Here is a 70,657-nt window from a genome sequence, read left to right on the forward strand (position 1 = left end):
TCCATCAACATGGGGGCTGAGGTACGGGGAGTGATCCATCAACATGGGGGCTGGGGTATGGAGAGTGGTACATGAACATGGGGGCTGGGGTATGGGGAGTGATCCATCAACATGGGGGCTGGGGTAATGGGAGTGATCCATCAACATGGGGGCTGGGGTAATGGGAGTGATCCATCAACATGGGGGCTGGGGTAATGGGAGTGATCCATCAACATGGGGGCTGGGGTATGAGGAGGGATTCAACAACATTGGGGCTGGGGTATAGCGAGCAATCCAACAACATGGGGGCTAGGGTATGGGGAGCGATCCAACAACATGGAGGCTTGAGTATGGGGAGTGATACACGAACATGGGGGCTGGAGTACTTGGAGCGATCCAACAACACGAGGGCTGGGGAGTTATGCATTCATAGAAGTATTGTGGTACAGGGAGCAATCCAACACCATGGGGGCTGGGGTACAGGGAGTCATCCATCAACATGGAGGCTGGGGTACTGGGAGCGATCCAACAACATGAGGGTTGGGGTACGGGAAGCGAAGTATTAACAGGCGGGCTGGAGAGTTATGAGTTAACATGAGGTCTAGGGTACGGGGAGTAATCCATCAACATGGGAGCTTGGAAGTTATGAGTTAACATGAGGGAACACAGAGCACGATCCGTTAATATGGAGGCTGGGGTATGGGGAGTGATACATAAACATGGGGGCTGGGGTACATGGAGCGATCCAACAACATGGGGGCTGGAGTGTGGGGAACGATCCAATAATGTGAGGGCTGTGGTACAGGGAGCGATCCATCAATATGGAAGCTGGCGTATAGGGAGTGATCCATCACTTGGGGGCTAGGGTATGGGGAGTGATGCAACAACATGAGGGCTGGGGTACAGGAAGGGATCCATCAACATGGGGGCTAGGGCACGGGGAGTCATCCATCAACATGGGGGCTGGGGTATACAGAGCGATGCATCAACCTGGGTGCTGGGGCATGGGGAGTCATCCATCAACATCCGGCTGCGGTACAGGGAGCGAATCAGCAACATGTGGGCTGGGGTAGAAGAAGTTTAACTTGGGGGGTTGAGATGGGCTGTGTCCTCAATCTGGTGTAGGGGTATTTATATGAATCCTGGGTCTCATGTCGGGGGTAGTTAAGTGAGCCCTGGATGTAGAAAGTAGTTGTATAAAAACTTGGTCTGGTGTAGGGGATAATTATGTGAACCCCAGGCCCGATGTAGGGGTAGTTATGTCACTGGGGGGAGGGTCATGAATCAGTTTGCATCAGGCCCCCCGCAGTCCCTATGTTAACGCTTCTCTGCTGTCCTGACATTCCCGGGTCTCCGGAGATCATCCTGCCATTCCGTCCGCCTCCCCACATCCATGAATAAACGGAAGCGCCCCTCATTCTCTCCTTTTTCCTTGTCTTTGAAATTAACTTCCTGTCGCTTTATGTAATGAGAGCAGCATCCACTTATTATTACGGAGGGTCGCTGTGTCCATCGCCCCAAAACCTGATGCCAGACGTCATTGTGGGCGACACTTTCCTGGATGTTTAATCCCTAATTAATGGGATTTTCCTTTTAAGTTTAAGAGATCACAAGAAGACGTCACTGAGGTCTCAACAACAACTTATCATCTTAAGAACCTTTTACACCAACGATTGGATTAACGAATGTGGGATCTGCCCCTTGTCCTGTATACATCAGTCAGCGGTTTGTCAACTGCTCAGGTCTTGTATACAGACATGAGAATCCGTGTTTGCCGGCAGCGCATCTCCTTGTGTAACCAGGACTCGTGCCACTGACAAACATGGAAACGCTCACCTGCACAACCGATCGCAAGTAGTAAACGTTTGTTCATGTGGTCATTCATTAATGAAGTTATATCTACCATTGGTGCTTGTACAGACAATTGGTCCGCCCATCTAATAGAACTCTTAGGGGACCTTCACAAAGGCCGAAATTAGGACGCACCCAAATCCGCAGCTGTGGAATTCCACGCAAAATTTGCAGGTCTGACTGTGGATTTTGATGAGGAATTACAAGCAGGTTTTAAGTCATTTTCAATTCTGCATCAAAATCTGCAGGTAGCCTATGGATTTTAGTGCAGAATTTACCGGGGTTGCGGTGCACCCTGCTCCCTAATTCTGACTGTTGTGAAAGGTTCTTTAAACCAGTTGTCCATCTGTAAACCAGTGGTGGACTATCCTCAGAATAGGATATCATTAGTAAATCAGCAGGGGTCTTTCACCATGCTAATCAATAGAGATGAGCGAACCTACTCGGCCACGCCCCTTTTTCGCCCGAGCGTCGCGATTTTCGAGTACTTCCGTACTCAGGTGAAAAGATTCGGGAGGCGCCGTGGATGAGTGGGGGGTTGCAGCGGGGAGTGGGGGGGAGAGGGAGAGAGAGGGCTCCCCCCTGTTCCCCACTGCTACCCCCCGCTCCGCCACGCCTCCCCCCGCCCCCCGAATCTTTTCACCCGAATACGGAAGTACTCGAAAATCATGGTGCTTGATCGAGTAATTACTCGAAACGAGTATATTCGCTCATCTCTACTAATCAACTGTTTGCTGGGCAAATGTACTTGTGTACTGAGCTGCTTTCTGCAGGAAGCAGACACCTCCATTCCTACTGCAGTGGCCAGGCTTTGTATTGCAGGGAAAAATCCTATTCCTATTCTCTTAGTGCTCATGTAGTAGCAGCCTAAGGTCTCATTCACATGAATGTCATTTTAGTGATTTGATAGCTGTGCTAAACAAATTGCGGCTATTGGAGCGTTAAATCCTGTGAACGAAAAATAGCCACGACCAAGACGTGGCTATTTTTCACGAATTTAACTTGGCTGGCTACGGCGTCTTGCAGTGCGCTGACGCCACAGCCCCAAAATGAACGGAGTCCCCGTGAGGATGTTAAACTCCCTCCCTTCTTTTTGCTTGCTGGCTCGCATAGATCCCCATAGGAGACTGTGGAGCCACGGGCGTTGTGCCATCAAAAGATCGGACAAGCCCTATTTTTTGACGAAGAGAAATCGCATCTATGTCCTATCTTTTTACGGGTGATTTTTTTTTTTAGGTTCTTTTAGATGCGATTTTTTTTGGATGCACCTACTCTGTGTCAAAATGACTCTCCTGTGAGAGAGGCCTAAAGGCCCTGATACATGGGTCATCTATCGGCATTAACGAGCGCTGATCATAGGGATTGGTGCATGTTTACCCAAGCCTTCATACAGGACAATCAGACTCTATTAAGGGGGAAACGATTTCTTCATAAACTGGTTCGTCCCCATTCACTTTAATCGCGGTCCACAGCTCATCCCCCATTCCCACAGCGAGACGTGCTATAATTAATTCTCTAGGCTGAACAAAAGATGCCATCAGCCGCCGACCAGGGCAACGATCAGGTGAGTGACTGTTCTAATGATCATTCGCTGTAGAAGGACATTGAAATTTCTTGCTTGTCGGCTGTACATCTTCCCATGTAAACGATCAATGACAGCTCTATGGGGACAAGCAATGTATGAACAATCGTTTGTCCACTACTAGAGTTGGGATTGGCCTGTGTAAGGGTACGGTGCCACACAGTAGTCGTCTGGGTTGCGATACCGATAAAGCCAACAACCCCACTGGTGATCTGGGTCCTTACAGCTTGATAGTGATTTAAAGGGGTTGTGCCAAGTTCTAGTTATCCCTTATCCACAGGATAAAACAGGGGTCTGGTTAGGTGAATAGAGTGGAGATCGTGCAGGCTTGCAGATTCAGGTGCTTCGGCAATGTCCGCTGCTTGCACTGAAGTGAATGGAGTAGCACTGCACCTCCAGGACCCATCCTATATATAGGGAATAACTTTAGAACTTGGCACAAGCCCTCTAAGTGTTCTCTAGCCGTCAGCTGTTGATGGTCATGCAGTTTGCCTAAAAGCATGCGGCCATTAACAACTGATAGCTAGAGAACACTTCTATCATTAACAAGCTGCACGGATCACATCGCCGGCGGGGTTCGGGCTGTGATGTGTAGACTGCTGCAGGCGTCACTGCTGCGCTGTCCTGTAACTGCCACATCCTATCGTCACACGCCGGCAGGAAGCCACAATGAGGTGTTCACTATCACTTCTATACCAGCGACTGTACTCGGGTCTCACGAAATGACATCTTCTACATCACCATAAATCCCAGCTACTACTCCCAGCTTTTATAGCATGCTAGGAGTAGTAGTTTCAGATGCGCCGGAAAGCAGCTTTTCAATGCCAAATTTTTGGATGTACTTGCGACATTCTTGCACCACACATGGATTTACACGCATGCGATGTTGATCGCTGCAACAAATTTCAGTTATGAAGTGAACAAAAAATTCAAGACTTGTTACAAAAGAGTATTTAATGCCGCATAACACTAAAATCCAAAAGGTTTCCTGTTGGGCACAGAACTCACCGGTCCGAGGAAAAGTATTGTATTTTTATTAGTAAATAATTACAGCGGCCAGACTGTGGGTAGGACTCGGCTCACTGGTATATTGTAGCTCTGTGAGCTTTAAAGAAACAGGCTACCCAAAATTCAAGTGTCTGCAGTCTTTCTTTAAGACTTTGGGCTTGCACCGCTTCATCGGCAGAAATGGCAGGATGGGGAGTTTCACAGATACAGCTTCACATCTGAGGTTTCACGTCCTCCTTCATCTTCTTTACAGCCTCATTTACTAGATCACAGGCTTTCTTATGCTTCTGCCAGTGATTGACCTGACACTGCCTGTGTAAGAGAAGAGACACAGTGAAATGTCTAGCGTATCATCACATCCTGTATTATACTCCAGAGCTGCACTCGCTATTCTGCTGGTGGAGTTACTGTGTACATACATTACTTATCCTGTAGTGGTCCATAGTTACATCTTGTATTATACTCCAGAGCTGCACTCACTATTCTGCTGGTAGAGTCACTGTGAGCTTTAGAGTGCATGTTTTGGACTCACCTGTTGCAGTACCACTCACTCTGGCAGCGGGAGCAGCGTTTGGCAGCTTCTGCCCCACACAATCCACACTTGGGTTTATCGGGCACCAGTGCTTCCATTACGTCCATGTTATAGGTCTGTGCCCACCTGCGGGTAGTGATAGAATTTAGGCCATTGTGCCTTTCTGCAGGCGGGGGGCACATACTTATATTGGGACCTCTGGGAGAGACACTGACCTCTGGGCCTGGTGACGCAGGTCGCTGTCGCTGGGGGAAAACGTGTTCTTTACCTGGTGCTTCGCTATTGCCTTCCATTTCCCAGATGTCTCTCTGATAATGGAGTCCCGAACTTCTGGAACCTGAACAAATGCAGAGAGAGCAGCAGTGAGAGGATGAGCGGTATGGGGGAGAGGCATAGAGTGATGGAAACCTGCAGGCTGCAGCAAAGGGGTCCAGACACTTAACTGGAGCCTGCAGCTCTGAGACATCCCCAGTGATATCCTGCACTGTATCATCCACTCTAACACTGTGTTATCCTCAGCTGTATCCTCCTCTGTACCTGTTATGTTAACCTATACTGTATCCCATACTATACTCCCCTATGTCAACCCCTGCTATACTCCCCCCATGTTATCTTCTGCCGTACCCTCCTCTCTACCCATTATGTTATCCTCTACTGTACTCCGTGTTATCCTTTGCTGTATCCTCCTCTATACCTGTTATGTTATCCTCTACTGTATCCCACACTATACTCTCTTATGTTATTCTATGTTGTATCCTCCTTTGTATCCATTCTGTTATCCTCCACTCTTCCCAGTGTTATCCTCCACTCTTCCCCAGTGATATCATCCGCTGTATTCCCCACTGTTATCCTCTGCTGTACTCCCCCACTGGTATCCTCCGCTGTACTCCCCCACTGGTATCCTCCGCTGTACTCCCCCACTGGTATCCTCCGCTGTACTCCCCCACTGGTATCCTCCGCTGTACTCCCCCACTGGTATCCTCCGCTGTACTCCCCCACTGGTATCCTCCGCTGTACTCCCCCACTGGTATCCTCCGCTGTACTCCCCCACTGGTATCCTCCGCTGTACTCCCCCACTGGTATCCTCCGCTGTATCCCCTTTTGTACCAGTTATGTTATCCTCCATTTTATTCTTCCAATGTTATCCACCATTTTATTTTACTGCAAAAAAGTATCATAAAACTGTTGATAAATTTCCCATCTTTGTGTTTAATTTCGTCAGCATTTCAAGATCTGTGCTTTTTTTATCAGTCAACGGAACACTTTAGAGTTTTTTTTGCCAGAGATAAGAACTCAACACGGACAGCTGAGGCTTTGCAACAACAGTTTTTGAATAAGACCATCCTCTGAGAGTACAGACCCAGACATCATACATACAAGAGCAGGAGTATCTCAAGCTTCTGGATGTAAACAAAAGTGTCCTCATTCACTGAGAGCAAGCAGAGATCTTAAAAGTTGTGAGGAACTGAAACACAAATTTAAACAATGACTTAATTTATTTTAGCTAATTCTGGATGGCTCCTTAAAGGGCCAGATCCCTGCTGATGCATTACTGTTGTACCTGCTCTATGATGAGCTCCTTCTTTGGGGGCGCTGGTTCACTCACTGACAGATGACTGAGGAATCGCTGCAGTTCCACCAAGTTTGGCAGTTGATCAATGAGGACATCGGTGAGATGAGAGCTGAGCTAAAAAGGTTAGAAATATCAGTGACATAAGCATTGAAAACCACCGTAAGATCCGTGCATAGAATCTCACATTCATAGGGGGCGCTACCTTGAGCAGCTGTCCTCTGGTGAAGCTGTCGATGTTGTATTTCCGCTGGCACTCCGGCCTCAGCAGCAGGTTGTACAGAGAGATCCACACCTGACCATCCAGCTTGGTCATCTTCTGCTGGTCCTCACCTGGGACTGACAACCAGCGGCCACTCTCATACTTCTGCAGCTGACCTGCAGGGCGGAGACAGTGAGGGAGGAGGTAGAGGCTACATAAGGAACACATGGTCCTGGGGGGCTACATAAGGAGAGACAATCCTGGGGTGGGCTACATTAAGGGAGGTGGTCCTGGGGTGGGCTACATAAGGACACACGGTCCTGGGGTAGGCTACAAAGGCCTTGTGGTTCTGGGGTGGGTTAATTGACTACGCGGTCCTGGGGTGGGCTACATGAAGACAAGCAATCCTGGGGTAAGCTACATGAGGACATGCGATACTGGGGTGGGCTACATAAGGACACATGGTCCTGGGGTAGGCTATAAAGGCCTCGCGGTCCTAGGGAGGGTTCGTTGAATATGTGGTCCTGGGGTGGGCTACATAAGGACATGCGATACTGGGGTGGGCTACATAAGGACACGCAATCATGGGGTAGGCTACATAATGACATGCGATAGTGAGGTGGGTTCATTGGCTACAAAAGGACACGCGATCATGGAGTAGGCTACATAAGGACATGTGATACTGGGGTGGGTTCATTGAATATGTGATCCTGGGGTAGGCTACATAAGGACATGCGATACTGGGTTCATTGAATACGTGGTCCTGGGGTGGGCTACATAAGGACACACGGTCCTGGGGTGGATTCATCGAATACGCAGTCCTGGGGTGGGCTAAATAAGGAGACGCGGTCCTGGGATGGGCTACGTAAGGACATGTGGTCCGGGCGAAGGGGTACATAAGAACACGAAGTCTTGAGGTGGTCTACACAAGGACACATGTTCCTAGGAGGGGGCTATATAAGAACACGAGATCCTAGAGGGGCTTTGCTCCAACTGTACCATTACACCGCCGGCTCCAGGGACAATTGTGCAGCAGTTCCACCAGAACACAGGGTAGGTTATGGGTGTTGAGTAGCCGTGTGGTTGCGCTCAGCGGGAGGCTGTGTACACATAACATATATTAGTCTCAGGGCGATACTCTACACCCTCCGCCCCACAGCTGTCACCCACAGCTCGTCACCTGTCTGTATGGTCAGTGATGTACCGCAGGACGGACAGACACTTAAGGGCAATGTCAAAGTCCAAGGCCTCGGCCTGCAGCTTCAGTTCCTAGGGGTGAAGGGAGAGCGGAATTGTCATACAGTAATGCTTCACTGTACGCAATATGGCGGCTTTACTATACAGTACATACGTCTCAGTACATCGGAGCTGGTGCTCTGCTCCTGATCTATATGTGAGTTTCGTGTCACTATATAAACTCAAGGGTTAACAGGCTTCAGGATGGCGACTACCTGCACTATGTTTACCACAGAGCATCATTAGCGGCATCCAAACACTGAGGAACATTATACTGCAGTCACATCCAGAGCTGCGATCACAAGACTGCTGGTTTCCTAAAAGCTCTCCTTTTCACTGCAACCCATGCTGGTTCTGTGTCTGCACAAAGCAAGCTGTACTGTCATAGGGCACTGGACAGTAATCTGACCTCTGGCGCGTGGGCACCTACCAAGTACGCAATGACATGTACTTGCTGGATGCCACCAATCCGCATGCACTCAGTGTGAATGTGTGCATAATACGAGCCAAGATAGAGCATGCTGCAATTTTTTTCCCATGAGTAATACGCGCACTAAAAAAAAAACGATGGTGTGAGCGTCCCAATACAAATCAATGTGCTATTGGCATCGCGTGTCGCACATGGGAAAATTGTAATGACTGTATGGCTGTGTGAGAGTGGCCTAACCACTTAAAGTGTCTTTCTGAGTCCCCAAACATTGGTGGCAGTGGAGGGGCACGCTGCTCCTGCAATGCCTCTCGCTGCTGCTCCGGTGTTCTATTAATATTGACTGCAGCGTTGACGGGGGTTGTGACCGCTGCAGCGATTGGAGGACAGCAGGGACATCATCAGTGTTGTCACGTAAAAATGTCTTGGGCTTCTACATGACAGGTGATGCGACGGCGGTGTGGGCTATTGGGGAGTATATTACTTTTATATAGATTTGGGCATGGGGAGCCTGAAACTACATAAAGGTGAGAACGCAGAAAACCTTTTTAGGGTGCGTTCACACGTGGCGGAAATGCTGTGGATTTGTTGCAGAATTTCCGCAGAAGATACGCACGATGGAGTTACAGTACAGTTACAGCAGAAAATGCACATTTTTTTCTTCTAAATGTGAACAGAATTTGCTTTAATCCATTCACTTTAATAGTAAACGTTTCTGGTGCGGTTTTTCTGCAGTGATTTTGCAACGTGTGAACGCATCCTGATTTTTCTCATTGACGCCAACACACACTTTACCGGCATAGGAAATGCTGATCTGTGTAACTATGCAAAGAGCTTCACAGAAGTGCAGGGAAGCCAGCCTGAGGACGCGTCTGAGCGGCGAAAAGGTGAGTATATAATTTTATTTCATTTTTCACCAGCTAGGGATGATTTTCAGGGAAGGGCTTATATTTCAAACCCTTCCCCGAAAATCATGCTGCGGGGGTTGCTTACAACTCACTGCTTTCAATGAGGCCGCAGCACCGAACCCATTGAAAGCAATGGGATAGCATCCTGGTCTTCTGCCACAGCTGTCACAGTTGTGGCAGAGGATTCCTTCATCGCCGCGGTCCCCGTGGGGATGAAGTAAACCCCTGCCACAACGGTGGCATAAGTCTGCGATATACTCCCTATGCTTTTAACGGGACTGGCGCTGCTGCTGCCGGCCTCATTGTTCTTAGCCCAAAAAGAGAAGCAATTAATTATTGGAGCCAATGATTGTTATCTATTTATCTATGTTTAGCTAAATATTTTTTTTTCGTTTTAAACAATTGCTGGGGTTGCCTGGATGTGCCCACATAAATTTTTCTAAGACTTAAAAAAAAAAAAAAAAAAAAAAGATCGAAATAGGGAAGAGTATACCGCTTTTGAATGGAATTAATTATTGCGTAATGCATATACTATGTTCCAACTTCAAGGCGTTTGAGGGTCGCCTAGAAGTTGTCCAATGCAGCTGAAGTTTTGCACAACCTGTTCTTTTGGTAATTGGAACAGGATTAGTAGGTGGGAGCAGCAAAAGTTTAACTTTCGGAAAATTACCTATAGCTAAGTGCCACCCTAATGTACACACACACACGCAAATGTGCACGTAAATCTGCTCACACTCATGTGAAGCTGGCCTTTAGATTACAAACAGCCCTTTAAAGGCAACCATAATGCTGATGTGGCCGTCGGTGACACCCCTGCCTTAGGGTTCTTTTACAAGGGATGTCCTGGTCGTCTCAGTGATAATCGTTTCTGTGCTTTTACACAGGAGGATCATCGCTAGTGAATGGAGGTGGAGCGGTAGTCATTCATAAGTGATCAACTGCTTGTTTACATCCGTCTTTCGGTCTTCTGCATGCAGAAATTGGAACAACGAACGAAAAGGGCCATGTAAAACGACCCTTAGTCAGAAGAATACAATCTATTACTCTCCGTTATCAGCCATTAAAAGCTGGAGAGGGGCTATGGACATCACACAGACCCATTGACCTTCAATGAACCTTTTCAGACATGTGATTTTTCTTTCTTTCATGGAACTGCAGTCTGTGACCAAAAAAATAAATAATGGCAGCATGTCCTGTTTTTGTCCGTATCAGACAAGAGAGTAGGAGATGCAATGAATATGTGTCCGTCTGCTGTCCGATGCAAGTTGCGCCCAAGAATCTCGGGTGCGACTTGCATACGGATATGTAAATGAACACTAGGATGGTTGAGTACAAGCTATTACTCCCTGTTATCAGCCATTAAAAGCTGAGGAGAGGCTGGGTGTGGAACAGATGGATACAATCTATTACTCACTGTTATCAGACATGTCAGGCTGACTGTAGTGTCCTACATTGAGTAGAATGACATGACGTATACAGACCTCTGTGCCTCCCATGCTCCCTACTTTATATTACATCTCTGGCACTGATATAAGCTCCGGACTGTGTTATCGTCCCTTTAATAACTGCACAGCACAAAGTATAACACCATATATGCTGTATGATAGAAGTCCTTATATAGCTATAGGTTTATGTTCTGCCCCGTCTATGTGCAGACATGTGCAGGATCTTGTTCTGCGCCGCAGGCTTCTGTTCCTGAGGAGGCGGCTGGAGAAATGCTCTGCAGTAAAATGATGGCTTTGTCTGGCTGTCCCCCCCTCCCCCTCCTCCCTTGGGGCCCAGGATCGGGCAGTGAATTGTGTACTGTACCTCCAGTGATGAGGTCTCACTTGCAGAGGTCGGCAGCAGCCTGTCCTGGCCTGCGATCCCTCCCGCAGACAGTAGCAGCGTCAGCTTCCGATGGCAGTAATCAATGAGATCCAGCGCCAGATGCTCCGCAGATTCACACACGTCCTGCACAGAGAGAAGACCCTAATCATCCGCCATGTGCAAAGATAGTTCTAAAACTTTACAACAAATTCTTAAGTTCTCACCTGTGTTAGGATCTCTGCCTCCTGTCAGTGAATGAGACCAATGGGGCATATTTACTAATACTGTCTAACAGACAGAAGGGGGCGCACCATTTACAAATCTGGGGGTACATTTACTTAGACTGACGTCACTGCGGGGAGAGAAGCAGCCACTACAGTGACAGGTGAATGAGACATGGGAGTTCTGATCTAGAGATTGTGGGAGTTTCAGTGGTGACCGATCCCCACCAAGTTATCCCCTATCATGTGGATATCCTGTGGAGAGGGGATAACTTGTAGTCTTACTTTAACCTCTTTAATTCACCATTTCCAAATCGGCAGCAATTCCATGTTAGGCATATACTGTTTTCCCCTGAAAATCAGACCCTGTTTTGTATTACTTTTTGTCCCAAAAGAGGCCCTGGGTCTTATTTTAAGGGGGTGTCTTATTATACTTATCTAGCAGGCTTGGTCCAGGTCCCTCCGGCTGCTCTCTGGAGCTCCAACACGCTTGTTGCAGTCCTTGGCCGCCCACAGAAGATCACTTCCTGGTTACAGAATTCATAAATCCCACCTCCAGAAAGCAATGGCTCCGATTGGTTCTCAATCACTGCTTTGATCGGTGAACCAATCACAGTCATCACATAGATTCATCGAGCGCTGCATTGCTGGCTGAGCAGCGTTCGAGAACCAATCAGAGCCATTGCTTACTGGAGGTGAAATTCATGAATCCCGTAACCAGGAAGTGAGAGAGCCTGCTAGGTAATGTATTCCTTTTTTTTATGTAATGCAACTAGGGCTTATTTTAGGGGTAGGGCTTATATTTTAAGCCTCCCCGAAAATCCTTAAAACCCGGGGTGGGGCTTATTTTCAGGATGGATCCTATTTTCAGGGAAACAGGGTAGATTTTGGTGCGTTTTTTTTCTGCAGCAGAATATTCGGCTGCACTCTATGTTCACACTGCGTGGCATTTTTCCAGCATGGACTTCACTGAAAATATGGCTTGGATTCCCATTCAAGTGAATGCACACTTAGCTGGTGCGGATTTGCTGTAGAATTTGCGTTAACAATCCACCATGTGAACATACCGCTAGTCCTCCTCACATGGTTGATCTGCTCATTACAATGTACTCAGAAGGTGAGAGATGAGTGCATAATGCGCAATCGCACAGGACCGGAGCGTCGTCCACATGTTCAGCTGCTCACAATGATGCATTCACACATACTGGCGCAACAGGTAACATCCCCAGTGCCACACTGGGCGAACAATCATTTTATCTGAATGGCGCACTACAGATGGCAACGATTCTCTCACTGTCCTATTACTAATAATAACCCAAAACTCCAGACTCCGGAGATGAGCGCTTCCAACTGTGTATATAATGCTCAGCGCCTGCAGTTATCGCACCGCGGGTGCTTTATTTCACAATGGTTTGTGACAGGTCCAGACCCCAAGCAGAAACAGGAAATGCACACAAGTTTATCTCTACGGTATGTGTCACCTGCTTCGGCCACAATGTTCAGGGATCTAACAAGTTCAAATTAGAATCATTTACTGATATAAAGTGCTATTTAACGAGAAGCGGCATGCAGTGCTGAAGATGGTGATGCGTGCCATTTTAGTGTCACTGTACAGCATGACCCAGACCACCATGACTCTTACCTTGTGGTAGAAGATTGTTTCCAGGAGATTAATGATGGTGGCCTCATGATGAACCTGTCAGAAGAAACTGTGTTCAGCATGTGGCGCTGCAGTCAGAAGGGGGCGTTCAAGAGCTTCACTTACCACCATGTACAGGGGGAATGTGCTTCTGGGCTGGAAATCCTGCAGCTGACAGATCACCGGGAAGATGTTCTGCCTCCAGATCTCAACACTGATCAACTCATGGATCAACGTGGGAACCTGAGAATGAGATACACAGATAGACAGACAGACATACAGATAATGAGATAGACAGACAGACAGACAGACAGATGTTACCTTTCTGTGGGTAACCAGCAAATCCTTGATAATTTCCTCCTGGCCGGTGGATGCGTTGAGAATGGCCTGCATGTTCAGCTTCTCTATATACTCATGCTGTTTGAACCATCTGATTAGAAGAAACACAAATGTAAAATATCATTACTATAATAGAAGGTCTGAGTATAAATGATAAACTCATCACCGAACACCAGTGTACACTCCAGAGCTGCACTCACTATTCTGCTGGTGGAGTCACTGTGTACATACATTACATTACTTATCCTGTACGGATCCTGAGTTACATCCTATACTATACTCCAGAGCTGCACTCACTATTCTGCTGGTGGAGTCACTATGTACATACATTACTTATCCTGTACTGACCCTGAGTTACATCCTGTATTATACTCCAGAGCTGCACTCACTATTCTGCTGGTGGAGTCACTCTGTACATACATTACTTATCCTGTACTGATCCTGAGTGACATCCTGTATTATACTCCAGAGCTGCACTCGCTATTCTGCTGTGGAGTCACTGTGTACATACATTACTTATCCTGTACTGATCCTGAGTTACTGATATACTCCAGAGCTGCACTCACTATTCTGCTGGTGGAGTCACTGTGTACACACATTACTTATCCTGAGTTACATGCTATATTATACTCCAGAGCTGCACTCACTATTCTGCTGGTGGAGTCACTGTCATACATTACTTATCCTGTACTGATTCTGAGTTACATCCTATACAGATAGTCCCCGACTTGCGAACATTCGAGTTACGAATTCGCAAGATACGAACTATCTGTTCTGCACAGTATGATGTAATGCTATGGCATTACATCATACTGTGCAGGGAGCGGGCAGGCTTCTATCAAGCCTGATAGAAGCCTGTCCGGTCAGATCGCGGTTGCTAGGCAGCCGGGGACCTTCTGAAAGGCCCTAGGGCTGTCTATGCAGAGCGCCTAGCAAGCCGTGCGCTTGATAGGCACTCTGCATAGGCAGCCCTGGGGCCTTTCAGGAGGTCCCCGGCTGCCTAGCAACCGCACAGCGTCCCGCGATCTCATCGTGGGACGCTGTACGGGCCCCGGCTGTTTCTTACAGCAGGCACCCGGCGGCAGCAGTTCTGATGAGCCGCGCCGCTCGTCAGAACTGTTAACACTTTAAATACCTCTGTCAGAGCGGTATTTAAAGTGTTAACAGTTCCGACAAGCGGCGCGGCTCGTCGGAACTGCTGCCGCCGGGTGCCTGCTGTAAGAACAGCCGGCACCCGACGTTGTATGGAGCGGGATCCACCCGCGATCCCGCTCCATACTACCATTTGTTCGATTTGCGAACAAAACGGACTTGCGAACGGGCTCCCGGAACGGAACCTGTTCGCAAGTCGGGGAGCACCTGTATTATACTCCAGAGCTGCACTCACTATTCTGCTGGTGGAGTCACTGTGTACATACATTACTTACCCTGTACTGATCCTGAGTTACATCCTGCATTATACTCCAGAGCTGTACTCACTATATTGTGCTGGTAGAGTCACTGTGAACATACTTTACTTCTCCTATATCAAACCCCAGAGCTGCACTCAGTGATCAGTAGATAGCTGTAGTGTCTCACCCGCCTGAGCCCGTGTCCCGCAGGCTGGACTTCTGCAGACCCCGCACCATTCCTTCGGCCTCTCCGTATAGCAGAATCGGGCTCGGCTCCATCACTTCACACTGAGCTCTAACTGCGTTCTGCTGTTACCATAGGAACGCAATGCACAGTTTCTGAGCATGCGCAGCATTCCAGTCACCACGACAACGATTACTTCCTGTACGCATGCGCAGTGCGCCGCTCTTTGTTTGCTGGTTTACGCGTGCGCGGAGGCGGTTTCTTCACACTGGTCAGTGATTTGTAACGTGAGCGGAAGTTGATGTTGTTCGCCCTCTATTTTCTGTCCCGACTGTTGTGTAACCACCGGAAGTTTTTTCGGAGCCATCTTGGTACACCCTTTGCTTTGTTACGGTACTTACAATAGAATAGCGCTGAACCTTACTGGCGCTGTGGTGGTTGTGGAATAAACCCGGTCTTTTAATTTAGCAATGATTTATTTTTTATTACATTATTCAGACTTGCAAATGTATTATACTCCTTAACTGCTGTATACTGTTTTCTGGGCCGTGTATCTAATCTATCATGTGTGATACTGTCTGCCGAGCTGTGTATCTATTCCATCGTGTGATACTGTCTGCTGAGCTGTGTATCTAATCCTATCATGGGTGATACTGTCTGCTGAGCTGTGTATCTAAACCTATCATGGGTGATACTGTCTGCTGAGCTGTGTATCTAATCCTATCATGGGTGATACTGTCTGCTGAGCTGTGTATCTAAACCTATCACGTGTGATACTGTCTGCTGAGCTGTGTATCTAAACCTATCACGTGTGATACTGTCTGCTGAGCTGTGTATCTAATCCTATCATGGGTGATACTGTCTGCTGAGCTGTGTATCTAATCCTATCATGGGTGATACTGTCTGCTGAGCTGTGTATCTAAACCTATCACGTGTGATACTGTCTGCTGAGCTGTGTATCTAATCCTATCGTGTGATACTGTTTGCTGGGCCGTGTAGCTAATCCTGCCATGTGTGATACGGTCTGTTGAGCTGTGTATCTAATCCTATCGTGTGAAACTGCTGAGATTGTGTATCCAAGGTCAGTTTCACATCTGCGTTGGGACTTCTGGACGGACGATCCATCATCAAATGCCCGCGCTTTTCTAATGTACAAAAACCAGGTAGCTGGGCGGAAAGTGGCCAGACCCCATTATAGTCAGTGGGCTCCTGAGAGCCGGTCGGCCGTGGGGATTCTCCTTTCCTGCTGCCCGAATAGAGCAGAAAAACAGAACCCCGAGCGCAGAGGTAAGACCACCACGGCATTGAGAGATGAGTAGGAGGAGAGGGCTGGCATTGAGAGACGGGTCATATGAGAGGGCTGGCATTGAGAGACGGGTCGGATGAGAGGACTGGCATTGAGAGACGGGTCGGATGAGAGGACTGGCATTGAGAGACGGGTCGGATGAGAGGGCTGGCATTGAGAGACGGGTCGGATGAGAGGGCTGGCATTGAGAGACGGGTCGGATGAGAGGGCTGGCATTGAGAGACGGGTCGGATGAGAGGGCTGGCATTGAGAGACGGGTCGGATGAGAGGGCTGGCATTGAGAGACGGGTCGGATGAGAGGGCTGGCATTGAGAGATGGGTCAGATGAGAGGACCAGTACTAGAAGATGGGTCAAATAAGAGACCTGGCCTTGGGAGATGGGTGGGATGTGAGGACAGGCATTGAGAGATGGGTCGGATGAGAGGACCAGTACTAGAAGATGGGTCAAATAAGAGACCTGGCCTTGGGAGATGGGTGGGATGAGAGGGCCGGCATTGAGAGATGGGTCAGATGAGAGGATCGGCATTGAAAGATGGGTCGGATGAGAGGGCCGGCATTAGGAGATGGGTCGGATGAGAGAGCCGGCATTAGGAGATGGGTCGGATGAGAGGGCCGGCATTAGGAGATGGGTCGGATGAGAGGGCCGGCATTAGGAGATGGGTCGGATGAGAGGGCCGGCATTAGGAGATGGGTCGGATGAGAGGACCGGCATTAGGAGATGGGTCGGATGAGAGGGCCGGCATTAGGAGATGGGTCGGATGAGAGGGCCGGCATTAGGAGATGGGTCGGATGAGAGGACCGGCATTAGGAGATGGGTCGGATGAGAGGACCGGCATTAGGAGATTGATCGAATGAGAGGACCGGCATTAGGAGATGAGTCGGATGAGTTGACCAATCCTAGAAGATGGGTCAGATTAAAAGAGCAGCACAGGAACTGGAGATGATCAGCATTGGGGGACGGATCGGTCCCGGACAGTATTGTCACGACAGTCGGGTAAATAATAGTTGGCGTTCTGGGAACTGGATACACAGTGGTGGTGTATAGCTTGGCTTGGGCTATTAGTTCCTGGTGTGATATGGTGTATTGGCACTTTGCCCACTAGTTACCACGATCAATCTCCAGCGGTGATGCCATATACCAGCTCCAGGGTCAGTTATTATACTACTGGTGACCTGATCATTATACTATGATTATAACACACTCCTGTGTCTGGTACAGGCAGTGATCCGACCATACTGACTCCTGGACGGTTTATACGACGGTTTACCCGTTCAGTCCCCTGAGGCGGAACCTTTCTTTCTGGTCGGAACGTTGTGTGCCGTGTCCTATGTTCCCGGCGGGCGGCGCTCCGCGGACAGGCCTGTAGGGACTGAGCGGAGGCGGGGGAGGCTCGGAGAGGCCGGAACAGGAGTCCGGGAAACGGGGAGCACCGGAGCCGAGGAGAGGCCCGAGCGGAGGGCAGGACCGAGCCGCGCAGTGTGAGGTGAGTGTGAGCGGCCGCCCCGCACTGTACTCCGCCGCCCACCGCGCCGCCATAGGGGATGTGTTATCATATACACGTGTGTATTATATGGGGGCCCGGGAGCCAGGACAAAGCCCCTCCCCCAAGGCAGTGTGTACAAGACCCGCGGTATATACCAGGCGATGGATCAGTGTGTACGAGACCTTGTACACTGGGATGGATCGATCTGTATGAGACTGGTTGTATACATGACGGTGGATCGGTGTATAGGAGACCTAGTGGTACATTGGGTGATGGATGACTGTAGAAGCCCCTGTTTACATACTACATGATGGATCAGTGTGTATGAGCCCCTGGTTACATACTACATGATGGATCAGTGTGTATGAGCCCCTGGTTACATACTACATGATGGATCAGTGTGTATGAGCCCCTGGTTACATACTACATGATGGATCAGTGTGTATGAGCCCCTGGTTACATACTACATGATGGATCAGTGTGTATGAGCCCCTGGTTACATACTACATGATGGATCAGTGTGTATGAGCCCCTGGTTACATATTACATGATGGATCAGTGTGTATGAGCCCCTGGTTACATACTACATGATGGATCAGTGTGTATGAGCCCCTGGTTACATACTACATGATGGATCAGTGTGTATGAGCCCCTGGTTACATACTACATGATGGATCAGTGTGTATGAGCCCCTGGTTACATACTAGATGATGGATCAGTGTGTATGAGCCCCTGGTTACATACTACACGATGGATCAGTGTGTATGAGACCTTGTGGTACATTGGGTTACAGATGACTATGTATGAGCCCCTGGTTGGATACTAGATGATGGATCAGTGTGTTGGAGTACTTTGCTGTATATAGCATGATGGATCAGTGTGTAAGAGACCCTGTTGTACATTGTGTGATGAATTAGAATGGATGAAACCCTGGTTGTGCACAGGGTAATGGATTGGTATATATCAGACCCTGGTTGTAGACTGGGTGATGGATCAGGGTGTACGGGACCCTGTTAGTATACTCAATGATGGATCGGTGTGCAGAAGACCCTGTTGTACATTGTGTGATGGATGACTGTGTATGAGCCCCTGGTTGTATACATGATGATGGATGAGTGTGTGTGGGACCCTGGTTGTATACTTGATGATGGATCTGTGTGTAGGAGTACTTGGCTGTATATAGCATGATGGTTCGGTGTGTATGAGACCCTGGTTGTCTACTAGATGATAGACTGATGTGTAAGAGACCTTGTTGTAAATTGTGACAGGTCAGTGTGTATGAAACCCTGGTTGTGCAGTGGATCAGTTTCTGAGATTTTGGTTGTACACTAGGTGATGGATCGGTATATATGAAACCCTGATAGTATACAACCAGGGTCTTCTACACACCAATTCATCATTGAGGATACCGAGTGATGGATCAGTGTGCATAAGACCTTGATTGTAGATTGGGTGATGAATAGGTGTGTATGGGATCCTGTTGTACATGGTCTTATTGATCAGTGTGTATGAGACCCTTGTATACTGGGTGATGGATCAGTGTGTGCGAGACCCTGGTTGTAGATTGCACGATGGATCAGTGTGTATGCGACCCTGGTTGTAGATTACATGATGGACCGGTGTGTACGAGATCCTAGTTGTACACTCTTGGATAGTTGGATGATGCCAAATAGCTGCATTGGCGATGGCCACAGCTCATCAGGTGCTAGAATGACAGAGAATAATGGTACCTGCACACAGCGGCCGGATTACAGCTCTGGTGTACTTCATGCCGAGGATGGGATCAGGAAACCACCTCCATGATCTGTAGCAGACACATCCCGCCTCTGGCAGAGCTGGGTGGTCGTCCTTTGTGCATCAGCTGAACAGAACGGCAGGCGTCTCCTCCAGACAAATCACCCAGTATACAAGGGTCTCCTACACACTGATCAATCAGACAATGTATAACAGGATCCCATACACACCTATCCATCACCCAATCTACAATCAAGGTCTTATGCACACTGATCCATCACTCGGTATCCTCAATGATGAACCGTCAGGGCATGTAAACATATGCAGCCTTAAAGGGACAGTAATCTGTGTAGTGGGACAGGTGATAACTCCCAGAGTAGTCACTGTGGCCCGATCCATCCGATATCTGCTGCGTTCACTGACACCATGTAGAAAAATAGTGTAATTGGGGGGTGGATGTCTCATAACTGAAGGGGCTCACCCCCACATCCCAATAATTAGTTATACGGTGTGACCTTATGTCGTAGCTTTGTCCTAAAGAAGCAGATCCAGGAAGTGTTCCCAGAATTGTCTGTATGATAAAAAAAAACTGGCATGTCTGACAATCTGGTGCCTGTCAGGTCCTTCTCGCTGTTGGACTCCCTCGATGTTCTGCCAAACTTCATAGTCTCTGTTATCAGCCAAAAAAATATTATATTTTATATATCTCATTAGGGATGCTTTCATGCATGGCACCGCAGTGCAATGCTAGGCAAGTACGAATTGCGGCATGTTCTATCTGGCTATGTGCTCTTGCATCACAGCCCCATTGTTCTCAATGGGGCTGATGGCAGCAGCGCAGGCCCCATTGAAAGCAATGGAAAAACCTCTGCCGCTGCTGTGGATTCCTGCATCCCCCAAAGTGATTTGAGGCTGCTTTCAAATGAAACTGCCTTGCATCCCTGGGGAACTCACACGGTGGGGAGCGTGATATGGGAGCAGGATTCATGGCCCCATATCGCACTCGCCCATGTGAAGTTAGCCTGAGGGTACGTTCACACATAGCGGAAAGGGTGCTGACTTTATGCAGTGGAAAATCACCAAAACTGTGTCAAAACCAGCACTATTGGTGTAGTTGTTTCCGCAGATCAGCAGACTTTACTCTTTCCGTTGAAGTCACCAATGATGCTGAATGATTGTGATGCAGTTTTTGCTGAGGATTTTGGTGCGCATTGCGTTCACACGTCGCTGATTTGCTGCAGGTATTCTTCCAGTGTTTGTTGCAGATCGGCAGCAGATTTCACCCCTTCAATTTGAATCCAATCGTAAGGTTGAAATCTGCTGCAGGTCTGCACGCATCCGCAAGAAAAAGGGTCAGGATTAAATCCCCCTGCGGATCCACAGCAGAACAGCCATGGGTTTATAAGTGGATTCTGCAGGGAAAATTCCCCAGAGGAAACTGCAGCCTGAACATAAGGAGAGCGCTCCCACATCGCTGATTGGTTGCAGATGGGGAATTCAATTCAAAGGGTACAGATTTCGACATGGATTTTAATGTGAATTCTGGTGCAGATTTCACCCCTTCATTTGCGGAGGTGGAATCCGCACTGCAAATCCGCTGCAGTTCGCTGACATGCTGTGGATTTAAATTCTGCACCACATGTCTATTTCCCCATGGATTTTGGGCGGATTTCCTCCGCAGTGTGTAAACAAGATTTTGAAAATCATATTCACATTGCTGCTCCTGTAAGGGCTCATGTCCACGGGCAAAAGAAGAATTAAAATCCGCAGCAGATTTTACCTCTTCTCCTGCCCGCGGATCCGCACCCCATAGGGATGCATTGACCTCCCGCGGGGTAGATAAATACCCGCGGATGGTCAATAAAAGAGATTTTTAAAAAAATGGAGCATGAAAAAATCTGGACCATGCTCCATTTTCGTGCGGGTCTCCCGCGGGGACGGCTCCCGCGGGCTTCTATTGAAGCCTATGGAAGCCGTCCGGATCCGCGGGAGACCTAAAATAGGAATTTAAAAGAATTTACTCATCCGGAGCGGACCGGGAAGGTCTTCTCTTCCTCACGGCCGGATCTTTCTTGCTTCGGCTCGGCGGATGTGCCCGGCGCATGCGCGCGGCACGTCGGCGACGTGCCGCCGGTGTGACGAGTTCATCCGCCGGCCGAAAAAGAAGATCTGGCCGTGAGGAAGAGAAGACTTTCCCCGCCCGCTCCGGATGAGTAAATTCTTTTAAATTCCTATTTTCAGCGCTCATGTCCGCGGGGCAGGAAGGACCCGCTGCAGATTCTCCATGTAGAATCCGTAGCGGGCCTGATTTTCCCCGTGGACATGAGGCCTAAACGTTGCAGATTTTCCATGCGGACAGTATGCATATAAAATCCACAGCCTCCCCTCCCCAGTGGACATGTGCATGTTCACACTTGGCGGGTATTGACACAGATTTCAGTGCGTAAATACGCACAAAGATAGGGCATCCCGCGATTTTTTATATTTATTTATTTTTTTTGAAACACAACTGAAATAGACCACAGAAATACACATATATGAATGAAGCCATTGAAATCAATCGGTTCTATTCATGGTAATTTCACACGCAAAAAAATGCGTAAATTTGCGGCGTATATAAGCTCCTGTGATTGAGTTTACAGCGGAGTTTGTTACAATTGTATCCAGTCCAGACACTCGTCCTTGAACTCCAGACTGATACATTGTACTAAAGTATCAGGGCAGGTGGGAGACTTGTGCTCACAGAGGACTATCTGATACATTGTAACAATCCCTCAGTCAGGAGAAGAATTCGGTTAGGAAAAGTTTTCAGTTTAGGAACTTAACGAGTGCCAACTTTCTATTCACTTTCAGCAAAAGAAAATCTTTAGGCTCCTCTCACACCGGCGTCTGTAAAAACACTGCATTTTTAAATGCACTCCATCATTGCAATGGGTGATGAGGTGCGTTCCAAATCACTGAAACGCACTAAAATAGGGCAGACAGCATTTAGTAATCGCGGCATTAGATGAGCATTTGAGCGTGGCGTTTCTAAGCAGCCCCATTGAAACCAATGGAAGAGTTTTACAGCGTTTAGCGTGGCATTTGAAACGCTGTGCCTAACACTGCAAAAAACGCCCGTGTTAACGTGGCCGTACAATGTTGAGGAATGGAATCACGAACTGTTAGTAATATCAGGGTGTTCCCCCATGTAACAATGGCGGTTTTGTGTCCACAGCTCCCCGTCTGTCCGGGCAGAATGTGCAGGTAACGTGTTGCTCTCTGGACGGCTTTGCAATGTCTGACGCGTCCATCTCGCCAAGCGAGCCAGACCTGGACCCACAGGAAGAGGAGGAGGACGATGATGAGGAAGATGATGACGAGGAAGACGAAGCTGATGAAGAGGATGGATTGGATGATGAGAATGACGGGGATGACGAAGATGAGGCACACGACAAGAAAGGTGAGTGCGAGGGCAACGATTACCGGATGGCGGCGCTGAATCTATTCCATGTAAATACCTGTGGTGGAAGGGTTGTGTTTGGCTGTCTTCGGCAGGCATCACATGTTTTCCACCGCTGCCCTGTCCAGGTGGGAGACAGAAGAGGAGTGCTGACCTCGTGGGAGGAGGCAGGCTGAGCGTTATACACTGGGAGGAGCAGGTTCCTGGCAGGACAGAGGATGTCAGGAGGGGAGGGTGCTGATCTTGTGGGAGGAGCGGGGTCCTGGGAGCACAGAGGATGTCAGGAGGGGAGGGTGCTGTTCTTGTGGGAGGAGCAGGGTCCTGGCAGCACAGAGTATGTCAGGAGGGGAGGGTGCTAATCTTGTGGGAGGAGCGGGGTCCTGGGAGCACAGAGGATGTCAGGAGGGGAGGGTGCTGTTCTTGTGGGAGGAGCAGGGTCCTGGCAGCACTGAGTATGTCAGGAGGGGAGGGTGCTGATCTTGTGGGAGGAGCGGGGTCCTGGGAGCACAGAGGATGTCAGGAGGGGAGGGTGCTGTTCTTGTGGGAGGAGCAGGGTCCTGGCAGCACAGAGGATGTCAGGAGGGGAGGGTGCTGATCTTGTGGGAGGAGTGGGGTCCTGGGAGCACAGAGGATGTCAGGAGGGGAGGGTGCTGTTCTTGTGGGAGGAGCAGGGTCCTGGCAGCACAGAGTATGTCAGGAGGGGAGGGTGCTGATCTTGTGGGAGGAGCGGGACCTGGGAGCACAGAGAATGTCAGGAGGGGAGGGTGCTGTTCTTGTGGGAGGAGTAGGGACCTGGCAACACAGAGGATGTCAGGAGGGGAGGGTGCTGATCTTGTGGGAGGAGCGGGGTCCTGGCAGCACAGAGTATGTCAGGAGGGGAGGGTGCTGATCTTGTGGGAGGACCGGGGTCCTGGCAGCACAGAGGATGTCAGGAGGGGAGGGTGCTGATCTTGTGGGAGGAGCGGGGTCCTGGCAGCACAGAGCATGTCAGGAGGGGAGGGTGCTGATCTTGTGGGAGGAGCGGGCTCCTGGCAGCACAGAGGATGTCAAGAGGGGAGGGTGCTGATCTTGTGGGAGGAGCGGGGTCCTGGCAGCACAGAGGATGTCAGGAGGGGAGGGTGCTGATCTTGTGGGAGGAGCGAGGTCCTGGCAGCACAGAGGATGTCAGGAGGGGAGGGTGCTGATCTTGTGGGAGGAGCGGGGTCCTGGCAGCACAGAGGATGTCAGGAGGGGAGGGTGCTGATCTTGTGGGAGGAGCGGGGTCCTGGCAGCACAGAGGATGTCAGGAGGGGAGGGTGCTGATCTTGTGGGAGGAGCGGGGTCCTGGCAGCACAGAGGATGTCAGGAGGGGAGGGTGCTGATCTTGTGGGAGGAGCGGGGTCCTGGCAGCACAGAGGATGTCAGGAGGGGAGGGTGCTGATCTTGTGGGAGGAGCCGGGTCCTGGCAGCACAGAGGATGTCAGGAGGGGAGGGTGCTGATCTTGTGGGAGGAGCGGGGTCCTGGCAGCACAGAGGATGTCAGGAGGGGAGGGTGCTGATCTTGTGGGAGGAGCGGGGTCCTGGCAGCACAGAGGATGTCAGGAGGGGAGGGTGCTGATCTTGTGGGAGGAGCGGGGTCCTGGCAGCACAGAGGATGTCAGGAGGGGAGGGTGCTGATCTTGTGGGAGGAGCGGGGTCCTGGCAGCACAGAGGATGTCAGGAGGGGAGGGTGCTGATCTTGTGGGAGGAGCGGGGTCCTGGCAGCACAGAGGATGTCAGGAGGGGAGGGTGCTGATCTTGTGGGAGGAGCAGGGTCCTGGGAGCACAGAGGATGTCAGGAGGGGAGGGTGCTGTTTTTGTGGGAGGATCGGGGACCTAGTAGTGCAGAGGATATCAAAAGGGGAGGGTGCTGATCTGTGGAGGACACAGGGTGAAAGTTACATATTAGAAGGATCCTTTTACAGTCCAGTTAAGGCCACTTAAAATTTCCACTATTATAATTTATCTGTGGATGCTGCTCCCTCAGCGGCCATGTAAATTGCACCCATCATATTATTGCTTGTGGGGAGAACTGGGGCTGTGTGAATACAGCGAAGCAGAAGCATCTTGATACAAGTGCATATGTGCATGGAACTACAGGTCTCAGCCAGCCTGCTAATGGAATATCCCGCATGCACTATCTACTAAGCCCGCTATACAATCAGGTCCCCAGCAGTGACTTTGCGAAGCTGGACTGCGGTAAATATCAATACTCAGTGATTATATATCTTAAGGCTCAAAACTCTGTGATTATATCTTAAAGCGGGCCGAGGTGCCGCCGTCTTAGAGAGGCGGTAGGTGCCGAGTACGGCGTATGAACACTGAGAAGGTTTGGATGATCTTGGGTGCTGGGTGTTCCTCCTGCTAATGAGGGTTCTCCACAGGTGTGCAGACCTCTTGTGGGCGATTGTCTCGTTACAGCTTGCAGACACTTTATGAAGAATAGCGATTCCGGCACACTGTCAGCAATACTATAATGTGTCACATGAGATTGTGTTATATGGTCCGCCAGCGCCCCGCGGTTTATCACATTATAGTTTTAAATTTATGATTTGTTATTAAACTGTGTTTTTTATTGAAATATGATAGAATGATCTAAGTATGAATTTACTTAGATATATGAGAGATTTTTGGCAATTGACAGGTGAATACAGTCAATTGCTCCATGTTATCAGCCACTTCAGGCTGCAGAGTTTCTGATTTTAGTGGGATGAGTGACAGGAAGTGTATAAACTTGTCTGCCCCGTTCACTACTGGAGACCCACCGGACATTTCCATCCATCCATATGTAACAGTGCCGAATGTTATACCTCTGTGTTATCTGGGGGGTTACATAGGACTGCCGGTCACATCTACTTCATTATCTGTACTCAGAGTTCTCACTGTGCTATTTGTGGTGTTGCAAGGGACTGCAAGCAGCCCTACTGTACAGCTTAGTGCCGAGTTTGGCTCTGCTACATCTGGTTTCAGCATTAGGTAAGGGTTGTGGGCGTTCCTTGCCCGGGGCTCCTACAGGTGCGGTGTCGGGGCGCTGGCTGCTCTGTGCCATAGAGATGAATGGCTCCTGTTGTCCTTTGTCATCTCCCTGGCTCTCCCTCTGGGCAGCGTGGGGCGACGTATAAAAAAGCTGAGGAAACCTGTGCTTGGGGCGCTGCGCCCGCTCCCCAGGCCCCTGTGCTTGGGGCGCTGCGCCCGCTCCCCAGCTCTAGCAGCTGCAGGTATTTCTGCACTGACTCCCAACGCATCCGTTCATTTGTAGTTTATCTTAAGTGGCGGCGGGGGTCACCTGGATTGTCTCATCAGCAGGTGGGGGGTATCTAGAATTCTGCATTGCCTGTCGCTTATACTTTCCCCGCTGATGCTATAGATTAGTATTGTGGGGTATGCTGGGATTTGTAGTCCCATAAGATATGGACAGGAAATCAGCCTGATAAGCTGTTGCTAGGACACCCTGGAGCTTGTAGTTCTCCCAGGTAGATGCTTATAATGTTAGCCTGTCCTGCACAGATTTTACACTGACGGCTCATGCTGGAGCTTGTAGTTCACCAGGATCTGGGACTTTGTGGCTCACAATCTGTTGATGTCTGCTTCTTACAGATATTAAATGCTGGAGCTTGTAGTTCCCCAAATGTAATTCTCCCCGCGCTGTTCCATTTCTGGCAGAATGTGACGGTGCTTATAGATTAAGGTTCACACCTGTCATCACATTTCTGTTTCCGTCATTGACCAACGGGGCCTGACAAATACTATGGGATCCATCGGGTGGAAAAACTAAGCCTCAATACCTACACATGTCCTGTCCGAGAATTCGCCTTTAGCACCCGTTCACATGGGCATATGCAATTTCAGTCCATAAAAAGCACATCGTTTTCGCTGAATATGTGCGTGTTGCTTGCGGTTTTGATGCATCTGTGCGTTTCTACGTCAACATTGTATCCATATTCACTGCATTTTTCATATGGAGAAAAAAAAACTGCAAGAAGACCCATTTTATGTCAGTTTTTTTCCCCAGTGTCTTCGCAAAAAAATGATAATCCAAGTACATATGTCCGAAAAATATACAGACAGAATATGAACAGAAAATATGCTGGTGTGAATGGAGCCTTACTGACAGGGCATGCTGGAGCTTGTAGTTACCCTGCTGGGGGCACAGGTAGCATTAATCGCATCTCTTTTTATGACCTGTGTGCCCGCTCTCCTGGGCTTTAAACCCGGTCTGGCAGTGTGTGGCTTTGCTGAGCATTATATAATGTTGCTGCCTCATTATATAACACCCGGCAGATAAACCTCCTTGTATAAGAAGCCAGATATTCAGCTATAATCCATTATATTTCAAAACCTCCACCAGTGACACAGCACCCCTCCCTCCACGTGGTAAAAAAATACTGGGCGTCTGCAATAGCACTCCACAAAAACAGACAAGTGTATGTTCCCTCTGTAATCTCAGGAGTCAATGCGTAGCATCGAGCCTGGACGCAGGTAACAATTTATGCTAGTGAGCGCAGCCGCGTCCTTGGTAGACCCTTAGGCTGCCTGTCCACGGGCGATTTATTAAGGATCTATTAAGCGAGAAATTGATTAATGGTCACTAGTTGCTTAGTTCCAGATCACTGAATGAAGCGACTATGGGTGCTTTTATACAGGACGACTGTCGGGTGCTGACAGCCATCCTAATGACTATTCTTTTGCAGAGGAGCGATAATCGTTCAGCAAATGGGGACTAATTGCACTGGAGATCTCTTCTGGCCACCGGCCTCCATTCACAGTGAATAGGCAGTCTTTGATAGATGAATGACTGCCTGTTCATACTGAGCGACAAGTCGCTTCATTTCAGTGAGCCGAAACAAAACGGTTAGCTACTAATAAGCGATTTCTTGCTGAGTATCCTATTGTCCCTCTCTTATACGGGAAGATTCACTGTCAGAATTGCTAATTTGAGTGACTTTTCGGCCTATAGTCGGCTCGTTCAAGTAAATACCCTAATGAGCAACTTCTCGCTCAGTATAAACAGGCAATTGTTCATCTATGAATGGAGGCGGGCGACCAGAAGAGATCTCCAGCACGTTCCGCACCCCCCATTTGCTGAACGACAGTCGTCTACTGTAAAAGTACCCTAACCCTGTTTTCAGTTCTCCCCAGAGCGCCTCCTGGTGGTGCAGCAGGCAGCTAGAATGTCATCATGGAGCGCTGACTGCTGTGAAGACTTATTAAGTAATGACCCCACACAGAATTTTGCAACCTTGGGATACTATCTCTTACGTGTCGGTGTATTCCTCAGCGACTGCATTCGCACAATACCCCCGACTTCCGCGACTTCACATCCTTGGTTATATGATGAAAGTCTCAGGTTTGTTCTCTCTCTTTTCAGAAAAGTCTCAGAGCGCTGCACTGGGTGCAGAAAACTCTGAGCATGGCAGCGGTGGTGAAGACGAATGGAAATGCTCATCTACCTCAGGACAGAGTGAAAAAGACGAGAAGACTGCAGCCAACGATGAGGCCAAGAAAATACGCTTACAGAAGCCTGCCAACATGAGGAGGAACATCAGGTGAGATGGCGGGCGGGCGGGGTGGGTCTAACATCATAGCGCTATGGCCACTTCACTTTCTGGAGGAGCAATGAAGATGATGACAGGAGGGGGCTGCGTCCTGTCATCGCTGCTGAAACATCATCTGTTATCAAGGCAAAGACCCCGACATCTGCAGCCCGTACAGCGCCAGAGAGAAGTCAGAATGTCCAACACTTACCTTATGTATCTGCTGGTCTTAGCACTTTCTGAATGATTGGGCAGTAGGGTTCCAGATCACCGAGTGTGAGCTGCTGTATCGCTTGCCGGGTATTTTATGGCCTGATCACCCCATGAGTGGCGCTTTTAGGTGATGTCTGATGGGTGAAGCAGGAGCCAGCATCTCCTTCGTTGCCGATCCTGACTTATTTGTGCCACGGATGGAGTTTTATGGCTGTGCTCCTGATTGTGGTCTGATGGTATCTGAGGGGCAGATAGCTCCATACCTGCATGTATGAACACTGGTCAAGTTGCAGTAAGGTTTTGTGCTCTTCTATTAGTCCTATGATTAATGCTGCGCATCTCATTGTGCTGCAGGAAACTGCTCCGCGAAGATCAGTTGGAGGCTGTGACCAAGACTGCGCAACAGGAGGAGCTGGAAAGACGTAAACGTTTGGAACAGCAGAGGAAGGATTATCCTTTACCATTGATCTCTACCCTGCCGGCTGTCCCTCTAGACTTCCTCAATGGTACGGGCATCAGGGGATAATCAAGGCGGTGGGGGAAAGCCAGGCAGCATCAGCTGACTGATTTGTAATGTGCTTTGCAGAAGAGATCGAGCTGAGGACGGCCGACGTGTCACAACTTGTGGGGAACCAGGAGATCATCTGTTTGGACAGCAGCAGCGGGGACAGTGAGGACGAGGCACAGAGGAAATCTCTGGGTGTAAATGACGGTAGGGACATGAGATATAAGGTGATAGATGTGATTGTGGGACAGTGTGAAGACTAACTCGTTTTCCATATCCCTTTACAGAGGTGATCGAGCTGAGTTCGGGGGAGGAGGAGTCCCTACAGATTGTGGAGAGTGGAGACTCCACTAATGAAGTCGATGACGGTGATCTCGCTGGAGAGAACAGCGGTTCCCATGTCAATGACACTTTGAACCTGCCAGATGCTTTCGGACAGGTCCTTGTCAATATCAACCACCCACCTAATGAGAAGGACCTTTTTCTTGCGCCACAATTGGCCCGAGCTGTTAAACCACATCAGGTGGGTGTGTTGCCTCAGATCCACTTCCAATCCCCCTCTGTCTCATGTTCCATTTAAGGGTCTGTTTACATCTGCCAATTTGTCGTTCGAATTGGTGAACAATGTCAGAATTCGCTCATGCAGCTTGTTTATGCAGGCAGATACATCGTTGGCTTGTCCAAACAAGAAATCATTCAGTCATTCACATTCGCTGTATAAATGAATGAGAACGACTGATCGATCGCTATTTAAACCAATGATTATCAAATGAGTCAACGCTGATTTCTATGCCTGCGTAAGATGAATAATATATCGCTCATCATTGGCTACATTTATACTGAATGGTTATTCATTTTCGCTCCTTTGAACTATTTTTTTAAACGATAATCGTTCCATGTATAAGGGCTTTTACTCCCAACATCTTGCTGTTATCTCCTTAGATTGGGGGCATCCGCTTTCTATATGACAACCTGGTGGAGTCTCTGGAGAGATTTCCCAGCAGCAGTGGCTTTGGCTGCATCCTGGCTCACAGCATGGGATTGGGCAAGACCCTTCAGGTCATCTCATTCCTGGACGTTCTCTTCCAGCATACCCCGGCCAAGACTGTGCTCGCCATTGTACCGGTAAGAACCTGCTGTTTGGTTTTTCAGTATCTGTGTAGCTACATGTAACAGACCTGTGGACAGCACAGGATTCTTCTGCTGTGTGATCTCTAATATTTGCATTAGTTAATAGCTGAAGGGTAGGGATGTGCAGGCTGGTACACAAACTTGTTCTACCAAACACTCAAGGAGATAACTTTCTGATCAGTTTGGACCTCTCTGTTCAGACGTCTGCCAATCTCAAGAACAGGGTTCCCCTGTCCCACATCCTTTTCGCTGCGGGGTTACTGCACCCGTCAAAGTGAGGAGGAGACGGAATGGAGCGCTACATTCACTTTTCAGTGGGATTGTGGAGATTCGCATTAGACTTTTTCCGTCAAACTGATTGAAATTAATGGAGTGTGGACCAGCAAATGTACAGCCAGTGCTCCATTCGTCAGTGTTGAGGTAGAAGCGACTCCTGTAGTGACAGGAGAGGAGTACACGGGAGTCCCTTTCTGAAGATTGGCGGGGGTCTCAGCAGTGAGACACCCACAAATCAGCAAGTCATGCCCTATAATCTGGATAGGGGATAACTTGCAATTGTAGTACAACCCCTTTAACAAATTAAGTCACTATTTACATATCTGTTACAGTGTACTCCAGAGCTGCACTCCCTAATCTGCTGGTGGAGTCACTGTGTACATACATTACTTATCCTGTCCTGATGATGCTTTAAAACCTATATTAGGCCTCTTTCACACGGGCAACAGTTATATCGCCGTGATTTTGTAGCGGCGATATTGCAGCTTTCTCCCTGCGATTTTTTTTTTTTTATAGCATCAGCGATGCGTATTATTGTGCGCTGCTGCCCGCTATAAAATTGCAAGAGGGTTAAGCCCTACCACGAAAATAAGCCTTAGCTGCATTCCATAAAAAAAAAAAAAGCCCAGCAGGCTGGGTCCGGGTCCTCCTGCTGCTTTTCGGTACTCCGCCGTGCATCTTGCTGTCCTCGTTCGCCCACGGAAGATCACTTCCTGGTTGCAAGGTTGATAAATCCTGTCTCCAGGAAGCGATGGCTGTGATTGGTTCATCCAGCGCTACATTGTTTGGCTGATTAGCGGCCGAAGAACCAATCACAGCCATTGCATTGTGGAGGCAGGATTTATGAATTGGCCAATCAATGCTGTGGCTTAGCCAATTCATACATCCCACCTCCACAATGCGTTGCATTGATTGGCTGAGCAGTGGCCAGAGAACCAATCACTGCAGCGCTGGATGAACCAATCACAACCATTGCATTGGTTCATCTTGCTCTGCATTGATTGGCTGAGCAGTGCTGGATGAATTAAACAGAGCCATTGTGTCCTGAGTCCGGGATTTATAAATCCTGTAACCAGGAAGTGATCTACTGTGGGTGAATGAGGACTACAGGACGCGTGGCAGAGCTCTGAAGAGCAGCGGGAGGACCCAGACCGAGCCTGATCGGTAAGTATTCCTTTTCTTTTTTTATGGAATGCAGCTAGGGCTTATTTTCTAATGTTAAAGTTGCATCACATGAAAAGCATGATTTAATGCGTTGCTATGTGACAAAAGCGAAGGCTCCATAGGGAAACCACGGGGTACAAAAAATCGTAAATCGCTATTTTTTTTCGTCCCACAAGATCACATCAGAGAAAACATCGCTAATATGAAGGAACCCATTGGAAAGCATGGGCTTCCGCATACATGCGTTTTCCATCGCATCGTAGCAAAATCGTGCTATTTTTGTCACCCGTGTGAAAGTGGCCTTATACTTCAGAGCTGCATTCGCTCTTCTGCTTGTGGAGTCTCTGTATCTACAATACATTACTTATCCTTGGACTGCAGTGTCTTATTTAGATTACTTCTATGTGTGACTTGCTATAGGTGGACATATGCAATGTAGTTTCGCTCCTCTTCAGAGTGGACACTCAGTGTCGGCACTAGACGTCCCCCAGCTGGGGGCACTCTTAATGTTGGGGTCTCATCTGGTTCTCTCTTCCCAGGTGAACACTCTGCAGAACTGGCAGGCAGAGTTTAATATGTGGCTTCCGGCCCCTGAGGCGTTACCTCCCGACCACAATTCTGAGTTTCTCCGGCCGCGGTCCTTTAAGGTTCATATTCTGAACGATGAGTACAAGTGAGTGTCTCTGGTCTGTGTGGGATTGTAGGAGACGGTTATTAATTGCATTTTGGGTGGGTCTGCTGGGAACCCCTTCAATCCTGAGAATATGAGCTTCCTGGAGTTGGACCCCTTTTGCCATTTATTGGGTGGCTTATTCCTTATCCTTTATTTTCTTCTTTAGAACGACAGCTGCTCGCGCCAAAGTTGTGAATGAGTGGGTAGCAGACGGGGGCGTCCTGTTAATGGGGTACGAGATGTATCGGCTTCTGTCTCTCAAGAAATCCTTCACCGTTGGGAGAAAAAAAAGGAGCAAGAAAGCGGCCGGTCCGGTGATCATCGACCTGGACGAGGAGGATCGGCAGCAAGAGATGCTAAAAGGTTGGGGGCTGCAGGGACTACGCCAAATTGTGAAGTCACACTATGTGTTCGTTTTTTGCAGCGGTCACAGCTTTATGTAAAGAATCGGTTCTGAAACACAATTATAGAACTGAAGGAAACGATCTCTACATACATGCTTAGTGTAGGATGAGCGTCTTCGTTCTTATGTCTAATGTCTTATGTCTTACTAATCTCCTCATTTACTCTTTATAGGGATTGAAAAGGCTTTGTCTCGGCCGGGCCCCGATGTGGTCATCTGTGACGAGGGCCATCGTATAAAGAATTGTCATGCCAGTACATCCCAAGCTCTGAAGAACATTCGGTCGCGGCGGAGGGTGGTCCTAACGGGATACCCTCTGCAGAACAACCTGATTGAGTACTGGTGCATGGTGGACTTTGTGCGGCCGGACTTTCTTGGCACGAGGCAAGAGTTTAGCAACATGTTTGAGAGGCCCATCCTCAATGGACAGTGTACAGACAGCACGCCACAGGACAAGCGCCTCATGAGGTATCGCAGCCATGTGCTACACAGCTTGCTGGAAGGCTTTGTGCAGAGGTAAGGATGATGCAGATAGCTGTGCTTATAGTAACTTAACCTATTCCCTTCATTGGACCCAAATGTACATCTTGGGTTGGAAGGGGATCATGTGGAGTGATATACATTCACACCATATGGGTAGCACAGGCCGAAAGGCTGAGCCCATGGACTCCATAGCGGGAGACCCTTGTGACTGACAGCTGGCCTCCCGCTGCAATGGAGAGGATCAGCAAGAACAGCAATTACCGGTGTTAACCCCTTACATGCAACGATCAACATTGAGCGTGGCAGGTATGGAGTTAAGAGGGAAAGGAGCTCCGTATGCAATGTCAGTCGGCCCTCTGCGATAAAATCGAGACGGATTAATGGGTTGACGTGGCAACTGGAGGTCTAACGGCGGCCTCCGGGTCTGCTGTAACAGGTACTGGCAAGGAAATCGCACGATACGCTGCAGTACAGAAGAATACAATACATTTATAATGTTTTTTGTGTGTTCCTTTGGCACAATAAAAACCCTTTTTATTTGCATCGCCACTTTCCATGACCCATAAGATTTTAATTTTTTTCGCCAGATGAGTTGTGGGAGGCCTTGATATAATATTTGTATAGTAAGGGTAATTGCGAATGTGGTGCTGCGTATTAGGTTTATTTTTTTATTTTTTCCATAATAAAGGGAGTTTAGGTAATTTTTATATATATTTTTTAAGGACTTTATTGAACTTTTTTTGCACACATTTTTTTTGTCCCTCAAGGGAACTTGCAGATGCAATTGTTCGATTGCTGATATGCTGTACTGCACTGCTTATAGAATGCTTTGGACTGCTTAGACTGCTGGAGGCAGAGTCTGATAGGCTGATGGCTATGGTAGATCCTGACACCTTGATTAGACCTGCAGCCGCAATGGGAGCCCATCTGCACCTGGCAGTTATGTTGTGGGGTGACAGGAGGAACCCTCTAACCCTATCAACCGCTTACATAGCACAACCGCTTTTGGTCGCAGAATGTTAGGGGTTAACTGGTAGGTACCGGAGCTTTCTCCACTCTGGCCATTAGAGCAGGAGTCTGGCTGTCAGTAAATGGTCAAGCCCTGAGTCTTGCCAACACAGGTCTTCCAGGTTGGACATTAGGCTCATTCACATAGGGCATATGAGTACAACGCTGTGAGTCTTGCAGTGTTGTACTCTTCGCAGAACCTACGCTCTGCCAGTAGAAAGCCGCCAGAGATCGCGTATGGGCTGCAATTGGCACTGTGCATGCCCGAGATTCTGACATCAGGGAATGGGCAGTGTGACTTTTTTTTTTCTTCAAATTCTCCACTCTGTGCTGAGCAGGGCTGTGTATTAAACGCTGTCTATTCCCAGGGATTGCAAAGGGGCTGCGTTTCAATACGGAGCCCTTCAAGGGCTGCATATAAAATGCGGAGAAATAGAGCATGCTGTGATTTATTGGACATTCTGAACCATCAGACAATGCACAGACATATATACCTGATAATCTGGCACTCCTTGTGTCGGATCTGTGGTGTTTCCTGGAGATGATGGTGAGCTCCCTGGCACATGTGTTGGTATTAGTGCATTGGTGCTCCAGAAACATCATCTTCAGGATCTGCAGAAGACCCTTTGTGGTCCCATCAAGTCCTGGACAATCCGCAGATTTCCTGATCATCCAGTATATATTGATTGCATGTTGGGTTTTTAGGATTTCTGATGCATTGTATTGTTGCTAATCTGCCTTAGATATAACTGAAGATCTAAAACCGCCATACTATTCTTAATGATTGAGCTGTTGCAGGATGATTCTCCAGTTCTGAGGCTAGTGTTCTCTGTTTTCACCTCTGGTTTAGACGCGGGCACACAGTTTTAAGGGCACAGCTCCCTTCTAAAGAAGAGCACGTGATCTTGGTTCGTCTGTCCCCCATACAGAGAGCGCTGTATACGGAGTTCATGAACCGGTTCAGAGATGCAGGGAACAGTGGATGGCTCGGTCTCAACCCCCTGAAAGCTTTCTGCGTCTGCTGCAAGGTGAGCGCCATGTTAACAGTATTACTTACAACCCTCAGCAGGTCTTTAATGTCCCCTGAAGAGGGAGATGCGGTCCCTCACCCCTCGCGCCTGCCGTAGGCGTGACTGTAATTGGTTCTTCTCTCCTAGATCTGGAATCATCCGGATGTTCTGTACGAGGCGCTACAGAAGGAGAACTTGGCCAACGAGCAGGATCTAGATGTCGATGATCTCGGAACAAACACTCGATGTCAGTCACAGGGGTCTAAAGTAAAAGTGGAAGCTGGGGCATTAGGGAGCCTGATGGGAGAGGCTGCCAACAGCAAGCTTCTACAGGGCATGGGCTTCAACCCTAGTCAGGAGAAAGCCAACCAAGTGGTGACATATGAGTGGGTGAGTAGCCGCTTGTATCTACTGTATATGCTTGATGTTACTTGCACACTGCATCCTCGAATCTTCAGATTGTGCCGGAGGGGGCATCTGGGACCCCCTCTAGTAGGCTGTTGGAGGGCTGTTACAGATAATATCTCCCTCTCTGTTACTTTTGTACCTGGCCATTGGCTCTTACACTCTGCAGCCCATCTATCCTCTTATGGACTGTGTCCCCTACTGTCTAATCATCCTCAATCTTTTCCTTTCCTCATTCTTCAGGCTAAGGAGATTTTGTGCGACTACCAAACTGGCATACTGCAAAACTCCCCAAAGATGTGTCTGCTCTTTCACCTGATTGAGGAAAGCATGAAGCTGGGTGATAAGATCCTGGTGTTCAGGTGAGTGCCTCTAGGTCATACATGGGCCTGTATAGTGATTCCGGGGGTAGGTGCAGCGCAGCTAAGTAATGGGGGCTATACCATGAGTCTGAGCAGTGCGGCTCAGTGGTGTATGTGGATCAAACTGTGATTCTGGGCAGTGGGGTGCAGTGCTGCTGGGTGATACCTGGGGGGGGGGGGGGGGCTATACAGTGGTGGTGGGGTGTAGTGCGGTTGGTTAATACATGGGGACCATACTGTGATTCTGGGCTGCATTGCTGGTGATACGTGGAGGCCATACTGTGATTCTGGGTGGAGGGGTGCTGTGCAGTGGGGTGATACATGAAAGCTGTACTGTGATGCTGGGTGGTGGGGTGTAGTGCAGTTGATTAATACACGGAGGCCATACTGTGATTCTGGGCTGCATTGCTGTTGGGTGATACATGGAGGCCATAATGTGATTTTGGGTGGCAGGGTGCTGTGCAGTGGGGTGATACATGAGAGCTGTACCGTGATGCTGGGTGGTGGGTGCAACGTGGTTGGATGATATTAGAGGCTGTACTGTGATTCTGGGGGCAGGTACAGTGTAGCTGGGTCATACATGGGGGATGTACTGTGGTTGGGATACATGGGGGTTGTACTGTGATTGTGGGCAGTGGGGTGCACTGTGGCTAGGTGATACATGGGGGATGTACTGTAATTCTGGATTCTCAAGGTTTTTGCAACGCTTATCTTCCAGTCAGAGCTTGTCTACACTTTCCATCCTTGAAGATTTTTTAGCAAAGAGACCAATGCCGGCCACTCCTGGGAAAGAAGGCATGGACAGGAACACCTGGGTCAGGAACCTCAACTATTACAGTGAGTGCAGAGGAACATATGAAGGAAGTGCTCACTATGAAGCTCACTAAAATTGTGTCACTCTTACAAAATGATGCAAGTCGGGTTTGAAAATAATGCATCATATTTTTAAAACGCCCTGCGACACTTGACATCACCAGCCCTCTCAGACCAATATACCCCCTTTAGTTTTTCTCCTTCTCAGTTATCTTTATCTTTCCCTTGGTTCCTGCAAGTGTGAAAGTTAATTATCTTGGTCCAAGCAGCACAAGAAATGGTCCGTGTCATTTACCCTCCACTCCATAGTGATAAAGATGTCATGTAGCTTGTTCTGCCGACATCTAGTGGCCAATGAAGAAATTGCATCATCTGTTTTTCCAGCTGACTTTCTTCTTACGCATATGTGTTCTTATAACCCTTGTACCAGCCTGTTTTCTCTGGAAACGACATGTACCGTCCCTTCTGCGTATCCTGCTTCATGAATTTTTGCTGATTGCCTTGTATGTTCTTCTCCCTAAGGGCTGGATGGAAGCACTTCAGCCTCAGAAAGGGAACGATTAATAAACCAATTTAATGACCCCAATAATGAGAACGTCTGGCTGTTCTTGCTGTCCACACGGTAAGTCTGGGAGGGGTGCATGTCCATTTTGGCTTTATAGACTAGGTATGAAGACCCTGGAGGTCCCTTCCAAATCTACCATTCTATGATTTTTGTGTATTTGACATCTGTTTTCTTCCAGCGCTGGCTGCCTGGGTGTCAACCTGATAGGAGCTAACCGAGTTGTTGTGTTTGATGCCTCGTGGAACCCATGTCATGATGCCCAGGCTGTGTGTCGAGTGTACAGATATGGTCAGAGGAAACCTTGCTACATTTACCGTCTGGTTTCTGACTTCACCTTAGAGCGGAAAATCTACGACCGCCAGATCACTAAGCAAGGAATGTCAGGTGAGCGCAAAGCCGAGCAGACTGCGTGGGTGATGCAGCATTTTGAGCTGTGTGTCAATGGTGGAGTAACTGCCGCGGTGTCTCTTCTCAGACCGTGTAGTCGATGATCTCAACCCAGAAGTAAATTTCACCCGGCGAGAAGTAGAGAATCTGCTGCATTTTGTGGAGGAGGAGCCGGATCTGTCCAAACAGCATCTGAACTCCTCTACGTTCAACGAGGTTGTGCTGCAGAATGCTTGTACGTTATACCCGCACCTAATCACCAAGGTAACCCGCCCCGCATAACTTGTAAACATAAACTTGAATTAAAGGGGTTATCTTGTTATTAAACAATATTCCCTTGACAGATGTAACTGCGTTAAAATAACAAAAAGAGCAGTACTTACCACTCTTGTGCCACTGTGATCTAGCACTTCCGCCCCACCATGGTCCTGGTGTTTGTTGTGACGGAGGTCAGGTGACCGCTGCAGCTAATCAGAGGCTTCAGTGTCTGTTCTGAATTCCTGGCATCATGGTTACCTGATGCCCGGTGACTACATCTATCACAACAAACGCCAGGACCACAGCAGGGCTGGATCATGGCAGCACAGGAGGTGTAAGTATTGCTCTTTTTGTTACTTTAACGCAGTTACAGCTATTGAGGGAATGTTGTCCAGTAACAAGACAACCCTTGTCTGTTACTCGACAATATTCCTGCTTTTCAATGTGCATGTATTTGATGATGATTGTGTGTTTCCATATGTTCTTCAACTGAGGGATGACTGTGACTCACAGCCAGGATCTGAGAATTCCAATCCCAGCTGTTTAACCATTTCTGCACAATGAGCAATTCAGATCGTCGCCGCATGCAGGGGCAGAACCTAATACTACAGTGTTCAGAGCAGTGTAGTATAAGACTCTGTCCACAGCCCTACCTGTCTGCAAATTAATTCCCCATTCAGTGTACCATTCGGCACCGCTCACATGTCCACTCTGCTCTGCATATTCTCCCGTCCTAGGATGGGTTTCCACAGGCTGCAATGACAACAGCGATTTTCTTATCATTCCCAGAGTCCCCTCTTTAAAAGGGCATTCCAAGACTTTAACTATTGATGACACATACTCGGGATAGGTTGTCAATAGTTGATCAACGGAGACCAGATACTCAGGATCTCCGACAATCAGCTGATTGTTCGGACCACTGTCAGTGCAGCTTGCTGGAAGTCGTAATCACCGGAAGCGTAATAGCTAGATTTACTCCCATTGAAATCAATGGAAGCACTGCCTTCTATTCCACTTCCAGCTCCTCATTGTGGTAATAGGAGGCTGCCTTTCCCATTGATTTGAATGGGAGTGAAGTCTGCTATTACACTTCCAGCAATTACAATGCCTGGCCAACAGCAGGACGAATGATCAGCTGATACTTGAGATTCAAGAGCGCTGAGCCTATGTCGATCAACTATTGATGACCTATTCTGAAGACTTCAATAGTTTAAAATCCCAGAATACCACTATAAGGGTGTAATGTATCCCCATGACAACAGCCTCTGGATAATCATAATGGTCCATGCTCCCAATGTTGTGCTTGTAGCCCGTTGGATTTGCCTTCTTGCTGTCTGCAGCGATTTCTGGCGCTGTACAACGTCCCATCATTTTCTTCTCCTTCGACCGGCAGGATCCTTTCCAACACGAATCTCTACTCCTGGATCGTAAGGAACAAAAGCTGACATTGGCTGAGAAGAAAGCAGCGAAGCGCAGTTATGAGGAGGAGAAGAGGGCTTCTGTGCCCTACACCCGACCGTCCTATACCCAGTACTACCCAGCACCAGACCACAGCCTGGCAAACATCCCAGCATTCAGCCAGAGGAACTGGTGAGAAGACAGGTGTAGACCGGCGGGGCAGCGGCAGGATCTCTGTAGGTTCATCAGCTCAATCAATCTGTCTTAATTCCAGGCGGCCATTGCTAAAGACGGATGAGAGGCCTGTGGCCAGTGTCCGACCTCTGCAGTCCACACCCATCCCCATGATGCCCCGGCACATCCCCGTCGGCCATGCTGGCTCTGCCTCTGGATCTGTCCCCCCCTTTAACTTTCCAGTAAACTACCTGCAGAGGGCGGGGGTCTTGGTACAGAAGGTGGTCACCACCACAGGTAAGTACCATAACCAGCTGTCCTCTATATTCATTGGTGGCAGTTTTGTGCGATTGGGTCATTCTAAAGCTTGTTCTCCTTCTTGTAGATATTGTTATACCTGGAATGACCACATCCACGGACGTTCAGGCACGAATTAGTGCAGGCGAGAGCATTCATGTTATCCGAGGCACAAAAGGTGAGGAGACTTTCTACTATAGTGTTATTTTAAAGTGAAGCTCCATTTGCAGAAAACTGGACACTGGCCCTTTAAATAATAGCTGCAGGGTTCTTGAACTTGGTCTTCCTTGTCATTGCAGGAACATACATCCGTACCAGCGATGGGAGAATATTTGCCATCAGGTCAAGCACCAAGCAGAAGAGCTCTGAACCACGGCGCTCTGCGCAGTTAGGTAAGGTGCTGACACCCTATGAGCGTCCATTTCTCCCGCCCCTCACTCCCAATCAAGACTTATGTCTCACCTCTCTCTCTCTCTCTCTCTCTCTTCGTCCATAGGTGTACAGGGACAGAACTCTGGCCAAGGTCAGCTCGGATCATATATGAGTAACGGGCGTCATACGTCTAGCCCCGCTTCCCAGAACAGCGAGGAGCCCTCACGGCCGATCTCTTCAGACAGCCCAGAGATTCTAAGTGAGCTGCAGCAGTACGCAGAGGCAGCGGGTTCCCGTAGCTCTCACAGTGCCCCTCAACTTCCAAATCCCAACATCCAGCCTCAAAGTCTGATTCAGCTGCCCAAAACACAGTCCAGAAAGCGCAAGGAACCATCTGAGCAGTCCAGCCAGTGGTCGTCTAGTAAGAGGCACCCATTCAGCCACCTGCCTTACCCTGGTTTGACAGGCTTTGGCATCCCTCCCTCCTCGCTAAACCACAGCTTATCGAGGGCGGCGAACTCTGTGTATATGGGGGCTGGTGGTGGTGCTTCCCACTTTCCGCTACCTTCTTTGCTGTCGGACCCACAGTTAGGCCTTCCGATGGTTCCTGACCCTCTACTGACCCCCACCTCGGGCACCTCCTCAGCCCCCTCCAGTGTGCCCCCGTACCTTCTGCCCCCTTCTTTCTCTTTACCCTTCACGCAGTCATTGCCAGCTCAGACACGAATGTTTGCCCCGTTTCCATCTTCAATGCTGAGCCGAGGACTCTCCACTAACAGCTCAGCGTCAACCTTCCCTGGCTACCTCTCCTCCCAGCCCGGCTACCAACCTCCAACTGCTGGGACTGCATCCCGCTCCCTTCCAATGGGCGAGGGAGAGCTGGAGTCCAGCGAGGAGGATGGGAAAGACGATGATGTGGTAGAGGTAACGGGGAAGTGAGGACTTCTGACATAATGCCATCAGGTGTTGGCAGAGGACTGTGCCACCCCCACTCTATGCCGCTGGATCTTCAGTTGAGGGGGGGTAAATGCTCCAGCGCCCTGAAAAAGTGCTGCCGGGGTAACAAGCACAGTTTCATCATTCTTGTCATTCCACAGGGAGGGGGTCACATCCCCCAGGACTTCTGACAACCTCCCTGATAAAATGAGTGTCGATTATCGGACTTCCAGATAAACTTTCCTTCCTAAAACACTTTCTTACAGCCGAACGCCATGTGGGATCGTCTCAGACGTTGCTTGGCGCAGAGAGAGTCCATGATTGTCAACTCCACCGTCACAGAGCGGCATATAAAATCCATACAAGGTGGGGTGTAGTCTGCATGGAGAGGTGGAGGAGTCTACTAATGTATCTGTAGGCGCGCTGGATTCATCCTCTCTTTCAGAAAGTGATTTATCGTACGTTCACGGGAAGTTGTTTTGTCATTAAAAAAAAAAATTAGTCGCAGATTAGACTTATTCGACAAGTTGTGAAACGCTTTGCACTGTAATCCTCCGGCAGTGAAGGGGTTAATACGTTCCATGTCGTCAGGTATTTTACTGCGTTTTGTTTTTTTTTCATATTTTCTTTTAAATTGTTTGGTTTTTTTAACCTCCTTTACATAATATAAAGTTCTGAGGCTCCAACGCAGGGCCTGGGGGCACAGTGTTACATTGGGGGGGGGGAGACAAGATTTCTGGGCTCAGAAAGCAGCTTCGTATTGAAACGTATTATCCATATTAGAGATGGTGTCGTGGAGACAGATGAAAACGTCAGTTTCGCTCTTGTCTTTGGAGCGATACAGAAAAAAATTCGCAAAACGCAGTCCTCTGAGTCGTCTCTGGCATTGTATCTTCTGGTAGGGGTCAGTAATTCTGATCAGTTTCTGGGAGAGCGGGGTGATGACCAACATTACGACTTGTCACCCAGCTTTGCTGTGCCGCAGAGATGTGGGGATGATGTGCATGACTTGCCGTACAGGAGCCCGTGTGGGGTCACCGCAGTACTCACCCAGCTGTCTCAGATGCAACGTAGTCGCAGGAACGGGGCAATGACTCGAGGACTGCTGCTAACCAGGGATGTTCTGCCCCATTTCCTCTCCACATTCCCATTTCCGTTTTGCACCCGTAATTACAGATTTCGCCATTTACCCATCACCTGCCCCCCTTCTATTTTTTTTTCAAGGGGTAAAATGCTAACGATCAAATGTCTGTACTGTAATGAGAAAGCGGCTCCTGGGCGCTGCATCTGCGGCGTGCTCTGGTGCCATGTGATCAGTCAGTGGAGAAACTACCTTTAGTTAACCCCCTCACTGCTGCAGCTCTTCTAAGAACACTACTGTAGGGAGAAGGTACATAGATGCTCAGGATTATCCCACAGCGAGGTATCAGCTGTCGTAAGGCCCCGCGCACCTCTTCGCAGTATCATCTCGGACAAGTTTGCCAAATTCATTGTCTGCACGGGAAAGTTCATCCGAGACAGACCGATATATAGCTGAGAACGGGGCACCTGTACCTCACACCTTGTGATGAATCTTCTACCCTGTGCGGATATGAGAGGCCTGCTCCCGTGTGTCAGGAATAGAGAGCGTTGGCGGCCCTCGGCGCGGTGTCAGGACGGTTACCACACGGCCGCTCATCTGTTTATAGATATCTATTTATTTCTATGGTCTCGTGCCCCATTGTCATTTTTTTAAAAACATATATATGGAGAAAAAAATTAAATTGCGCGGTTACTGGAGGCCGTCATGTTGGGGGTGACGACTACCTGCCTATGGTTTTCTTTTTTGTAAAATAAATGTTAAATCTAAAAAAGGAAAAGAGAAAAACCTCAGGTGTCTTTTGTGGTGTAAAAATAGAAAATATAGGATTTAGTATTTCTGGATGTTATTGGAAACGGCAAGTTTGTCAGGAGACGCTCCCTATTGCCTTAGATGAGCGTCTCCCATACAAGACTGCACAGTGTGTGGTGTAAAAACTGCTCGGCCCTGTGGTAAAACACTAGAGCAAGCACTGTGCAGACACAGAACAAGCAGGGAATGCTGGGAGATTTTAGCTCTGCAGATGTAGAATTGTGACTGCAGCTCCAAAGTATGGTACATGGTATAGTCGTCGGGATGGTATAGCATGGCAGATAACAGGGAACAATAGATTATATTCATTTGTCTATATGTCCTTTTACACAGAACGACTACATTCACAAAATTGTTTAACCCCTTAACGACCGCCCCATCGGGAAACTACGTCCTGCTGTTGCAGGACGTGTATGGAGGGAGGTAGCGCCGCTATCTCCCTCCATACAGCGCGGGCATCAGTTGTTTATTACAGCTGACACCCGCGGGCAATAGCTGCGCTCGGCCGTTCGCGGCTATTAACCCTTTAAATGCCGCTGTCAATTCTGACAGCGGCATTTAAATCCTCCGAATGCTGTTCGGGGGTCCCGCATGGCCCTCCCGCGGTGAGATCGGGGGAGCCGTGCAGGTGTCACGGCAGCCGGGGGCCTAATGAATGGCCCCAGGGCTGCCTTAGCAGACTGCCTATCAAGCTATCCACACAGGGTGGCTTCATAGACTGCCTGTAAAAAAAGCAGTATGACGTAATGCTATAGCATTACGTCATACTGCAGGAGCGATCAAAGCATCGCATGTTAAAGTCCCCCAGGGGGACTTCAAAGTAAAGTAAAAAAAAAGATCAATAAAGTTTTTTTAATTGTTAAAAAAAAAAAGTTATAAAAGTTTAAATCACCCCCCTTTTGCCATATCCATTATTAAAAAATCAAAATCATAAAATAAAAATATGTACAGTTACTCCCCGACTTGCGAACAGGTTCCGTTCCGGGAGCCCGTTCGCAAGTCCGTTTTGTTCGCAAGTCGAACAAATGGTTGTATGGAGGGGATCGCGGGTGGATCCCGCTCCATACAACGTCGGGAGCAGGCTGTTCTTACAGCGGGCACCCGGCGGCAGCAGTTCCGACGAGCCGCGCCGCTTGTCGGAACTGTTAACACTTTAAATACCGCTCTGACAGCGGTATTTAAAGTGTTAACAGTTCTGACGAGCGGCGCGGCTCGTCGGAACTGCTGCCGCCGGGTGCCCGCTGTAAGAAACAGCCTGCACCCGACGTTCAGGGGGCCCGTACAGCGTCCCACGATGAGATCGCGGGACGCTGTGTGGTTGCTAGGCAGCGGGGGACCTCCTGAAAGGCCCCAGGGCTGCCTATGCAGAGTGCCTATCAAGCGCACGGCTTGATAGGCGCTCTGCATAGACAGCCCTAGGGCCTTTCAGAAGGCCCCCGGCTGCCCCGCAACCGCGATGTGACCGGACAGGCTTCTATCAGGCTTGATAGAAGCCTGCCCGGTCCCTGCACAGCATGATGTAATGCCATAGCATTACAGCATACTGTGCTGTACAGATAGTTCGTATCTAGCGAAATTCGTAAGTCGAATGTTCGCAAGTCGGGGACTATCTGTATTTGATATCGCCGCGTCCGTAAAAGTCCAATCTATCAAAGTAGTGCATTATTTTTCCCGCACGGTGAACGTCGTGTGAAAAAAAAAAATAAAGAACGCCAGAAATACACTTTTTTAGTTACCCTGTCTCCCAGAAAAAACGCAATAAAAAGTGATCAAAAAGTCATATGTATTCCAAATTGATACTATCGGAAACTTCAGGACATCCCGCAAAAAATGAGTCCTTGCTCAACTACGTCGACGAAAACATAAAAAAGGTATTGCGCGCACAAAATGACCGCAGAAAATAATTGAAAAAAATTAAATATCTTTAAAAAAAAATAAAGGTACTACAGCAAAAAAAATACTATACAAGTTTGGTATCGTAGCAATTGTACTGACCCATAGAATTAAAAAATCACGTCGTTTTTGTTGCAATTTGTGTGCTGTAGAAACAGGACGCACCGAAAGATGGTGGAATGTCGTTTTTTTTCCATTTCTCTCCGCTAAGAATTTTTTAAAAGTTTTTCAGTAAATTATATGGTACAATAAATAGTGCCATTGAAAAATACAACTCATCCCGCAAAAAACAAGCCCACATACAGCAACGTCGATGGATAAATAAAGGAGCTACGATTTTTTAAAAGGGAGTAGGAAAAAACAAAAATGGAAAAAAGCAAAAAAGCTCCGTCACTAAGGGGTTAAACCAGCGAAAATGAACAATAATCGTTCAGTGTAAATGCAGCCAACAATTGGATGATAAATCGGTTGCTTTTTGATCATCGTTCATTTTATGCAGGCATAAAAATCATTGTTGGATCGTTCACTAATCGTTCGGTTTTAACGAGCCATCATTGTCATGATTTGAACGATGCAACGCTGTATCTGCCTGTCTAAATCGGCTCCACGAAAGCGAATGAGTGAACTATGGCATTGTTCACTTATTCAAACATTATATCATTTGGTGTAAGTAGACCCAGAGGCCCAATGTCCACGGGCACGCACGGATTCCACCCGTGCCCGCAGCTATGCCCCTTTTATGGACATTTTCTTACCTGTCCGGCTGCGGTGCGGGTCTTCTCCGTCCTAGCCGGATCTTCTTTTTTCTGTACGGCGGATGCGATCAGCCACGGGCAAGCGCAGTGCATTTTCTTGCTTTCCCGCGGATCGTGGTACGTCTGCAGTGTCAGCTGCGACTGTGTCGTAGATCGGACGGCTTTCATTGATTTTAATGGAAGCCGTCCATGCAGGAATCCGTAGAAAATGAGCATGCTGCATTTTTTTTTTCCCGCACGTGCTATCCTCACGCTAGGAAAAATGGCATCTGCAGGTATTTATTTACCTGCAGATGCCCAGAGATTGTCTATGGGGGGCATATTGAACTGCAGATCGTCTGCACGGGTGATCCAAAATTCAATTATGCCCGTGGACATAAGGCCTTAGTCAATCTTAACCCTGAAATGGCTGATGATAAGGAACTGCGCTCATCTTGCTGATCAAAAGTAATTTTTGTGTGCGGTATGTGACCTCAGTCTATGGAGGAAAAGTGGGAGATCAGCAGTAAACATTAAAGGGTTACTCTTGTATTGACTTGTACCACCTGTTGGGGGCAGTTACTCTTCTAGGACCCCCACCAGTCATAAAAATGGGGTGCTCTTGCCCCTGCAGTGCGGAAGAACTTGAATTGAGTGACAGTGGAACATGCCGCTCCATTCATTTTGATAGGACTGCCGGAGCTAGCCGAACACTCGTACTCCGCTATCTGCTGCAGTTCTCTAGAGGTGGATACCGCGGTCGTGTGCAGGAAAGAGGGACCCCCAGGTCTTGTGATCGGTAGGGGTCCTAATTGTGTGACGGGATAAGTCACTGCAGCCATAACCCTTTATTATCTGATCACCTGTAGCTCTAGGCCCAAAGCCTGAGGTTACAGTACTAAGAGATTCTGCTGACAGCATGGCTCTGTCCGGTACAGTGTAGTCATGGAAACGCCATCCATGTCCCTCCATAGCCATGTATAATCGGAGGGGATGTAGACACTGATGTGGCTGGGGGTTGGATGAATACAAGTTCGGCGTGACAATACTGTACCGGACCAGAACACCGCAGCTTGCTTTATGTGGCTGATGTGTTATTGTACTGATTGATGCGTTTCTGTTGCCTGTGGTGTTCGCACATACGTGTTTCAGGCCGCACCAGTCAGACATGAAGATTATCACAGATGGCAATGTCATGGGAATGGGGTTTACGGGTTCGACAGTCACCAACCTGTCATGAACGGCACGCAGGGGCGGACCACAGGCTCAACTGATTTCCAGCTCCTCAAATCCCATACTCGTGCAAGATGGAGACCACATCCCGGCCTAGCACGCCGCTGCCACCACTGACTGTTTCTGACAGGTAGGTCAGCCACCTCAGTTTCTACCAGCCATCACGCAATTAATATACTTCGGGGTTATGGATTACCAAGGCCGGCTTTACACAGACAAATTTGCAAGCGCAATACGCAGAGAATAGAACCCGCTGATTTCAACGGTTTTACGCCAATTTCCGCGTTTTAGAGTGTTAAAAAATAGAACATGTTCTATTTTTCTGCGTATTTTCACACCACAGGTCCCCATAGAAGTCAATGGGGGTGCGCAACTGCACATGCAATACGCAAGGAGATGCGTGAAATGCTGCGTAATTCTGCTGGAAAAAGAACACAGCTGGAGTTCAGTAGACGAATTCGCCATTCCAATTGGTGTTTGTGTTCTGTGTGCAAAAAAAACATTCCCTCTGCGCAAAAGAAGTAGAGCCAGGCCAGCGTGTGAAAAAGACTCATTGATAGTGCAAAAAGTTGCGCTAAAGCGTGCAAAATTGCACATACATCTGTGTGAAGTCAGCCCCAAAGTATTCAAGGATGACTAAGCTTTATCCTAAAAGGGTTAGCAGGGCTGAGATTTAAAATATATACAAAAGGAGATATTTACAAAAGGGCGAGGAGCAACGAATGCACAGAAATCAGTATGAAAATAAAATAGAGAAAAATAGAAAATGCCAGCCTATGATGTTGTTGCAAACAGTCCTGGGGCGAGGGGCAAGGGTGACAGTCCTGCATTTGGAATCAACTACTGGGTCTGACAATTGGGGAAAGATCCTCTTTGACATTTAAAGTCCCTCAGGGTCCCACCTCCATCATCCTCCTCATGACTGCACCGAACGTTGGCCAAGTAGATGGGGAGATCTACCTGATGGAAACCCAATTTAGCATTTTGGTCATATTTCCCTAGGAGGCACTCCAATAGGGAAGCTATGGCCGCCATCTGTCATATTTACCTAATAGTGGATACCAAACATGATACACAACAGATGGCGACGGGAGTGAATGCCCTGCGGTTCTGGTACACTCATGGTCTCGCAAATGTAATTGCTGTTGAGCTTGGTTTGACCCATAATCCCTGTTATTTTTTTTTTTTGTCCCATCTCAGTGGATAGAAATCGCAGTACGCGTATCTGACTCCTAGTATTACCTGAACACGGGTAAGGAGAGGCTGAGAGTTGGAGTTTCTCAGTCTAGAATGCAGCGGACTTTACATATGAGCACAACACTGATGTGATGCAGTCAGTGACTGAATACATAATAACACGGAGTGATTCCCAGGTGATATCATTAGGACTTCTTCCTTTTCTTCTCCATCTGGTCCAGACCTTCATGACTTCTCCAGCTAACTCTTGCCACTATGTGTGGCTCATCACACACTGTGTTACACACTATGTACAAAATAATTTATAATACACTGCTCCCAGAAATAAAACATAATCTACACCGTGCCCCTAAAATTATCTTCTTTTCTTCTCTATACAGGTCCAGACAGCCATAAAGACTACTTTCAGCTGCATCTCACCTCTGCACACACTGTCCATTCTGCTGCTCTGCCCAGTGCTCCTCTCACTGCCTCTGTACAATAAGTTATGTTCATATTGGGCGCCGGCTCAGACTGACCCACAGGACCCAAACCTCCGCATAAATGGCACACAGTGCAGTACTACTGCTGCAGTAGTCCACACGCTGTTGAAAAGCTCTGTTGCAGAAATGGACCTGAAGTGCAGATTTTAACATAGCATAACGCTTTCCACCACTAAATAATAATGTCCCCTTCGTGGCCCCACACCTATAAGACCCCCCTTCGTGGCCCTGCAGTTATTCAGTCTCCCTATACTGGATTATTAAAATAAAAATAGTACAATACTCACTTTTTTGACTATCTGTGGGCGCTCTTGTCACTATCCCAAGAGCTCACATGCGATGTCATATAACCACTGCGGCCAAACTCTTGACAGGGATTGGCTACAGCGGTCACATGGTCAGATCTTGCCATCGTGCTTCAAAAAAGGGTTGAGAGGGGGTATCCTCTCTCCTTAAGGAGACTTATAAGGCCATGCTTGTTCCTCTTGGAAACATGTAAATAAGGAAGATGGAACAATACCTCTGCAGCGCCACCTATTGGATGGCAGCATTCCTTCCAATCAATATCCGATCCTTTATACAGGTCTTTATAACAATTCCCAATCATTGTCATTAAGACCTGTATAAAGGGTCGGATACTGCCATCCAATAGGTGGCGCTTCCAAAAAGGAATAGACTAACAGGAGCAAAACAAAGGAGTATTGTACTTTTTTTTTTTTTTAAAGTAACGGGGAGAGGTAGGGAAGCCTAGGTGTCTTCTGGGAAATGACATGTTTGCTATAAGGCTGTATCCACACTGGCGATTTTGTCACGCAATTTTGTAGCGCTGCGACAGTGCTACAAATCGCATGTATTTTGTAGAGCCCATGCTTTCTTATGGGTTCGTCCACACAAATGATGTTTTGTAGTCTACTACATTCCGAGACTACAAAATCGCGGCACGCTCTATACAGCCGCGATTTGCTATTTATTGTAGCCCATGTTTCCCTATGGAGGCTGCTACTTTCTCGCATCGCACAAACTGGTGATTTTTATTTTATGCGATTTTAACATTAGAAACTCCTATTAACTTTCTTGCTCCAAAATCGCGCAATTTTATTGCACGAGAAAATCACGGGCAGTAGCGACGCGATGCTAGATTTTTCCCAAGAAAAAAGCGTCACTGACGCTACAAAATCTCGTGTACATAGCAGCGATATCGCTGTCGCCCTTCTGAATACAGCCTCACATTGATGCCTCTTTCATACGGGCGACAGCGATATCACGGCTATGTATACACGATTTTGTAGCTCAGTGATGCTTTTTTCTTGGAAAAATGTAGCAGTGCGTCGCTACTGCCCGCGATTTTATAGCGAGAAAGTTAATAGAACTCTCAAATGTTATAAATCGCATCGGAAGTTCGTGCTAGGAGATGCGATAAACAAGGAGGCTCCATAGGGAAACATGAGCTACAAAACATCGCAAATCGCGTCTGTCTGTCTGGCTGCTTTTACATGGGCTACAACACGCATGTATGTGAAGCCCGTGTGGTGTAATGGGTTCTTCCACCCGCGCGATATTTTGTAGGCCGCTACAGTGAGAGACTACAAGATGGCGGCACGCTGTATACAGCTGTGGTTTGCTATGTTTTGCAGCCATGTTCCCTATGGAGCCGCTCCGTTGCGACTTTAACCTTAGAAAGTCCTATTAACTTTCTCGCTATAAAATCACGCGATTTTATGGTGCGTAGCAGCAACGCGATGATACATTTTTCTTAAGAAAAAAAGCATCACTGCCGCTTCAAAATCGTGCGTACACAGCGGCGATACTGCTGTCGCCCGCATGAAAGAGGCCTGTACAGCATGCCGCGATTGTGCAGTCTCGCAATGTAGCAGGCTACAAAACATCGCTTGTGTGAAGGAACCCATTGGACACCATGGGCTTCACATACACGCGTTGTGTAGTGATGTCGCATTGCTACAAAAGCGTGTGAAACCAGCCTAATGGAGGTTTATGTAACTAATAGAAAAACTCTATTGCCCATAGCAACCAATCAGTGCGCAGCTTTCAATTTACCCCATCACAGTAAGTAAAGAAAGTCGCGCTGTGATTGGTTGGAACTGTTGGCTCCATTATGCGGCCTCCAATTAGAGCGAGCAGCCACTCAGTTGTAGAGATTTTCTACCAATCACACCCAAGACGCTGGATGCTGATTGGTTGAGGTGCTCCACAGCGAAGAGAGGCCTGTGCGTTTTGGAAATAACTGTAACCAGTCACAAGATGGACACTACTACTGCCCGAGTCCGCCAGTCAGAAGATGGCCGTCGTCCTCGCAGCTATTACATCACGTCAGGACTACGCTACCCACAATGCTGTGCGCTAATGCGGGCGGTCTGTGGAGGGAAAGAGAAGGCGCGCAGGACGCTGACGTGTGAAGTGTGCGACACAAGAGCCGAGAGCGTGAGAGTCGGAGGCCGAGAGGTGAGAGCCACCGGGGCCGGGGCAGATCGGAGACGGAGGGGGAGAGACCGGGGCCGGGAGCTGATAAGAGGCCGGGGAGAGCGGAGCCGGTAGTAGAGACGGCCGCAGTACAGAAGAGACAGCTACAATGTAGGATAAGAGACGAGTGAAGGGAACAGACAGCTACAGTGTAGAGGAGATAGCTGCAATACAGAGGAAGAGACAGCATAGGAGAAGACAGGTGTAGGGGAAGAGACGGCTACAGTATAGAATAGACAGGTGTAGGGGAAGAGACGGCTACAGTATAGAATAGACAGGTGTAGGGGAAGAGACGGCTACAGTATAGAATAGACAGGTGTAGGGGAAGAGACGGCTACAGTATATTAGAATAGACAGGTGTAGGGGAAGAGACGGCTACAGTATATTAGAATAGACGGGTGTAGTGGAAGAGACGGTTACAGTACAGGAGAATAGACGGGTGTAGGGGAAGAGACAGCTACTGTACAGGAGAATAGACGGGTGTAGGAGAAGAGACAGCTACAGTATATTAGAATAGACGGGTGTAGGAGAAGAGACAGTATATTAGAATAGACAGGTGTAGCGGAAGAGACGGCTACAGTATATTAGAATAAACGGGTGTAGCGGAAGAGACGGCTACAGTATATTAGAATAAACGGGTGTAGTGGAAGAGACGGCTACAGTATATTAGAATAGACAGGTGTAGTGGAAGAGACAGCTACAGAATATTACAATAGACAGGTGTAGTGGAAGAGACGGCGATAGTATATTAGAATAGACAGATGTAGTGGAAGAGACGGCTACAGTGTAGGGGAAGAGACAGCTACTGTACAGGAGAATAGACGGGTGTAGGGGGAAGAGACAGCTACAGTACAGGAGAATAGACGGGTGTATGGGAAGAGACGGCTACAGTACAGGAGAATAGACGGGTGTAGGAGAAGAGACAGCTACAGTATATTAGAATAGACAGGTGTAGCGGAAGAGACGGCTACAGAATATTAGAATAGACGGGTGTAGTGGAAGAGACGGCTACAGAATATTAGAATAGACAGGTGTAGCGGAAGAGACAGCTACAGTATAGGAGAATAGACGGGTGTAGTGGAAGAGACAGCTACAGTATAGGAGAATAGACGGGTGTAGTGGAAGAGACGGCGACAGTACAGGAGAATAGACGAGTGTAGTGGAAGAGACGGCTACCCTATATTAGAATAGACTGGTGTAGTGAAAGAGATGGCAACAGTACAGGAGAATAGACGGGTGTAGCGGAAAAGACAGCTACAGTACAGGAGAATAGACGGGTGTAGCGGAAAAGACAGCTACAGTATAGGAGAATAGACAGGTGTAGGGGAAGAGACGGGTGCTGAGACATCACTAGGTGGAGATGTGACGGGTCACAATGAGGTGACAGTCGGGACACTACATGATCGGCAGTGTGGATACTGGTAGAACCCGTGACAACAATGTGACAGCCAGCACTGGGTGAGACAGACGCTGGAGACGAGACAGCTGGGAATGGTGTGATATCGGTGACATCTCATGCCTTGCCAGTGTTTGCTGACTAACAGTTCCCAGCATAACCAGGACTGCTGAGGAGCAACTGATGACCGACTGCTCCAGAGAGACTGGGTCATACCACTTCCATGAGGGGGAGGTTGGTCACACCAATTCTGTAGGGGTTATGATGTATTTGGGTCACACCACTTCTGGGGGTGGGGGGTGGTGGACAGTTGTAATCCAGGAGTAAATAAAGCAGCATCAGTTGCAGTTCTTACTGGTCCGGGAGGGAAAGCATGGCGGCCAGCAGACGTGTGGGAGGTGTGACCCCTTCAGCCACTCATGGAGATTGGCCGTGTCACCTGCTAGAAGCAGGAGGAGCCGAGCTGATGGCGCGGATACGTAATGACCCCTACAGAAGTCCGAATCAGCGTCTTATGTAGAGCGGAGTTTGTGATGATAGACTTTTAAGACAGCGATTCTTCTCATTTATCCGCATGTCGAAATTGGCGCAATAACCGCCACTAATGATACATTTAGTGGTAGAAAACAAAGCCTCTTACGTGGCTGCAGCCGTTCTTGGAAGTTTGCGGCACTTTTTCTTCTCCCGTTTCACATCCGCAGGGATCATCTTAATGTAAGCGAAACGCCCCCTATAGCCTGTTGTCCAGGACGTGACACACATGGCGAGCGGTGGTCCTCGCAGATAACACCTCTCCTTGCGCTCAGTGTTCCCCCGGCTGCACCGTCTGGCTGTATAACTCGGGGCAGTCCTCGTGTCACCACGTTCTCTGTACACTCACTAAAACTAATGCTCATAGAATCATTTTCTTTCTACTCCTGTGCATTTTAACCCTTCGTTACACCATACACCTGCAGCGGTGAGCGTCGCAGCCCTCGTAAGGTTAATCACTCCTACAGTTTTTCCGTCCCTCTTATTTCCTGTGACTTGAGGTCACGGAGTACTTTCCCTGCTCTCTGCCGTGTCCTGGAGCCATGTGCTCACATGTTACACGATTCCCTTCTTCCCGGCTTTTCCTCCGCACATGTCCAGTGTAGTTGGTGCCACCTAGAGGACATCTGGGGGTAATGGACACTCGCTGCGCTGACAGCTGTACCCTGTATGGCTTAGCTCATTTGTGTTGATCTCTTACACCAGTTTCATTCGGCCGAGAATCTCGCACAAGTTTGGTGCATTGTGAGACTCGCAAAACACAAACAAATATGTACCCTGCGCGATGCTGGAAAAAATCGTGGTGTGTCTTATCTTTTCGTATTCCTCGGAACGCATCGTTCATTGTTTTCAATGGGACAGTATAATCCATCTCACGCCATGCCCTGTGCACGCAAGTGCAATGTGAGGTTTTCTATTGAAAACCATGGGAAACATTTGCTGATCCTCTAACGTGCCGGAGGATCGCTACTTCGCAGAAGGGCATAAATGTTTTTCGGCTAGTCACATCTTTGTGCAGTCGGAGAAATCATGGCGGCCCGCAGCGCGCCTCCCCTTGTGGCCCGCAGCGCGCCTCCCCTTGTGGCCCGCAGCGCGCCTCCCCTTGTGGCCTGCAGTGTGCCGCTCCTTGCGAACAGATTTCGCTCTTTATGTAGAGGAACCAAACTTTGAATTTTTCACTATTCTTTTACTCCTTACAGACATGGCGTCCGCGGGGACTCACGTCGACTCCAAAGCAGAGCTGACCGCTCTGCTGGAACAGTGGGAGACAGGACATGGCAACGGGCAGGACATGGTGCCCATATTAACCAGGTGAGAGAATTGAGAGCGCCGTGTGTGACTGGTGCATATTATAAAGCTGTATTTACACGGGTGAGCTGGTAAAATTGCGCTTTTTCTTTGTAAGTGCAGTTTGCATGAAAATGGCATGTTTTCAATGGGAAAATTAAAATATTGCATCTCACTCATATGTACATGCGAGTGTGAGGCCATTTTTAACTCTCCTATAGGAAATGATGGTCACTCGCAGAAAAATAGAACTTGCTGCAACTTTTCTGTCTTGCAGGACCGCTGCAAAAGAAACATTGTGCAAGTAAATAGACCGAAATAACATAATAACCTGAAACTCGCCCGTGTAAATAAGCCCTAATGTAACTGTGGAAAGATGTATTTGAGCCTCTCGCTGTTTTAACTCTAGAATGTCAGAACTGATTGAGAAAGAGACAGAGGAATACCGCAAGGGAGACCCCGACCCCTTTGATGACAGACACCCAGGTCAGTGTATGTGGGTTACATTTTGCAGTTTTGTGCCCATGAAGGGACAGCAGTAAAGCTGCCGGACACTTGACCAGCTGGAAGACCCTCTGATCTCTGCCTGTGACTTCCTCTTGCAACAAGTCATCTGCTAGTCAGGAGATGTTGGAAATCGAAGAGCTGTACCATCTCTCAGATTCTATGGAGGGCAAGCGATCGTTCACCCCTCAGACTCTCAGCTCTGTGGACAGCACATCCCTCGCTATGTAAATAAGGGGAGTGCTGCCTACAGTGTTTAAAGTGTAGGGGGGGAAGGGTGAACAATCGTATGATCCCTTTACAGTCTGACTAGGTCTGTGTGATGACCACTTAAACAGGCGCCATTCACATTGATTGGTGCTCATAATGAGCTGTGTAAAAACACCTCTAGGGTAGAGTATTAGCAAGTATTACCGACTGCGGTCTCTTGATAATTGCCGGATTAACCCAGCAATTAATGCTATTACACAAGCACTAACGGCAGTCTTGTAATAGCACCCTTTAGTGTATGTTCACACGTTGCGGATTATCCACAGCTGAGTTGATTGTGGAAAATCTTCAGCATCTGACACTACAGACAATATGGATGAGTTTTCAAGAAATCTCATCCACACTACAGAGAGATTCCATGCTGTAAATTGACCAGTAGTGCGGGTTTTAAATCTGCGCATGTCAATTTATTTACACTGCGGATTTAAAGTGAAGGGATGAAGCTTGCATGTAATGCATGCAGCTTTTGACGCGGATGTGCACCAAAATTCTCTGCACGGATTTCTGTATGCGTGAATGTAGCGTTGGGCCCCATTCATACAGAATTTTGACACCGATTCCGTGCCGAAATCCATGTTAATTTAGCTCAATGGGAGTCTGTGACATAGTTCATACTGTGCAGATGTTCACACACGCAAATTTAAAAGCATTGTTGCAGGAAAAAGACATCAGACTTGACGATTTTTGATGTGGATTCTGCATCTAGAAACCCACATACAGATTCGCTCCATTTAATGAGGCTAATCCGCGTACTACTCTGCATCACCATCAAATGAATATCCAAGCCATTAACCTGCAGATTTCTGATACGGATTGCAATTTCCATTTTATATGGTCTTAATAAGGCCTCCGAGGCGGAGCTTTGTAAAGAAGCAGACTGCTGCCAGAAAGTGGGAGGATCCAGTGTCTCTATCTAATGAGCCGTCTCCATCCTGCGCCCCTCCAGCTGTGGCAAAACTACAGCTTTCAGCTTCTGGCTGGAGTTCTCTGAGTCGGGTGGCATTCAAACGGGCGAGTGCAACTCTTATTGCACAGAACATGGACACTCCGAGACTCGCATAATAATAGAACATGCTGTGATTTCTCTGCAAGAGAAAAATTGCCCATGTCAATAACAATGAGTTCCATTTTCGTACGAGTTTTGCTTGTCTCTCAACACTAAAATTTGCGCAAAGTTTCCCCCCACCCCCCCCATCTGAATGCACCCTCAGGCGTATATTCATCTCTGTGAGGGATCGGAGGGTATTGTGGAGATACTAGAGGAACACTTGTTCTTTGTCTGCAGCTTAATATGTTGGTTCTCCGTGTTTCAACCATATTATTAACCCCTTCCTGTCCCTCCCAGTATTTGTCCATATCTGTGTGATGTTTAACCCTTTTTGTGTAATACTATTGCATTGTGTTTTCCAGGTCGAGCAAATCCAGAGTGCATGCTGGGACACCTCCTGCGTATTCTTTTCAAGAATGACGACTTCATGAATGCTGTGAGTAGTGAGAAAAGTAACTTTTCTTTCTTTTTTACTGTTACCCTTTATGGTTTATTGTCTTTGTTTCTCCACCAGCTGGTTAACGCCTATGTCATGACAAGCCGCGAGCCTCCACTCAACACGGCCGCCTGCCGACTATTACTGGACATAATGCCAGGGCTGGAGACTGCTGTGGTGTTCCAAGAGAAGGTTTGTGCATTCTCCCCAATTCTAGAGTTTGCAGTCGTGTATCGTGAGACAATCTCTTGACTGAATTTTTCTGCTTTGATTCTATGCAAACTCCTCAAATTTGCACACTCTGCTGTCACTGATGGGAGATCACGCTTTTGTAAGGGGAAAATTCTTGTCTGGAAGCTGATTGCAGTTTCTTCATTGCATTATTAGGAAGGTATTGTGGAAAACCTTTTCAAATGGGCAAGAGAAGCTGAGCAACCCCTCCGCACGTACGCCATCGGACTGCTGGGAGGAGCCATGGAGAATCAAGATATTGCTGCAAATTACCGTGATGAAAACTCACAAATGGTAAATCAGTAAATGGTTTATAATTTATGGAGTAGCTGAGCCCTGTGTATGGAGAGTCTTAAAGGGTCTGCTAACCTTTTAAACATTGATAACCTGTCCTTGGGCCATCACTCAGGACCCCTGTCATTCAGCTGTTTATTTGGTCTGCTGACTTTGTGTACGGAACAGGAAGTGGCCAGTTCTGTACACACTGCAGTGGCCAAGGTTGGTAATGCATTGAATTCAGTGGGAAAATGCTGGCAATACCAACACAGCCTGTTGCATTGTATATGGAGCTGTCAGCCTCTTGCTCTATATACACTGAGAGTGGCTTGGCCAACAGCTAATCGACAACGATCCATGTGGTGGATTACTGCTGATCAATTATATTACTGATAATAGCTAACAATTGGGCAACCCCTTTAAACATCTTTTCACCTCTGAACAGCGGTCTACATAACAGTGGAGTTGCTATTTACATACATTACATTACTTATCCTGTACTGATCCTGAGTTACGTCCTGTATTATACTCCAGAGCTGCACTCACTATTTGCCTGATACTCCTACATCATTTCTATCGCATTGAGCATCCTGTCTCTTTGACGTCTTTCCGTAGGTTGCGCTGGTTTTGCGCAGACTTCGTGAACTTCAGTCCCGGGAATTGTCTAACAGGCAAGAAATCAAGCGTCCGAGCCCTCGTAAACCTCTTGGTGAGCCCCTCCTCCCACTGGATGAAGAAGCCGTGGACATGGACTATGGAGAGAACGCGCTTGCTACAAGAGCAAAAGCAGAAAATCTCGACCTTTCTTTCCGGGCAGAGACCTCTCCAGGTCTCGGGGTCATGATTAATTCTGATGGCACCGGACCGCCACGTCGAACAAAAATAGACATGGAAAGTCATCGCAAAGTGAAACAGAAATTAAATTTTGAGTCGGAGCGAGCACCAAGTGAACTTTCCAACAGCAGTTGGTCGGAGATGTCTGTGTGGGTTATTGGCACCAACTACAACTTGTCCCCCCTGACCCCGGGCATTGAGCAACGGCTGATCCTGCAGTACCTCACACCACTTGGAGAATACCAGGAGGTGAGGAGCAGCAGTCATTTATCTGAGCAGGCAGTATTCTAATGCAGGGGAAATATTTCCCTCTTTGTTTTTGGGTTGTAGAATCTAAGGCCGCTATCGCACAGGTGTTCCTTACAGCGTTTTAGCGGGTGTTTGAAACGCCCGCTAAAAATGCTGTACTGAGCCCCCATTGATTTCAATTGGGCTTCTCCAATGCTGCACTTTTTGAACGTTGTCTATTTTATTTTAGTGCGTTTCAGCGATTATTATTTTTTTTTTTGCAATGATGGGGGTGCATTAAAAATGCAGTCGAATGTGTTACAAATGCAGTTTAAAAACCTTGCAAAATGCCGCATTTGAGACTTAGCCGTAGGCCTCATTCACACTGTGTGTGTGGTTGTTTGTTTTTTTTTTTTAATAGTGGACTGCCTGGCATTTCATAAGTCCTATAAGCCACAATGGAGAGAGAGAAGAATACACCTTGTATCTAATGCATATTCATTTCTGGAGTGCCAAACATGTTATGAGACTTTATTCACCTAATATATAGGGACCCAGACATGGCTACACAAAGCACTTTTAGTACTTTTCCATTCCTATTGCTCTATGTGCCACTCCTTCACCCTGACATGGAAATTAGATGTGAGCATGGCTGTACAGAATGGCGTTGTGGGCCACATGCTTCCCTGGGCCCATGTTGGGCAGAGCTGGTATACACAGATGATGTACATTTGAGGCATTGCATGTCTTATTTCTTTATGGGGACCATGGATCCATGGGAGAAAACATTAATGCATGTGTATGTGCGGTCTGTGGATTTATACGGTACGAAAATATGGCTGCGTGCCTCCAGCCTGATACTAAGGCTTTATCCAAACTGAACAGCCTTTTAAATGGCTTTTCCAGGCAGCACCTACTGCCAGTGCCAGGATACACTGTAGTCTGAGGGGAAAGCCACTGCTCGAACCCCTGTGTTAGTGGTCTGCGTTCGTAATTGCAGGCACAGCTCTCATTTATTTCAAAGAGAGCTGCACTTGCAATTACGAGCGCCGGCCACTACACAGCAGTGGCTTCCACTCCCGACTACGGTGTATCCTGGCGCTGTCGGGAATAGCCCTTTAAAGGCGTTTTCCAATCTCAGCAAGTTATCCCCTATACAACTGCTGGGGCCCTCACCAATACTGAGAATGCAGCAATGATGTGTCCCGAAGCGCAAGCAGCAGAGGGTTCGCATGCCCCCCTCTCCTCTGTTCACTTCAATGGGACTACCAGAGATAACCTTTTAAGCATGAGGCTACCTCTGGTGTTCCCGTTGAAATGAATGGAGAAGACGTGTGCATGCACTTCCTCTGCTGCCTGCGCTTTAGGACACGTCATTGCTGCATTCTTGGGATCGGTGAAGGCCCCAGCAGTTGGACCCCCACTGATCAGCAAGTTATCCCCTATGCTATGCTCACACTTTGGGGCATGCTGGGTCTGCATTTTTGTAATCGGTAGGGGTCTCCGTGGTCAGACCACCACTGATCAGTAGGTTGTTCTGTGAATAGGGGATAACTTGCTGTGATAGGACAACCCCTTTAGTGACTGTCATACTGCTCATAGCTAGTGGGTAATGTGCACCAGATTATAGGGTGGTAAGCACAGGAGAACATCAATTTTTCAGGTGTGAGATGATGCAGAATCCCATATTCCACTCTGTTCTATGGACTGGTGATTGGAGGAAGTGGCTCTCTTCTCTGTATTGTCACTACCTGTTTAGTTTTACCTTGGGGGGTTATGGGTAACATGCGGCGAGGTTCCAGTTGGGATTTGTCCCATTATCATCTCGGAGGACGGGTTATCAATCTCTCCTGTTTTCTTTCCCTCTCCAGTTGCTTCCGATATTCATGCAGATGGGATCCCGGGAGCTGATGATGTATTATATCAACCTGAAACGAACTAATGACGTTCTCCTCACATTTGAGGCTCTGAAGGTAAATTCCACTAATTCTAGAGATTTGTCTCCAACTATCGATCAGATTTTTCATCATTCATTCTCATTAGTTATCTTTTCCATTGCGTGTCCTGTCTGCCATAAATGTCTTTCACCGTTCAGCAAACGCAGATGACAGAATTTTGAGTCAGAGCTGTTTGGCCCCAAGTCCACCGTTATTTTCCACTGTCTAACCGGTGTTTCTTTCTGTGCGTAGCATTTGGCCTCTCTTCTCCTTCACAACAAGTTCGCTGCTGAGTTTGTTGCTCACGGTGGAGTGCAGAAACTGCTGGAGATTCCTCGCCCTTCCATGGCAGCCACGGGGGTGTCCATGTGCCTGTACTACTTGTCCTACAATCAGGATGCAATGGAACGGGTAAGTGCTGTGATGTGGTGTAATGATGGAATTTCTGAATTACACTGTAAGGGCTTATTCACATGGGCCAGCATGATACTGGGCCAAGGAACTCCGTTCCATATCTGGCTTCTCAACATGTGTTTTTCACAGCGATACATTATTGATTCAAAATCGCATCGCTTCTGTGAAATTGCGATTTCTCATTCTTTGCACATTGTGCGAAATATAAGGGCTTTACGATAGATCTTAATGTCCCATTTAGAAAAACAATGGGCGAGGCGTTTCGAAAAATGGAACATGCTGCAAATTTATGCTGCAATGATCAAATCGCTTATGTGAATAATTCCATTCCAGAAAATAGATTTTATATCCATGTGACTTTTGTGCACATTGTGCTAGGATATTGCTTGTGTGAATAAACCCTCAAGGGGAGATCACACACTGCGGAATGCATGCTGAAATTCCGCAACTAGGCACAGTTTAATGCTAGTTAGTGGGGTTATCACAACCCCGGGTCACTTGCAGCAAAAAATAGACATGCTGTGGAATTCCAAATCTGCAGAATGATCTGTCTGTCGCAAACACCATAGGTTTTTATTTATTGCAATGTATTAATTGAATTCCGCATTGAAAATCCATGTGCAGATTTACTCCACGACGTGTGAACATACCCCGACAAGCGCTACTTCTGTGTCAGCTGCACGTGTTCACGGCTGATTTCAGTGTGTGAAAGTTAGAGACTCCATCAGCTCTCATGAGTCTTACAAACCAGTTACGAGCTCATTTGAGCTGTGGTGACGGGTCCAGGGTTGTCACTCTTTTATACTCTCCTTCTTCCTTGTTTCTCTGGAAGCCTTTCGCACGTTGTATAGAACAGACTACTTATGTGCATGCTCCTAAGAACAGGACCAGTTCTTCTCATTATGAGCCTGCACATAAATAGTCCCTTCCATACAATAAGTGACAGGCTTGCAGGGAAACTTCCTCGGACTCGACACTGCAGCTCTTATGAGCCTAATGCTCTAGTTTCCATTCCCTAGTGGCAAGTAAAGATCTTGTAGGAATTGCAACAGAAAATATTAGAAAGTAACTAAACTTCTCGTAATTTAGTGATTTAAACACTTAGTGACCACCGATCTGCATTTTTATGGCAGTCACTTATGGGTTTTACACCTGCACATAGATGTTTTTAAAGCGGCAGCTTGGCTGACTACTGACAGCCAGGCTCCTGCTGTAACCGCTAGGAACAGAGAAACCTCAAATCATGGCTGTTTAAAAGCCCATACATGCCCTAATCCATGGGAAATGCAGCATGTAAGCAGATGGCAGGGGAAGGGACTCTTTCTGTTACTCATCGGTACCCCGCAGTGCGATCCCAAGGTACCAATGGGTTCCCATGGCAGCCTGACAAAGGCATCCATGTCTCTCAAGGCCCACCTCCCATGTTCTAATAGGCTTAAATAGAATGCACTACATAAGTTATGCAGTGTACTAGCCTAACACTCGAATGATCACATCTCCAAGTCCCCTTTACGGACTAAAAAATAGCAATAAAAAAGGTAAATTTAAAAAAAAAAAGAGAAATACAGTTAAAAAATACATATTTTTCCCCACAAAAAACTTGTTTTAAATGGATGAAATGCACCCAAAATTATTTTAAAAACACAATTTACCACATTCATAACGGCCCAGACAATGAAAATATTTTAATTTTTCTTGCGTTCTGAACACCGTAAAAATAATTTTAAAAAGTCTGATCACAATTGCAATTTTTTTTTTTTGTTTGCCTCCGAAAAAATGTAATAAAAAGCAAACCAAAAGTCAAATGTACCTCTAAATGGTACCAATAAAAAGTACAACTCTTTCACATAAAACAGTTCTTCATATAGCTCTGTTACTGGAAAAATAAAAATGTTATGGATCCTAGAATGCAGCGAAGCATGCTCAATTGTTTGAAAAAAATGTTTCCATTCTTTACTACTTTTAGCAAATAAAAACACAATTGTCTATAAACTTGGCATCACAGTAACCGTGCCGATCCACATAAGAAACTTATGTTATTTTCACTGAATGGTGAACACCATAAAAGCGAAACCCAAAAACAGCATTTCTGGACGTTTTCCCATCTGCCTCCCCCCCCAAAAATATAATGAAAGTTGTACAAGACATTATATGTATTCCAGAGTGCAGCCACTTAACATATACAACTCTTCCCAAAACAATAAAAGCCCTCATGTGGCTCTGCCACCGTGTTACGGCTCTTGTGACAATGAAAACCGCTTGGTACTTAAGGCACAAAATAGACTGGTCACCAAGGGGTTAAGCTTTATATCAGATTGGAGGAGTCCTTTTAAATGGCCCTTGGTTATAGACTTATTGGAGTTAATTTATGCTTCCTGTGATTGCTGGCACCTTTACTATTGATGATCTCAGTAATGTAGAGCTTGCTGTTAGGTGATTGTATCTCACCTGATGAAGTTCTTGTCATCTCTGCTCTTCTAGGTCTGCATGCATCCTCACAAGGTGCTGGCGGATGTGGTGAACTACACGCTGTGGCTCATGGAATGCTCCCATGCATCAGGTTGCTGTCATGCCACCATGTTTTTCTCCATCTGCTTCTCCTTCCGCGCTGTTCTGGAGCTGTTCGACAACCAAGATGGGCTACGGCGGCTGGTTAATCTTGTAAGGGAGACCAAGGAGGGGAAAGCAGTGTGTGATCTGTGAGGCGGAGGGGGTGCGTGTTGTGGGATGCTTATGCCCCACTTATACAGGACGACTGTTGGCTAAATGGTCTGCATGAGCGGGGGACGTCACCGCTAGTTAGCGCTCGTGCAGAGCGTTTAGATGGGCAGATCAACCACTGAGTATCGCTCACTTCTCGCTCAGCAGGGAGTGTAAAAGGCCCTTTATGATCCATATTTGGTATCTTTTGGCGTCCGGCTTCCACTCCGAGGGTCGGATGCTGGAAACGGATGCACTGCCAGTGAAATGGCCATGCCTACATAATAGGGAAAGACAGCATGTGAATAGAACTTGTTTTGTGCTTTGAGAAGGTCGTACTCCTCACATTGTATCCTCTGTTTTCTATGCACAGATCAGTACTCTTGAGATCCTAAACCTAGAAGACCAGGGAGCCCTACTAAGTGATGATGAGATTTTTGCAAGTCGGCAAACGGGAAAACACACGTGCATGGCCTTGCGCAGGTACTTTGAAGCTCACCTCGCCATTAAGGTGGAACAAGTCAAGCAGTCATTGCAGCGCACAGAAGGCGGCTTGCTGATCCATCCTCCGCCCCCTTACAAGGTCAGCTGCTTACGTTTTGTGTATTTATTCCTCATTTCTCCTACTTGTTCTGTATATTGGTTGTCCTGGATTTCCCAGTATTGTTGTAGTCGCAGCTCCCTGAACATTGCCTCTGTTCATTGGTTACCAGTATAAACTTCTCTCTTGTTAGGCTTGTACGTACACCCGGGAGCAGATAGTGGAGATGATGGAGTATCTGATAGCGTTTGGCCCTGCTCAGTTGTACTGGGAACCTGCAGAGGTTTTCCTTAAACTGTCCTGTGTGCAGCTGCTGCTTCAGCTCATCTCAATTGCATGCAGCTGGAAGACCTATTATGCAAGGTGGGTGCAAAGTACATGGTCTGTCTTGGGGTAGGCCATCAATGTTTGCTCTTGGAGGTTCAGCTCTGGAGCTAGCAATGTTAATCAGCTGTATTTCCCCTTTCATTCTGTATTGAAGAACGTGTGGGTGTCCTCTTTTTTGCATCTCAGCCACATTGATGCTTCATGACCTACCGATTATTTCCAATAACTGATTGGTCAGCTTGGCCTATGGCTTTGCATACAACCTTTTTTATTGTTTTGTAATGGCTTGCACTAAAACATCTCAAACGTATCTTATTCTATCCTCACAGGAATGACACAGTCCGTTACGCTCTGGACGTCCTCGCCATCCTCACAGTTGTGCCAAAAATTCAGCTGCAGTTGGCAGAGTCTGTGGATGTTTTGGATGAGGCGGGTTCAACGGTCTCCACTGTAGGTAAGAAGAGACAGCTGATATAATAACAGTTGTATTCTCTTCAGTATTAAGGTAACCGTATTCCTGGACCCTCCCCTCCTATGCTGCAGGAAACCTGAAATTCGGGGAACTTTATAATCAGGAGTGCATTGCCCTCTGACGCTTATCCCTGCAATGTAAGGAGCTGCAAGACCTGCTCACATATACTGACTGCGGACAGGATACGGATCCCCAACACACAGCAGGACTATAAGATGCCAGGGACATTCACATGTTTCACGTCCAATGTTGTGTAGCTGATCCTGTGCAGTAAATGTCCTGTTGGGAGTTTATATTGGGAAAACAGGACAAGGACTGAGAGCCAGGATGAGATGTCATCCACCACACAATTAGAGGGAAAGACTGAATTACCTGTGGCAAAACATTTTTTGTGGTCATGGACACAACATAGAGTAGATGAGAGTTTTCATACTGAAGGGCAACTTTAAGCTGCAGCGTCACAGAAGAATTTGGGGATATAAATTTATGGCCATTTTTAATACCCTCAAGAATGGAGTAAAACTCTGAGCGGGGTTCTTGCATCAGTGGAGAATATGAAAGGTCTGAAGGGGGTCAAGAGGGGTGACCTTAAGGAAAGCATTCGGGGAGGGGGGTGGAGACACCTGGGGTTGAGTGGGTCGGAGAATGGCATAGTCTCTTCCCAAGGAGAGCAGCCAGAAGGGGTGCTATTCCCAATCATTGGTTTACAGACTTGGTAAAAACTCATACATTGATTTGAAGGAATGCTGCCATTCAATAGGTGGCACTGCAGGGGTATTGTTCCATTTTCCTTGTTTGCAGGTCTGAAGGAGAGATTTCACATTCCTTGTCACTGGACTAATTATTTACTGTTATGGTCATCCCTCCCTAGTATTTATCTAAATGCTATTAATTCCCCATGTCTTTGCCCTCTTAACCTCTGTCTCTGGTATTTATCTAGTGCAAATTAAGTTCACCTAAGTTCACCATGTCCGTGCCCTCCCATGTGATCTTCTGTTATAGTAAATACATTTGTTCTATTATGCCTGAGGAAGGACCCTGAGAGGTCTGAAAGGTTGCTGTAACATCATGTATTTTTGTTAGCCATTAAAAGGCATCATATCTACAAGATTACTTGGTTTCTCTTACTGGAAACAATCACATTAAGGTATTCCCAGACATGGTGGAATATCTATTCTCTATTTTTGCTCACAGAAAATGTTGCAGCGAAATGCATGTCAATCATTGCTAGCTCCGGAGCAAACAAATTGCAGCTTTGTTGCAGATTCTTATTGCAGACATTGCTACATTGAAAGTGGTGAAATCCGCAGTGAAAATGTGCGTCAGAACGTGCGTGGTAGATGTGAAAGTTATTGCATGCAGAAAATGTCCGCAGCATTTGGATGTGTTTTTGCAAAACACCTGCGTAAATCTGACCTATGCGGTTTCACCTTTAGAGGAATGGCTCTCACCTCCTTTCTTTTTCCTTAGGGATGAGTATTGTCTTGGGTGTGGCCGAAGGGGAATTTTTTACCCACGATGCCGAGATCCAGAAGTCTGCCTTACAGATTATCATCAATTGTGTGTGTGCCCCAGAAACCCGTATCTCCAGCATTGGCAAATACGTGTCTGGTACCCCACGCAGACGAACACCCATCTCTCAAAGTTTCCAGCCACATGGACGTGGGGGGAGCGGGGAGCCAACGCTGGCCAAGATGTGGAATGTAGTTCAGTCTAATAATGGTATCAAGGTGCTTCTGTCTCTGCTGTCAGTGAAGATGCCCATAACGGACGCAGACCAGATTCGGGCACTGTCCTGCAAAGCATTGGTTGGTCTCGGTCGAAGTACTTCGGTTAGGCAGATCATTAGCAAGCTTCCCTTATTCAGCAGTGGTCAAATCCAGCAACTAATGAAGGAGCCGATCCTCCAAGATAAGCGCAGCGAACACGTCCGCTTCTGCAAGTTTGCAGCAGAGCTTATCGAAAGGGTCTCGGGGAAGCCACTATTGATGGGCAGTGATGTATCGTTGGCACGACTGCAGAAAGCAGATGTGGTGGCACAGTCTCGTATCTCTTTTCCAGAAAAGGAACTCTTGCTGTTAATTCGCAACCATCTCATTTCAAAGGGGCTACAGGAAACTGCAACTGCTTTGACTCGTGAGGCTGACCTGCCTATGACTGCTGCATCACACTCTTCGTCCTTCCTGCCAGCAGCCACCACTCAGCCACCAGCTACCTCTTCACCTGTTACCCTGCCACGGACACCACGCATCGCTGCCCGTTTGTCAACCAGCGCTATGTGTCCTCACCCGCCATCTCGCAGCCAACTTCCTCCCCAGTTGTCATCGATTGCCCCTGCTTTAACAGGCTCTCCTCTAATTGGACGTATCAGTTTTGTACGAGAACGTCAGTCGCCCTGTAACGGAAAGAGATCGCGTGTTTTGAGACAAAAGTCTGACCATGGCGCCTACAGCCAGAGCCCTGCAATCCGAAAACAGCTGGAGCGGCATGTGCCTTCCCCACCCACCCTGGACAGTATCATGACAGAATACTTACGGGAGCAACACGCTCGCTGTAAGAACCCAGTTGCCATTTGCCCTCCTTTTTCCCTTTTTACTCCCCACCAATGTCCAGAACCCAAGCAGCGCAGACAAGCACCAATCAATTGCACTTCACGATTGACTCGCCGCGCCGCCTTTCCGAAATATGGAGGCGTGGATGGGGGTTGCTTTGACCGACACCTTATATTCGGCAGGTGAGGTTCTTAAACATGTAGAGCGGTTATATGGGATGATTATGGCCGTATTTACCACAAATGTCCTCTCTTCCAGGTTCCGTCCAATCTCAGTTTTCAGAGAAGCCAATGAGGATGAGAGCGGCTTCACCTGTTGTGCGTTTTCGGCTCGAGAACGTTTCTTGATGTTGGGCACTTGCACAGGGCAACTAAAGCTGTATAATGTGTTCAGCGGTCAGGAAGAAGCCAGTTACAACTGCCACAACTCTGCCATAACTCACCTGGAGCCCTCCCGGGTAGGTACACGGCACGTATTCTCCTGTATCTTTAGGCTCTCTGGATATCTTCTCTAGTTTGTGTTTTTCCTCTTACAGATACAGAATGGGGGAAATGCATAAACATATTTGTCAGAATTGTGGCATAGAAAAGTCAGACATTTTTGTGCTTGTCCAATGTGCTCAAAATTCTGCAACTTTTCAGCTTTTCACACCACGTTTGCTAGTTTTGTGTGTGGAACTGGGGAGAGTGGGGGCCGTTTCAGTTTGTCAAAATCACTTAAATTTATACCAGAAAGCTGTGTAAATTATAGAGCGAATCTATTATGACACAGGTTTTATCTACCATAGATTTCAGGAAGTGATGCATCGATGGCACAGGATGCACGGAATTTAATAAGAGGCATGTACCTCTTTATTTGGTGCATCTTACTGTGTCATCACAGATCTTAGACCAACGTTTAAAACCCTCTTCTTAGATAAATATTCCCTTATGTGTCTGTTTCCACAGGATGGATCCCTCCTTCTGACTGCCGCCACTTGGAGTCAGCCGCTGTCTGCATTATGGGGCATGAAGTCAGTCTTTGACATGAAGTGAGTGAGAGTGGAGGTAGACCAAGGAGGTCACTGTTTCCTTAGTGTTGCTTCACCCCTGTGCCTTACCTGTGTGTTACTGTATTTCCAGGCATTCGTTTACAGAGGATCATTATGTGGAGTTCAGCAAACTGTCCCAGGACCGCGTCATCGGCACAAAGGAAGACATCGCTCATGTGAGTTATCTTAGAGGTTTCACAGCTGAGGGTTTGCCATAGTTGTAGTGGTATCCAATCCAGGGAATCTGGGTAGCATGTTGGTAGCGACACAATTCTCTCCTAGTAGTTTGCCATAATGTATAAGGGCAGGTAGAATGCATCCAGCCTGTTTGGCTCACAGACTGGATACAAGTGTAACAAACTCTCAACTGATCTGCAAAAATACTAAGCCTAATAACAATAAAGATCAAAAAGGGGCTCCATAGTACAGAAAGCTTGTGCACACAATCGTTAATTAGGAATGACAGGAGTGATGGTACCTTAGGTCGCTGTGCTAATGGCACAAGAATGGTTAAAGTCTGCCGATGCTGCTGCCAGCCCCAACGGCTTGGCAGTGCCTGTGATGAAATGCAGAAGTCAAAGGGAATGGCGTTGTGTAACAACAGAGCCACAGCAAGGAGGAAGAAAGCTAATGGGTTTCTTTAGGCTTTACTGGTGAAGGCTACGCATTTTGGTGCCGGGATGGCACCTTCCTTGGGCTCTCCTGTCAAGTAGTGATGTTCCGCTTGTTGCTTTCATCCTGACTTCTGCAAGCCTGATAGCAAGCAGAGATTATAAAAATGGCAATTACCATGGTGTCTATTAAAAGGCGCAAAACTTTACATTATGCAGGAATTTGGTTTTAATTTTCCTAGAACTGGGCAAATGTTGGCATCCACTGGACTGGACATAAATGTCTGTTGTGAGCCCCACCTCTGGGACTCACATCTAAGTCTAGAATGGGGTCCCCCGACTCCTTCCTGCCTCTAAGGAATAACTGATGTTATTGACTTGTATAACTCCTCTCTCTCTTTATCCTGTAGATCTATGACATCCAGACTGGACAGAAGCTGCTGACTTTATATAACCCTGATCTGGCCAATAACTATAAGCGTAACTGTGCTACCTTCAACCCCACGGATGACCTGGTGCTGAATGATGGGGTTCTATGGGATGTTCGCTCTGCCAAAGCCATTCATAAGTTTGACAAGTTCAACATGAACATCAGTGGAGTGTTCCATCCGAACGGCCTGGAAGTCATAGTCAACACAGAGATTGTATCCCCTGCTAAGTTATAACACGGGCCTCACCCCCCTTCCTCCGGGGTCTTTACAGAGCTGCATACACAATAATGAATGGGGTAGTAGAAGCATCAATGACCTTTGGTCATGAAAGGTTTAAAACTCCTATGTACAGGTCACATTCTGCAGTTCTGATAGCCCCACTTTCAAAAAATCATAACTTGATTTTTCCAGCGACAGCTGGGATGGATTGTAGTTTTTATTGACACTATTTTGGGGTACATGCCTTTGATTCAATTTTTCTTGGAGACAGGTTGACTAAAAAGCATAACTTTTGGCGTTTTTTTTTTTTTTTTACTGTGTTTATCATGCAGGATTTATAATTATTAATAAACTGGACTTCTGGAGAGACAGCAATACAAATTTTTTTCCTTTTTTTAATGCTTATACAGTATAATGCAATACTAAGGTATTGCATTATACTGTATTTTAAGAGGCATCTTATTAAAAAGATTCTGTCACCCGGTTCATGAAGACTTGGCGCTGAGCTACACTGGCCTTTCCCCACCCACAGCATGCAGAGTGACAGCTCTGTCCCTATACACAAAATATGAGAGAACTGTCCGTATGCATGATGTGGATAGAGAGATGTCAGACTTCATGAACCTGGTAACAAAATCCCTTTAAGACGTGCCACAATAATTGTAACTGGGTGGCCGTCAGAAGGCTCCAGGCTTACATGAGATCCAAATGGCACCCCTGCAATCTAATCGCATGGGGTGTCGTTTTTGGAATTTAAATCCTTATTGATCGTGGCAATTTAGATGCTGCTGCCAGAATTGGTAGTGGCATTTAAAGGGTTAAAGGCAGTGAGCGGTTGTACCTCAGATGGCAGCTGTTGCAGGCGGTTGTCTGCTTTCAGACAGCCAATGCTTGCCGTGTAATTGAGGGAGCTTCGCTCTTAAGACCATCACATACTCGGCACGTGTATAGACATACGCTGTATGTGCAAACTACACGGGGCATAGGCAGTTAGGACAGATACAGCCATATGTATGTTAGGAAGGGGTTAAAGGGAATCTTCACCTGGTGTCCTGTTAGAAATGTTCAGCTGGAATGGCTTAGTTGTTGCTCGCTCCAGGTAGCTGAGGGGCAATGTCAAAAGTTTATTCATATGCGGCAGAAGTTTTTACGACTGTCCCATTCATTTGCATGAGACTTCCAAAATCCATGCACTTACCTCCACAACAACCCCATTCAGGCAAATGGAAGTGATTATTAGCATCT

At 47.6% G+C, this 70,657-nt stretch overlaps 3 protein-coding genes across 3 annotated transcripts in view; 2 read left to right on the forward strand and 1 right to left on the reverse strand.

Moving 5' to 3' along the window:
- Positions 1 to 4,348: 4,348 nt before the first annotated feature.
- ZMYND10 (zinc finger MYND-type containing 10) lies at positions 4,349 to 15,020 on the reverse strand. The gene is made up of 12 exons (XM_066596890.1): positions 14,882 to 15,020; positions 13,286 to 13,394; positions 13,091 to 13,207; positions 12,968 to 13,021; positions 11,105 to 11,248; positions 7,905 to 7,993; positions 7,724 to 7,824; positions 6,728 to 6,900; positions 6,514 to 6,639; positions 5,168 to 5,289; positions 4,953 to 5,078; positions 4,349 to 4,732 (listed from the first exon to the last, which is right to left on the reverse strand). The coding sequence occupies exons 1-12, from the start codon at positions 14,971 to 14,973 to the stop codon at positions 4,633 to 4,635; spliced, it is 1,353 nt and encodes a 450-aa protein (XP_066452987.1). The 5' UTR covers positions 14,974 to 15,020; the 3' UTR covers positions 4,349 to 4,632.
- Positions 15,021 to 17,510: 2,490 nt separating this feature from the next.
- RAD54L2 (RAD54 like 2) lies at positions 17,511 to 41,736 on the forward strand. The gene is made up of 22 exons (XM_066596891.1): positions 17,511 to 17,668; positions 22,620 to 22,844; positions 28,231 to 28,408; positions 28,964 to 29,115; positions 29,196 to 29,321; positions 29,402 to 29,637; positions 30,057 to 30,239; positions 32,225 to 32,358; positions 32,525 to 32,721; positions 32,935 to 33,277; positions 35,103 to 35,280; positions 35,410 to 35,652; positions 35,911 to 36,029; positions 36,748 to 36,866; positions 37,365 to 37,464; positions 37,586 to 37,791; positions 37,883 to 38,058; positions 39,446 to 39,642; positions 39,725 to 39,921; positions 40,010 to 40,099; positions 40,221 to 40,313; positions 40,418 to 41,736. Exons 2-22 carry the CDS (start codon positions 22,679 to 22,681, stop codon positions 41,230 to 41,232), a joined length of 4,248 nt encoding a protein of 1,415 aa, XP_066452988.1. The 5' UTR covers positions 17,511 to 17,668; positions 22,620 to 22,678; the 3' UTR covers positions 41,233 to 41,736.
- A 9,267-nt stretch (positions 41,737 to 51,003) lies between these two features.
- DCAF1 (DDB1 and CUL4 associated factor 1) overlaps positions 51,004 to 70,657 on the forward strand; it is a 22,552-nt gene continuing 2,898 nt past the window's right edge. The window contains exons 1-18 of the mRNA XM_066596892.1: positions 51,004 to 51,119; positions 54,264 to 54,375; positions 54,761 to 54,837; positions 56,536 to 56,609; positions 56,688 to 56,801; positions 56,997 to 57,134; positions 57,732 to 58,199; positions 60,050 to 60,151; positions 60,368 to 60,526; positions 63,011 to 63,190; positions 63,603 to 63,812; positions 63,964 to 64,133; positions 64,427 to 64,551; positions 66,040 to 67,303; positions 67,380 to 67,578; positions 68,069 to 68,151; positions 68,243 to 68,327; positions 69,173 to 69,406. Of these exons, the coding sequence (XP_066452989.1) occupies positions 54,266 to 54,375; positions 54,761 to 54,837; positions 56,536 to 56,609; positions 56,688 to 56,801; positions 56,997 to 57,134; positions 57,732 to 58,199; positions 60,050 to 60,151; positions 60,368 to 60,526; positions 63,011 to 63,190; positions 63,603 to 63,812; positions 63,964 to 64,133; positions 64,427 to 64,551; positions 66,040 to 67,303; positions 67,380 to 67,578; positions 68,069 to 68,151; positions 68,243 to 68,327; positions 69,173 to 69,406 (3,792 nt within the window). The 5' untranslated portion in view covers positions 51,004 to 51,119; positions 54,264 to 54,265. The remainder of the gene's footprint in view (positions 51,120 to 54,263; positions 54,376 to 54,760; positions 54,838 to 56,535; positions 56,610 to 56,687; positions 56,802 to 56,996; positions 57,135 to 57,731; positions 58,200 to 60,049; positions 60,152 to 60,367; positions 60,527 to 63,010; positions 63,191 to 63,602; positions 63,813 to 63,963; positions 64,134 to 64,426; positions 64,552 to 66,039; positions 67,304 to 67,379; positions 67,579 to 68,068; positions 68,152 to 68,242; positions 68,328 to 69,172; positions 69,407 to 70,657) is intronic.

This window comes from Eleutherodactylus coqui, chromosome 3, assembly GCF_035609145.1.
Source record: "Eleutherodactylus coqui strain aEleCoq1 chromosome 3, aEleCoq1.hap1, whole genome shotgun sequence".
Classification (NCBI taxonomy): domain Eukaryota; kingdom Metazoa; phylum Chordata; class Amphibia; order Anura; family Eleutherodactylidae; genus Eleutherodactylus; species Eleutherodactylus coqui.

Bases quoted from the DNA above. Each gene is read 5' to 3' on its own strand.
- RAD54L2 (XM_066596891.1), top strand. From the start codon at position 22,679: ATGTCTGACGCGTCCATCTCGCCAAGCGAGCCAGACCTGGACCCACAG. The intron at 29,116-29,195 runs GTACGGGCATCA...TGTGCTTTGCAG, and splicing joins CCCTCTAGACTTCCTCAATG to AAGAGATCGAGCTGAGGACG. The intron at 40,100-40,220 runs GTGAGGAGACTT...TTGTCATTGCAG, and splicing joins TGTTATCCGAGGCACAAAAG to GAACATACATCCGTACCAGC.
- ZMYND10 (XM_066596890.1), bottom strand. From the start codon at position 14,973: ATGGAGCCGAGCCCGATTCTGCTATACGGAGAGGCCGAAGGAATGGTG. The intron at 7,825-7,904 runs GTGACGAGCTGT...ATGTGTACACAG, and splicing joins ATCACTGACCATACAGACAG to CCTCCCGCTGAGCGCAACCA. The intron at 5,290-6,513 runs GTACAACAGTAA...GCATTTGTTCAG, and splicing joins AGGAGCTCATCATAGAGCAG to GTTCCAGAAGTTCGGGACTC.